The 72,089-nt window shown below is 38.2% G+C and overlaps 2 protein-coding genes and 2 pseudogenes across 3 annotated transcripts; 2 read left to right on the top strand and 2 right to left on the bottom strand.

The window, feature by feature from the left end:
* Positions 1 to 1,381, bottom strand: part of LOC116877093 — a 14,653-nt pseudogene extending 13,272 nt beyond the window's left edge.
* Positions 1,382 to 22,217: 20,836 nt separating this feature from the next.
* Positions 22,218 to 22,583, top strand: LOC116877116 (trafficking protein particle complex subunit 2-like). Its single transcript, XM_032873608.1, has one exon. The coding sequence runs from the start codon at positions 22,218 to 22,220 to the stop codon at positions 22,581 to 22,583; it is 366 nt and encodes a 121-aa protein (XP_032729499.1).
* A 6,095-nt stretch (positions 22,584 to 28,678) lies between these two features.
* On the bottom strand, positions 28,679 to 30,191 carry LOC116877092 (annotated as a pseudogene).
* A 3,348-nt stretch (positions 30,192 to 33,539) lies between these two features.
* ACTR2 (actin related protein 2) lies at positions 33,540 to 71,216 on the top strand. Of its 2 annotated transcripts, XM_032873769.1 has the most exons (10): positions 33,540 to 33,673; positions 41,765 to 41,875; positions 43,899 to 43,913; positions 47,346 to 47,561; positions 51,346 to 51,418; positions 55,717 to 55,853; positions 57,478 to 57,627; positions 61,935 to 62,080; positions 65,870 to 66,002; positions 69,881 to 71,216. In XM_032873769.1, exons 1-10 carry the CDS (start codon positions 33,626 to 33,628, stop codon positions 70,049 to 70,051), a joined length of 1,200 nt encoding a protein of 399 aa, XP_032729660.1. In that variant the 5' UTR covers positions 33,540 to 33,625; the 3' UTR covers positions 70,052 to 71,216. The 2 variants fall into 2 exon arrangements, with proteins under 2 accessions (XP_032729660.1, XP_032729661.1); XM_032873770.1 differs by lacking the exon at positions 43,899 to 43,913.
* The last annotated feature ends 873 nt before the right edge of the window (positions 71,217 to 72,089 follow it).

Genomic DNA, 72,089 nt, shown 5'->3' with positions numbered 1-72,089 from the left:
CATGTTGATTGATTTATGAATATTGAACCACCCTTGCATTCTGGGAATAAATCCCATGTGGTGGTGAATTATTTTTTTTAATGATCATTGAATTCATTCTGCCAATATTTTGTGGAGGATTTTTATCTCTTTTTTCATCAGGGCTATTGTGTAGTTCTTCTTCTTCTTCTTTTTTTTTTTTTGGTAGTGTCCTTGCCTAGTATCAGTATTGGGGCAATGCTGGCCCTATAGAATGAATTTGGAAGCTTTCCTTCCTCTTCTGTTTTTTGAAATAGTTTGAGAGGAATAGGTATTACTTCTTCTTTAAATGTCTGGTAGAATTCACCTGTGAAGACTTCTGGTCCTGTACTTTTATTTCTTGGGAGTTTTTTGATTACTGATTCAATTTCATTGCTAGTAATCAGTCTGTTCAAATTTTTTGTTTCTTCCTGATTCAGTTTTGGGAGGTTATGTGTTTCTAGAAATTTATCCATTTCTTCTAGGTTGTCCAATTTGTTGGCATGTAATTTTTCATAATCTCATTATCCTTTGTATTTCTGTGGTAAGGTATTATTTCTCCTCTTTCATTTCTAATTTTGTTTATTTGAGTCCTCTGTCTTTTTGGTTATTGTTGTTATGAGTCTGGCTAAATGTTTATCAATTTTGTTGATCTTTTCAAAGAACAAGCTCTTGTTTTCATTGAGCTATTCTATTGTATTTTTAGTTTCTATTGTATTTGTTTCTACTCTATTCTTTATCATTTTCTTCCCTCTACTGGTTTTGGGTTTTGTTTTTTCTTCTTTTTCTTGCTCGTTTAGGTATGATGGTATGTTGTTTATTTGAGATTTTTCTTGCTTCTTGATGTCAGCCTCTTAGAGCAACTTTTGCTGAATCTCAAAGATTTGGGACCATTGTGTTTTCGTTTTCATTTGCTTTCATGTATTTTTTTAATGTCCTCTTTGATTTCTTGGTTGACCCATTCATTGTTTAGTAGCATATTATTTAACCTCCATGTATTTGTGTTCTTTCCAGATTTTTTCTTATGGTTGATTTCTAGTTTTATAGCATTCTGGTTGGAAAAGATTCATGGTATGACTTTGGTCTTTTTGAATTTGTTGAGATTTATTTTATGGCTTAATATGGAATATATTCTGGAGAATGTTTCATGTGTACTTGAGAAGAATGTGTATTCTGCTGTTTTAGAATCGAATGCTCTGAATATATTTGTTAAATCTGTCTGGTCCAATGTGTCATTTAAGCCACTATTTCTTTGTTGATTTTGTTTGGATTACCTGGTCATTGATCTAAGTGGGATGTTAAAGACTCCTACTATTATTGTATTTGTATCCATTACTTCCTCTATGTTTGATAGTAGCTGCTTTACGTACTTGGGTGCTCCCATCTTGGCTGCATAAGTATTTACAATTGTTATATCTTCTTGTTGAATTATTCCCTTTATGATTATATAGTATCCTTCTTTGTCTCTTGTTGCAGTCTTTTTTTTTTTAAGATTTTATTTATTTATTTGACAGATCACAAGTAGGCAGAGAAGCAGGCAGAGAGAGGGGAGGAAGCAGGCTCCCTGCTGAGCAGACAGCCTAATGCGGGGCTCCATCCCAGGACTCTGGGACTCTTACCTGAGCCGAAGGTAGAGGCTTTAACCCACTGAGCCACCCAGGTGCCCTGCAGCCTGTGTTTTAAAGTCTATTTTGTTTTAAAGTCTATTTTGCTACCCCAGCTTTCTTTTCACTTCCATTTGCATGATAAATGCTTTTCCATCCCCTTGCTTTCAATATACCTGTGTCTTTAGTTCTCAAATGAATCTCTTTAGGCAGTGTATAAATGTGTCTTGCTTTTTTATTCATTCCATCACCCCATGTGTAGATTGAAGCATTTGGTCCCTTTACAGTCAAGCAATTATTGATAGGTATGCACTTATTGCCATTTTATTACTTGTTTTATGGTTGTTTTTGTAGTTTTTCTTTGTTCCTTTCTTTTGCTCTCTTGTCTCACAGTTGGCTGGCTTTCTATAGTGATATACTTGGATTCTTTCCTCTTTATTTTTGGCATATCTATTATCAGTTTTTGGACTGTGGTTACAATTAGATTTGTATCTAATATCTTATGTGTATAGCACTCTATATGAAGCTAATGGTCCCTTAAGTTTGAAGCCATTCTTTACTCCTCCTCCACCCCACATTCTAAGTATAGTATCATACTTTACATCCTTTTACTTTGTGAACACCTTGACTGATTCTTATACTTAATTTTACTGCTTTTGTGCTTCTTAATTTTCTTACTCCTGCTTATGGTCTTTCCTTTCCACTCAAATAGTCCACTTTAATATTTTTTGTAGGGTTGGTTTAGTGGTCATGAATTCCTTTAACTTTTGTTTGAGAAACTCTTTATCTCTCTTTCTATTCTAAATGATAGCCTTGCTAGATAGAATATTCTTCCCTCTGGGTTTTTTTTTTCTTTCTTCTTCTTCTTTCAGCACTTTAAATATATTATCCACTTCCCTCTGACCAGCAAAGTTTCTACTAAAAATTAACTGATAGCTTTATGGGGCTTCCCTTTTATGTAACTATTTTCTTTTGCTGCTTTTAAAATTCTCTATCACAAATTTTTGCCATTTTAATTACTACATGTCTTGGTGTGGCTCTCCTTGGGTTGATTTTGCTGGAGGCTATCTGTGCCTCCTGGATCTGGACATCTGTTTCCTTCCCCAGATTTGGGGAGTTTTAAGCATTACTTCTTCGAATAAATTTTCTGCTCCCCTTCCTCTTTTTCTCCTTCTGGGATCTCTGTAATGCAAATGTTATTATGTTTGATGGTATCAGTTATTTGCTTAAACCTAGTTGTTTTATAATTTTTTTTCTCTCTATCATTCAGCTTGATTGCTTTCCATTACTCTGTCCTCTATGTTGCTGATCTGTTCTTCTGCTTCCTCTAATCTATTATTTATTCCCTCTAGTGTATTTTTAATTTCAGTTATTGAGTTCTTCATCTCTGATTGGTTCTTTTTTATGTTTTCTATCTCTTTGTCAAGGGTCTCACTGAGGTTCTCAACTCTTTTCTCAAGTCCAGTGAGTATCTTGTACAAAAATATGCCAGGGCAGGATGCTCGGTTTTAGCAAGGTTTGCTCAGGTCTGCTGTGGGATGGGACCTAGAGCCAAGGCTTCGCTGGACGGTACATGTCTACGGGAGAACATGGGGCAGGGTGTGTGTTTTAGCAAGTTAGGTAGCAAGTATTAGCACTGTGCTAATTCCTGCAGCTGTCCATGTATCCATGCTTGGGCGGTGGGGGAGGGGATGACAATGGCACCTGCCCACTCCTTTCTTCTTGGAGAAGTTTCCCAGCATATGCTCTGAGATTAGTGAACAAATTTCCCTCCCATATACCCCAGGAAATTTCCAAACTGTTATTTCTATGCTGTATTTCTGCATATCTCTTTAATAGTGGGGACCCAGTTTCTTATCACCCTCCTGATAGGAGGGAGCCAGAGCCAAGCCTGCTGATTTTTTAAGTTTCAAGTGGTAAGCCCTGCTGATTATAAGAACTTACTAAATTCGGTCCCCCTGGTTTTCCAAGCCAAATGTTATAGGGATTCATCTTCCCATTCAGGTTCCCTGTGTCTGGGGCACCTGGTATGAGGGTCTGTTTCTCTCACCACTCCATTCCCACAGCATCTTTATCCCCCTGCAAAAAGTCCTGTGGGTCCTTTGGCACCCAACTGCATCTCTGCCCTTCCTACCCTCTTTAAAGTGGTCTTTTGTCTCCACTTATCTATGGAGAATCTATTCTACTACTCTTTGGCCTGTTTTCTGGCTTATTTATACTGATGTGGGTGTAACCTAGTTGTAACCATGAGACAAGGTGAGTTTAGGGGCCTCCTACTCCTCCATCTTCTCTGGATGTCAAAATACTACCGTTTTTCATGGTACTTGTGACTGAACTGGGAGAGTCAAAGTTACACAAAACAATGATTACAAAGTAAGAGCTATCCCAGGATAAATATGTCTGACATCTTTTGTGTAGGAGACAGCCATTTTTGTTGTTTTTGTTTGTTTTGCTTGGTTTGGTTTGGTTCCCTAGCATCCATTTTCTATTCTTCCTGTAAAACAGCATACCAGAACACCCAAAGAGCCGCCTCTACTCTATTCTCAATCCATGTGGTTGCAGGGTCAATGGTGCTTCCTATAGGCAATTCCCATCCCATTAGCTGCATTGATTGGTCCAAGTCTGGCCAAGAAGAATGAGGACCAGGATTTTTGTTTGGCTATTTGCAAAAAGAAGCTGTTTCTTTCTTTCTGGATTTGAAGCAAAAAGGATGCAGAGAAGAGCAGTTGTAGTCATTTAGGCATCGTGGAGTGTGGGTGGAAAGGGAATAGTGGAGTCTGGAACTGCCAGGAACCACCAGGGGGAGCCTGAGCATGACGCTTAGATAATATAATATGTGTCATATCCAGCTATGCCAGAAAATTAATTTTCCTGGACTTTTCACTTATAAGAGCTGTGTTGACATACTTTCTTATTTTCTTTATTTTTGACAGTCTGGGATTTGGGGCTTTGATCCTGGAGAGACGTCCCCTCCTGGGACTAGTTAATTCACCCCTAAGGCCAGGTACCAGACAACTAGAGATCATCCCAATAGCCCAGAGCCTACTGAAATTAACCAAACTATCCAATCTTAAACTAACTCATTGTACCTCAAAGCAAATTATATGCTGCCTTGCCCTATTTCACATAGCCTACCTTGCTCCAGGTCACGGCAGACATCACCATGATCTTGTTATGGAAAATATTAATTTTTTACATTAGTTAAAATTTTGAAGCATTCATATGAAAGATTCATGGAAAACTAGTTGCTGCCACTTTGGTGTTGCTACCCAGTATAATTTTTGTAGATTACTATGTGAATGCTTCATCAGTTTGTCTAAGGATCAGGTGATGAGCAATAAGAACAAGGGAAAGTTTATTAACAAAAGCCATTTTAATTTTTGATTGGGATAATAGACTGAAAGACCAGGGATATGCAGTAAAATGTCATTCAAATAATGAATCCAACATGGACTTTCATGACATTTTGATTGACAAAATAAAGTAACATGGGCCATTATACACAGCTAATTGAATAACCCCAAAAAGTATCAATTTTTCATTTAATTTATATAAGCTTTTGTTAAGTATTTACTCTGTATCAAGCACTGTGTTTGGTTTAGTATATAGGAAGAGACTATGCCTTCTCCCACACAAAAAATGTGATTCAGAATAAATATTTTAATAGAAATCTTAATAGAATGATATGTAAGCACAGAGGAGAGGTATCAAATGCAGCCTGAGTATAACTATTCAATGAACTATTATGCCATCACTAAATATGATGCTTAAGAGAATTCATGCCAATATTAAAAATGCTTGTGAAGGAGAAAAATGGGTCACAAAATTATATTGAGTTTCTTTTTTTAAGTAGGATCCATGCCCAGTGTGGAGCCCAATGCAGGGCTTGAACTCATAACCCTGAGATCAAGACCTGAGCTGGGATCAAGAGTTGGATGCTTAACCAACTGAGCCACCCAGGCGTCCCTTCCACAGAGTATTTCTTTTTTTTTTAATTAATTAATTTATTTATTGAACAGACAGAGATAACAAGTAGGCAGAGAGGCAGGCAGAGAGAGAGAGGGGAAGCAGGCTCCCTGCTAAGCAGAGAACCCCATGTGGGGCTCGATCCCAGGACCCTGAGATCATGACCTGAGCCGAAGAAGGCAGAGGCTACCACTGAGCCACCCAGGCGCCCCCCACAGGGTATTTCAAAGCAAATTCCAAACATTTCATTTGAAGATACTTTGGTAACAATCTCTTCTTGAAAGCGGACATCTTCTTACATAACCACAGTGCTTTTAAGGCATGTATCAAGGGGCACCTGGGTGGTTCAGTTGGTTAAGGGCTAGTATCCAAAGTCTATAAAGAACTGATCAAACTTAACACCCAAAGAACAAAGAATCTGATCAAGATGAGCAGAGGACATGAACAGACATTTCTGCAAAGAAGACATCCAGATGGCCAACAGACCCATGAAAAAGTGCTCAACATCACTCGGCATCAGGGAAATACAAATCAAAACCACAATGGGATACTACCTCACACCAGTCAAATAGCTAAAATTACCAAGTCAGGAAATGACAGATGTTGGCGAGGATGCAGAGAAAGGGGAACTCCCCTACACTGTTGGTGAGAATGCAAGCTGGTGCACCCACTCTGGAAAATAGCATGGAGGTTCCTCAAAAAGTTGAAAATAGAGCTACCCTATGACCCAGCAATTGCACTACTGGGTATTTACCCTAAAGATACAAATGTAGTGATCCGAAGGGGCACGTGCACCCAAATGTTTATAGCAGCAATGTCTGCAATAGCCAAACTATGGAAAGAACCTAGATCTCCATCAACAGATGAATGGATAAAGAAGATGTGGTACATATATACAATTGAATACTATGCAACCTTCAAAACAAATGAAATTTTGCCATTTGCAATGATGTGGATAGAACTAGAGGGTATTATGCTGAGCAAAATAAGTCAATCAGAGAAAGATAATTATCATATGATCTCTCTGATATGAGGAATTCAAGAGGCAGGGCAGGGCATTGTGGGGGGTAGGGAAGGAAAAAATGAAACAAGATGGGAGCGGGAGGGAGACAAACCATAGGAGACTCTTAATCTCACAAAACAAACTGAGGGTTGCTGGGGGCTTGGGGTTAGGGATAGGGTGGGTGGGTTATGGACATTGGGGAGGGTATGTGCTATGGTGAGTGCCGTGAAATGTGTAAGCCTGATGATTCACAGACCTGTACCCCTGGTGCAGATAATACATTATATGTTAATAAAAATAAAAAATAAAAAATAATTCAATTGCTTTTCTATATACAAGCAATAAACACTGAAAGTTGTTTTTTTTTAAAGAATTTATAAGAAAGAAAGAAAGAAAGAAAGAAAGAAAGAAAGAAAGAAAGAAAGAAAGAAAGAAAGAATCTGACTTTTTTACAAAAAGACAGAGACCAGGACAAGTGAAAAACATTCAAAGATGGGAAATTACATAAGTAACCAGGAGTCAAGTTTGGAGGTTATGTAGTAGAGACCACATTCTTTAAGTTCACAACTTGAATTTCTCCCTAAGAGGAAAAGAAAATTAGCAGGATTTGAAGTCCAATGTTTGTTTGTTTTGTGTATTTATCTAAACAGGCATCTAAGAACTTCCTGGTAAGATCCTTTAAGAAGCCAAGGCTATAGGAGAGACTGGATGGAAAGAGATGGTATTATGGAGATCCTGGCCAAAGATTCGTGCAATGTCATCATATGGGCGCCTTGGTGTCTCAGTCAGTTAAGTGTCTGCCTTTGGCTCAGGTCATGATCCAAGGGTCCTGGGATCAAGCCCTGCATTGGGCTCCCCGTTCAGTGGGAAACCTGCTTCTCCCTCTCCCACCCCCCCTGCTTGTATTCCCTCTCTCCCTGCCTCTTTCTCAGTAAAATAAATAAATAAAATCTTTAAAAATTTTTTAAAAATAAATGGAAGATAACACTAGAAACCTGATTGGATTCAAGTTCAACATATTTGGCAGGAACACTTTATAGGAAATGCTCTAAAAACACTTGTGTTTGAAGTACATATTTATCTCACCATGCTGAAATATTATGGTCTCAAATCAAGATGATTTAATTAACCAGAATAAATAAAAAGACACCATTTTAGGTTGAAAGATTAAACTGTAAAGTACAGATTGAGGACACCTGGATCAACATTCATTCAAAGAAGACATCCAGAAGATTTTTACTGAACACTGCTGCAGGCAGCAGCACACCACGGTGGTTAAGAATATGGGCTTGAGGGGCGCCTGGGTGGCTCAGTGGGTTAAAGCCTCTGCCTTCGGCTCGGGTCCTGGTCCCGGGGTTCTGGGATCGAGCCCCGCATTGGGCTCTCTGCTCGGCGGGGGGCCTGCTTCCTCCTCTCTCTCTGCCTACTTGTGATTTCTGTCTGTCAAATAGATGAATAAAATCTTAAAAAAAAAAAAAGAATATGGGCTTGGGAATTGGACAGGATGGGTTTGAATCCTGGCACTGCCACTTATTGAGTGTGTGACTTTCGGTAAGTGAATTAACTTCCCCATTCCCTCATCAATCATAACAATATTATAGCCAGTCCTCAGTAAATATTGACAGCTAGTATTGTTATTGCCTCTAAGTACAGGAAATACCATACTAGAAAAACCCTTGTCCATGTGCACAAAAGGTCACATACAAGAATATTCATTACACCAAGCTTTGTAACAGGGAAAAACTGAAAAAAACTAAATGTTCATAAGTCGGGGAGGGATAAATAAGCATGACATATCCATATATTAAATCCTATCCAGTAGTTACAAGACCTAGGTCTCTATTAGTTTTGGATGGCCCTCAAAACAGAATGTTGAGGGGCGCCCCAGTGGATCAGTCGATTAAGCATCTGATTCTTGGTTTTGGCTCAGGTCATGATCTCAGGGTGGTGACATCGAGCCCTGTATCTCACTCTAGCATGGAGTTGCTTGACATTCGTTCTCCCTCTCCCTCTGCCCTTCCCTCCCCACTCTCTCTCATGCATGTACTCCAGATAGATAGATAGATAGATAGATAAAATCTTAAAAAAAAAAAAACCAGAATGTTGAGAAATCAAGTTTGCAGAATGACACTTCAGGATGATAGTATGGAAAAATCACATATATGCAAAAGTCAGTACTAGAAATTGTATATAGAGACATATGTATATGCAATGAATATATTTTGAATTTGACTTTTTACATTTTAAATAATTACAGATCAACAGGGTGTTGTAAAAAAATAATATAGAAAGATCCCATGTACCCGAGCTCCAGTTTCTGCCAATGATAATACATTGCATCAAAACAGGAAAGTGACAGGTACAATCCACAACTTTATTCAGATATCACCACATACACATTTGTGTGTGTGTGTGTGTACACTTCTGTGCAATTTTATCACATATGTAGATTCATGCGATCACCACCACAATCCAGATAGAGACCTGCTCCATCACCCAAAGATCTCTCATGAAAGCTGTACCCAATATGCTTCCCACACCCCATCCCAAACACCTGGCAACCACTCACCTGTTTTCTATCTCTATAATTTTGTCATTTCTAGAATGTTAAATAAATGGCATTAAATAGTATATAGCTATTTTTTCCCCATGCAACATAATTCCCTTGAGATCTATTCAATTCAAGTTCTTATTTTGTGTATCGACAGTCTCTTTTTTAAAAATTCAGTTAGGGACACCCTGGGTGGCTCAGTTGGTTGGACAACTGCCTTCAGCTCAGGTCATGATCCCGGAGTTCTGGGATCGAGTCCTGTATCGGGCTCCCAAATCCACGGGGAGTCTGCTTCTCCCTCTGACCTTCTCCTCACTCATGCTCTCTCTCAAATAAATAAATAAATAAATAATCTTTTAAAAAATTCAGTTAATTAGTATATAACATATTATTAGTTTCAGAGGCAAGGGTCAGTGATTCATCAGTCTTATAGAATACCCAGTGCTCATTACATCATTTATCCTCCTAATGTCCATCAGCCAGTTACCCCATCCCCCTATCAGCAACCCTTAGTTTTTTTTCTATCTGTTTTGTTTCTTAAATTTCACATATGCATGAGATCATGATAATAATCTTTCTCTGATTGACTTAGTTCACTTAGCATAATACCCTCTCGTTCCATCCACATTGCTGCCAATGGTAAGATTTCATTTTTGATGGCTGAGTAATAGTCTATTGTATATATATACACCATTCATCTGTTGATGGACATCTGGGCTCTTACCATAGTTTGGCTATTGTTGACATTGCTGCTATAAATATTTGGGTGCGTGTACCCCTTTGGATCACTACATTTGTATCTTTGGGGTAAATCCCTAAATTGCTGGGTCATAAGGTAGCTCTATTTTCAACTTTTTGAGGAACCTCCATCTTGTTTTCCAGAGTGGCTGCACCTGCTTGCATTCCCATCAACAGTGTAAGAGGGTTCCCCTTTCTCCACATCCTCACCAACATCTGTCATTTCCTGAGTGGTGAATTTTTGACATTCTGACTGGTGTGAGGTGGTGTCTCATTGTGGATTTGATTTGTATTTCCCTGATGCCTAGCAATGTTGAGCTTTTTTCATGTGTCTGTTGGCCATCTGGATGTCTTCTTTGGAGAAATGTCTGTTCATGTCTTCTGCCAATTTCTTGATTGGATTATTTGTTCTTTGGGTGTTGTGTTTGATCAGTTCTTTACAGATTTTGGAACCTAGACCTTTATCTGATAAGAAATTGGCAGCTATCTTCTCCTATTCTGTCAGTTGTCTTTTGGTTTTGTTGAATGTTTCCTTTGCTGTACAGAAGCTTTTTATCTTAATCAAGTCCCATAGTTCATTTTTGCCTTTGTTTCCCTTGCCTTTGGAGACATGTCTAGCAAGAAGCTGCTATGGCTGAGGTCACAGAGGTTGCTGCCTGTGTACTCCTCAAGGATTTTGATGGATTCCTATCTCACATTTAGGTCTTTCATCTTTTTTGAGTTTCTTTTTGTGTATGGTGTAAGGAAATGGTTCGGTTTCATTCTTCTGCATGTGGCTGTCCAATTTTCCCAACACCATTTGTTTAAGAGACTGTTTTTCATCCATTGGATATTCTTCCCTGCTTTGTCAAAGATTAGTTGAACATAGAGTTGAGAGTCCATTTTTGGGCTCTCTATTCTGTTCCATTGATCTATGCATCTGTTTTTGTGCTGGTACACACTATCTTGATGATTATGGCTTTGTAATAGAGGTTGTAATGCCACCAGCTTTGGTTTTCTTTTTCAACATTCCTCTGGTTATTTGGGGTCTTTTCCTGTTCCATACAAATTTTAAGATTGTTCCAGCTCCAGGAATAATGTCAATGGTATTTGGATAGGAATTGCATTAAATGTGTAGATTGCTCTAGGCAGCATAGATATTTTAACAGTATTTATTCTTCCAATCCATGAGCATGGAACATTTTTCTATTTCTTTGTGTCTTTCTCAATTTCTTTCATGAGTGTTCTGTAGTTTTCTGAGTACAGATTCTTTGCCTCTTTGGTTAGGTTTATTCCTAGGTATTTGATGGTTTTTTTGCAATTGTAAATGGGATCGATTCTTTAATTTCTCTTTCTTCTGTCTCATTGTTACTGTATGGAAATGCAACTGATTTCTGTGCACTGATTTTATATCCTGCCACTTTGCTGAATTCCTGTATGAGTTCTAGCAATTCTGGGGTGGAGTCTTTTGGGTTTTCCACATAGAGTATCATGTCATCTGCAAAGAGTGAGAGTTTGACTTCTTCTTTGCCAATTTGTATACCTTTTATTTCCTTTTGTTGTCTGATTGCTGAGGCTAGGACTTCTAGTACTATGTTTAGTAACAGTGGTGAAAGAGGACATCCCTGCTGTGTTCCTTACCTTAGGGGAAAACTCTCAGTTTTTTTCCCCATTAAGAATAATATTCACTGTGGGCTTTTTGTACATTGCTTTTATGATGTTGAGGTATGTTCCCTCTATTCCTACAAGGTAGAGAGTTTTTATCAGGAAAGGATGCTGTACTCTGTCAAATGTTTTTTCTGCATCTATTGAGAGGATCATATGGTTCTTGTCCCTCCTTTTATTAATGTAGTGTATCACATTGATTGATTTGCAGATTTTGAACTACCCTTGCAGTGTGGGAATAACTCCCACTTGCTCATGGTGAATAATTCTTTTAATACTGTTGTCTAGTATTTGGGTAAGAATTATTGCATCCATGTTCATCAGGGATATTGGTCTGTAATTCTCCTTTTTGGTGGAGTCTTTGTCTGGTTTTGAGATCAAGGTGATGCTGGTCTCACAGAACTAGCTTGGAAGTTTTCCTTCCATTTCTATTTTTTGAAATGGCTTCAGAAGAATAGGTAATAATTCTTCTTTAAATGTTTGGTAGATTTCCCTTAGGAAGCCATCTAGCCCTGGACTCTTGTTTTTGGGAGATTTTTTATTACTGCTTCAATTTCCTTGTTGGTTATGGGTGTGTTCAGGTTTTCTATTTCTTTCTGTTTCAGTTTTGGTAGTTTATGTTTCTAGGAATGCATCCATTTCTTCCAGATTGCTTAATCTGTTGGCATATAGTTGCTCATAATATGTTCTGATAATTGTTTGTATTTCTTCCGTGTTGGTTGTGATGTCAATTCTTTCTTCATGATTTTATTTGGGTCCTTTCTCTGTTCTTTTTGATAAGTCTGGCCAGGTGTTTATCAATCTTACTAATTCTTTCAAAGAACCAGCTCCCAGTTTCATTGCTCTTTCAAAGAACTGCTCCCAGTTTCTATTTCATTGATTTCTGCTCTAATCATTATTAATTCTCTTCTGCTAGGTTTAAGCTTTATTTGCTGTTCTTTCTCCAGCTCCTTGAGGTATAAGGTTAGGTTGTGTATTTGAGACCTTTCTTGTTTCTTGAGAAAGGCTTATATTGTTATGTACTTCCCTTTCAAGACTGCCTTTGGGAGGGTTTTCAACAGTTTTTTGTTTTTTGTTTTGTTTTATTTTTGTTTTCTTTTGGTTTTTGAGACAGAGAGAGATAGTGCATGCACACAAGTGGGAAGGAGGGTCAGAGAGAGATGGAGAAGCAGACTCTCTGCTGAGCAGGAAGTCCAATGTAGCACTCCATCCAAGGACCCTGAGATCACTGCCTGAGTGGAAGGCAGACACTTAACTGACCAAGCCACCCAGGTGCCCCTGAACAGTCGTTTTCATTTTCACTAGTTTCCATGAATTTTTTTTTTATTCTTCTTTCATTTCCAGGTTGACCCATTTATTCTTTAGTAGGATATTCTTTAGCCTCCATGTATTTAAGTTCTTTCCAAATTTCCTCTTGTGATTGAGTTCAAGTTTCAAAGCCTTGTGGTCTGAAAATATGCAGGGAATGATCCCAGTCCTTTGGTTTGGGATCCAGTATGTGATCTGTTTGTGATCCAGTATGTGATCTATCCTGGAGAATGTTGCATGGGCACTTGAGAAGAATGTGTATTCTGTTGTTTTAGGATGGAATTCTCTGAATATATCTCTGAGGTCCATCTAGTCTACTGTGTCATTCAGAGCCTTTGTTTCTTTGCTAATCTTCTGCTTGGATGATCTGTCCATTATAGAGAGTGGGGTGTTAAAGTTCCCTACTGTTATTGTATTATTATCAATGTGTTTCTTTAATTTTGTTATTAATTGGTTTATATAACTGGCTGCTCCCATAGGGCATAAATATTTAGAATTGTTAGATCTTCTTATTGGATAGACTCTTTAATTATTATATATTGCCCTTCCTCATCTTTTATTACAATCTCTAGTTTAAAATCTAATTTTTCTAGTATAAACATTGCTATGCCAGCTTTCTGTTGATGTCCACTAGCACGATAAATGGTTTTCCACAACCTCACTTTCTTTTTTTTAAATTTAATTTTATTTTTTCAGTGTTCCAAGATTTATTGTTTATGCAGTACACCCAGTGCTCCATGCAATACGTACCCTCCTTAATACCCACCACCAGGCTCACCCATCCTCCCACCCATCTCCCCTCCAAAACCCTCAGATTTTTTTCCTCAGAGTCCACAGTCTCTCATGGTTTATCTCCTCCTCTGATTTACCCCAATTCAGTTTTCCTTTCCTTCTCCTAATGTTCTCCATGTTATTTCTTATGCTCTACAGTGAAACTATATGATAATTGACTTTCTCTGCTTGACTTACTTCACTCAGCATAATCTCCTCCAGTCCCATGCATGTTGATACAAAAGTTGGGTATTCATCCTTTCTGATGACTGTGTAATATTCCATTGTATATATGGACCATATCTTTTTTTATCCATTCATCTGTTGAAGGGTATCTTCACACCCTCACTTTCAATATGGAGGTGTCTTTGGGTCTAAATGAGTCTCTTGCAAGAGCATATCAATGGGTCTTGCTTTTTTACCCAGTCTGATACCCTGTGTCTTTTGATTGCAGCATTTAGCCCATTTACATTCAGAGTAACTATTGAAAGATATGAATTTAGTGCCATTTTATTACCTGTAAAGTCACTATTTCTGTGTATTGTCTTTATTCCTTTCTGGTCTATGTTACTTTTGGGTTTTCTCTTCACTTAAAGGAGCCCCTTTAATATTTTTATAGGGCTGGTTTAGTGATCACACATTCTTTTAGTTTCTATTTGTCCTGGAAGCTCTTTATCACTCCTCCTATTTTGAATGATGTCCTCGCTAGATAAAGTATTCTTGGCTGGATATTTTTCTCATTTAGCACCTTGAATATATCATGCCAGTATTTTTTGGCCTGCCAGGTCTCTGTAGATAGGTCTTCTGCTGGTCTAATGTTTCTACCCTTGTAGGTTACAGACCTCTTGTCCTGAGCTATTTTCAGGATTTTCTCTTTGTCTCTGAGATTTACAAGTTTTACTATTATATGTCAACATGTTGACCAATTTTACTGATTTTGAGGAGAGTTCTCAGTGCCTCCTGGACTTGAATGTGTGTTTCCTTCCCAGATTAGGGAAGTTCTCTGCTATAATTTGCTCCAATATACCTTCTTCCCCCCTCTCTCTTTCCTATTCTTCTGGGAGACCATTAATTCAAATATTGTTTCACTTTATGTTATCACTTATCTCTCAAATTCTACCCTCATGATCCAGTAGTTATCTCTCTTTTTCTCAGCTTCTTTATTCTCCATCATTTGTCTTCTATATCACTAATTCGCTCTTCAGCTTCATTTACCCTAGCAGTTAGAGTTTCCATTTTTTTTTAAGAGCTTCCATTTTTTATTGCATCTCATTAATGGTCTTTTTTATTTGACTTGATTAGATTTTAGTTCTTTTATTTCTCCAGAAAGGGATTCTCTAGTGTCTTTTATGTTTTTTTCAAGCCCCCATAGTATCCTCATAATCATTATTCTGAAATTCTAGTTCTGACATCTTAGTTATATCCATACTGATTAGGTCCCTGACAGTCAGTACTGCCTCTTGTTCTCTTTTCTGAGGTGAGTTTTTCTGTCTTGTCATTCAGAGATGAACAGATGAACAAGAGAACAAAATGCTAAAGTGGCAATAACAACTCCCAAGAAATATATATTAAATAAATCAGAAGAGTCCCAAAACTGGAAAAAAAATTAAAAAAAGAACATAATCAGACAGGTGAACAAAACAGAGATCTTGTGTGTATTTTGGTCTATTTGTTGGAAAACTAGATCCCAAAATTGTAAAGAAAGAAAAACTTATAGATATACACAAAAATAAAATTAAATGCATTGTAAGGGTAGAATGTAACTGTGAAGATGAAAATTAAAAAGGAGTGTAACAAGAAGGAGTTGAAGGAGGAGGAGGAGGAGGAGAAAAGAGAGAGAATATAACCAGATAGGTGAAGAGAACACAGCAACATACTAGATTTGGGGTGTATTTTGGTCTGTTTGTTAGAAGATACTGCATCTTTAAACACACACACACACACACACACACACATATATATATAATTAAATACAATGAAAGAATAGAATGTAAATGTAAAAAATGACAATTAAAATAGATTTCTAAAAAGAGTTGATTTAAAAAGAAATTGGCTGAAAAAAGAAAGAAAAAAGTTAAAATTGAAAAACTAAAAAATCATGGGCAAAAAAAAAAAAAAAACATGTATTCTATACATTATTTTCCCCTGGCACTAGAGTTTTAAAGTTCTGTGTAATTGGTAAACTTGATCCTAACTGGATGTTCTTGCAGATCTTCTGGGGGCGGAGTCTGTTGCACTGATTCTCAGGTGTCTTTGCCCCAGGTGGAACTGCACTGTTCTCACTAGGGGGCCAGAGTTAGTAAGTCTTTGGATTTCTCTATTTGGCTTTTTGTTCCCTGAAGGCTTTCTGAGCTGCTTTAGAGGATGAGAATAAAAATGGCAGCCTCCCAACCTCCAGCCCCAGAGCTGGAAACTCGCACCCCACCCCACCCCCACTTCTCAGTGCTGTGCCCTCAGGGAAGAAGCTGTCCATCACTCCTATCTTCCTGGTCTCCAGTCACACTCTGTGCTCACCCAGCCTGTGACCTAGTATTTCTATCTCAGGCATGCGACCCCATTTGGAGTCTCCAAACCCTACAAACTCTTCCTCTTGGGGGAGGGAAAGTGGTGTGGAGGCAGTTCTGCTGCTTGCTGGATCCCTGCTCAGAGAGCACTTGCCCAACTCTGTTCATGGTTTACGGCAACACCAATCTGGGAGCCCTCTCCTGGGCTTGCTGATTGCAACTGGCTTCCCTGCTCTGATGCCTGGGGACTCTGCCGCACTCAGGCAACCCCATTCTTTCTGTGATCCAGGGGATCCTGAGACCACATTGTCCCACCTAGGATTCTGCCCCCCTTAGCCACCTGAGGCAGGGAAATCCTTTATCTGGAACAGACTTCTAAAATTTCCAGTTTGGGGGTGCCTGGCTGGTTTAGTCACATAAGCATCCACCTTTGCCTCAGGTCCTGATCCCAGAGTCCTGGGATTAAGTCCTGTGTCAGGTTCCCTGCTCTGCAGGGAGTCTGCTTCTCCCACTGCTTCTGCCTCCCTCTCTCTCTGTCTCTCATGAATAAATAGAATCTTAAAAAAAAAAAAAAAGAGAGAAGCTCCAATTTTGCACTCCACTGCTACATCACTTTCCAGTAGCCGGCTTATGGAAAGTCCTCCCCCAGAGATTTATCTTCCCATATATCCCCTTGGATTCACTTCTCCACACATCCTACCTTGCAGAAAGTGGTCATTTTTCTATTTATGGAGTTGCAGCAATTCTTTTTTAGATCTCCAGTTGAGTTTGCAGGTGTTCAGAATGATTTGAGAGTTATCTCGTTGAATTCCTGGGACCAGAAGAAACTAAGGTCTCCTACTCTTTCAACATCTTGGATTTGCTGATAGTTTGTTTCTTTTTATTGCTATGTAGAATTCCACACTACATTGCTTTGCCATTTGCTCGTTAAAGGACGTATGGGTTGTTCCTAGTTTTTGGCTATTGCAAGTAAGACTGCTATGAACATTGCCCTATAGGTTCCTTTGTGAAAGGATAAAAGGGTAATAGTTTAAGCATACAGTTGCTGGGTTGTGGGGCACCTGGGTGGCTCAGTGGGTTAAGCCTCTGCCTCTGGCTTGGGTCATGGCCTCAGGGTCCTGGGATCGAGCCCCACATTGGGCTCTTTGCTCGGCAGGGAGCTTGCTTTGCCCTCTCTGCTTGCCTCTCCATCTACTTGTGATCTAACTCTCTCTCTGTCAAATAAATAAATAAAATCTTTAAGCAACAAAAACAAAAACAAAAAACAATTGCTGGGTTGTGGGTAAGTGATGCTTAGTTTCATAAGGAATTGACAGACATATTTTCTAGACTGAGTATTTCACTTTATATTCTGATCTGCAATGTCTGAAAGATCCAGTTTCTGTATTTTTACCAGCATTTGATGTTATCACTATTTTTTTTTTTAGTCACTAAATAGTCTAATAGGTGTGTAGCAGTACTTAATTGTGATTTTAATTTGTGTTCCCATTATGACTAATGATGTTGAATATCTTTTCCTGTGTATCTAATGGATATTCTAAGAATGATCTCTTAGGATCTTCCAAAACTTAAAGCAGTGTTACTTCTGAGGAAGCTGAGAGGGAACTGGGATTAATGATGAGTTTAATGAGGGACTTCAAGGGCATCTATATTGCACCATATGTTAAAAGAAGAATGAGTTCATGTAGTATTTATATGATTAACTATTAGCTAAAACAAAACAAAAGCACAGAATGAAAAACAGCAGCAGTATTTTATCATGGAAAGAACTCAGACTTCAAATCAGACAAACTTGGCTTTGAATTCTGGTGTCCTTACCAGGTGTGAGGCTTTAGTAGCTATTAACCTCTCAGTCTCACTTCTCTTACCTGTAAAATAGTGGTACTAGTACTTACCTCGTAAGAATGATGTGAGAATTCAGTTAAGTTAGATAATATATTAAGAGGGCTTAGATAGCGTGTGACAGAAACAAGTTGCCCAGTAAAGAGCCAGACACTGTTCCTACAAAGATGGAGACTTTATTATTTTCTTTAGAGCTTACTTTATTTAGATTCCTCTTAACCTTCCACAAATGGACTAGTGTTCATTTTCAGAAATAGTGTTATGCTATAACATGCTTAGTGATCTCATGTCATGCTTCCTAAATGAGTAATAGATTGTACCTGTAAGTTGTACAAAATTGATACTAGCAAATCCCTAGTAGACTCTTTTTCTTGAGGTCCTCAAAATTTACAAAACCATCTATAATGTTTAACAGAAGCTTTTTCTACATTTTTTGGATTGTCAGACTAAATCAACAACGGAAAGTCTAAAATCTTAACCAGAGTATAGCGTAATTGTTCGTCCTTAAGAACGCCCAAACAGGTTTGAACAGGTCAGTCTCTTGAGCAACTTCACATTCCAAGATAAAAATCTAATCTAGATATTCGAAAGGAAACTCAAGTTCTCTGTACTAGGTGGTAAGTGAAGGTGCCATGTTACCAAAATTATATGATAGGTCTACAATGTGAGTTAGTCTACTTCAGCCTAGTTAGGCTTCTTTGCCACTGCGGCTGACCCAGTCTGTCATTGACAACATTTTTTCAGGCACCAGCACACTGCATTTATAATTTACAGAGAATTCAATTCAAGTGTAATGTGTCAATTATTACATTTACCTGAACAAATACGAAGACGTGATCACACGTCTAGAAATGTTAATACAGGTCATGGGGTGAATATGGAGAATCTTATTCTGCTAATTGAGGAGAAAAAGGCAGCAAGGGAAGGAGAATGAGGAAGGGACAAGTGTATGAGGAACAAGTATACGAGGAACATATAGTGCTCACCCTACTTAGAATATCACCAGTGAGGGGCGCCTGCGTGGCTCAGTTGGTTAAGTGTCTGCCTTTGGCTCAGGTCATGATCCCAGTGTCCTGGGATCGAGTCTCGTTCACATCAGGCTCCCTGCAGCAGGGAGCCTGCTTCTCCCTCTTCTGCTTGTGTTCCCTCTCTCGCTGTCTCTCTCATCAAATAAATAACATCTTTAAAAAAAATCATAATGTCACCAATGGAAAAATATAAGGGAACATAAATTTCAATGTTATAACTGTGTGTTATAAAATGATACTACTCTTTATAAATTGAAAGAGTAATGCATTTATTTGGGGTAAGAAACAAACAGAAATGTATAAAGTAAGAGAAGTTTAGAAAGTCTGACCAGGATCACGAAGCTAGGTGTTTTTAAAGTGGAGACGAGAATGCAGGCCTTCTAATTCATGGGTCACCTGTGCACCCCAGGCCACTCATCTTTACCCTAAGAGGGGGTGGTAACAAATCGGAAGGTAGTCACAGGTATCTGAAAACTATTTTTTATATCCTGCAAGAGAACAGTGACACTGTTATTTCAAAACAATGATACTGATGATTTCAGGGTGTGCCACAACAGTTACTGGGACACGCAGCCGACCTGTGCATGCTGATCACAGAGAATATGTACTGTGCCTGACAACGGTTCAGAGCAGCAGCCAAAGGTGAGCAGCAAAGTGTGGGATCTCCTGCTGGAAAGGTTGGAAACCACCAAACTCTGTTGCTATGCTGCATTAGCTGTGGAGAAAAGAGAGTTAACTCCCTGCTCAGTCCTCTTGCGGTCTACACCTTATTTGAAAGCCAGGTCGGCTGATGAATCGGAGTTTGAGGAGGGTTGACGGCTTCATCTGGGAGTTGTAGGTGAAGATCTCAGCTAGACTCATGAAGACCATAACACACATAAGAAGTAAACCTGAGAAGCAGAGGAAACAGATCTTAAGCATCCAGGCCAATGGAAGAGGCAGCGCCCAGGCTTAGGCTTAACTAGGTTCTATTTTCATGCCTATAAACTCACATATTTTTATTTTAGACTTGTTTGTTAAGCTTCGAGGCCTGAAACAGCTTGTGACAAAAGCTCCATGCTGTTCCTCACACTGCTGTTGGGGGATTTGGCCGTGGAACATATCCCTTTTTAATCCTTCATTAGAGATTTAAATTGATCACTGCCCCCGCACACTTCATGTTCCTTTTCGGTAGCAAGTTATTCCGTCAGATTTTAATCACAATGTCAAAGTAACTGAATATCTTATTTAGGTTAAACATACATAAATTCTGAATTTAATCAAATTTTATGCATTTCATCTAGATAATTCAAATGACTCTTAAATGAAAACTTCTGCTGTTCTGATCATTTCCTTTTCTTTTGGTGATGACAGATCCCTTGGAGGTCAGGAGCTTACACATTGATGGTTGGTGGTGTTGTCAGGCATGATTTTCCCCCTAACTCATTTGAAAAGTGAAACTCAAGCCTACTTAGTTGTTTTCAAAAAACTGTTTAGGGGCACTAAACCCTTATTAAAAAGTAATCTGCTTATCATCAAATTCTGAGTGCAATGACAGCCTCAGGAAACAACAAGAATGAATGAATCTTACAACACTATGTTGAGCAAATGAGACCAAAAAAAAAAAAAAATATATATATATATATAGTAATGATTCCATTTATACAAAATAAAAAATGGGCAACATTAGTCTTTGTTGTTAGAAGCTGGATAATGTTTTCCTTTCGGATGGAGAGGTGGGACAGTGATTAGAGAAGGTGTGACCATCTTCTGGGGTACTTGTAATGTCGTACTTCTTGACCTCAGTGTGATTATGTAGCTGTGTTCACTTAGTAAAAACGTCTTGAATATAAAAGTGCCATTTGTGTACTTTTTTAAAAAATATTTTATTTATTTATTTGACAAACAGAGATCACAAGTAGGCAGACAGGCAGGCAGAGAGCGAGGGGGAAGCAGGCTCCCCGCTGAGCAGAGAGCCTGATGCTGGGCTCGATCCCAGGACCCTGAGATCATGACCTGAGCTGAAGGCAGAGGCTTAACCCACTGAGCCACCCAGTCACTCCATGTGTACTTTTTTGCATGTATATTTTACCTTAATAAAATTTATTTTAAATTACATCTATCTTGTAAACATTAAGTTTTAATTACATGGGAAGTATGTGAAAACATCCTCCCTGTTTTAAAGAAAAACTAGAATATTTTAGTTAAGGTAAGTCCTTTTTGATCCCTTTCAAATTCTGTACTCTCCCAAGAGGATATCAGTTTATCCTCTTAACATATATTTACATACCTAAGTAAGGGCATAGAAAATATATACCATTATGTGTGTATTTTAAAATCTTTTTTTTTTTAATTTATTTGACAGAAAGAGATCACAAGTAGGCAGAGAGGCAGGCAGAGAGAGAGGGAAGCAGGCTCCCTGCTGAGCAGAGAGCCCGATGTGGGGCTCGATCCCAAGACCCTGAGCCGAAGGCAGAGACCCAACCCACTGAGCCATCCAGGTGCCCCTAAAATCCGTGTTCTTTTTAAAACTAACTGGGTTAATAGACTTTGCATTGTTTCTTTCAGTAATGGAGGGTATCCACATTATTTTTTACTAAAAAACCTCTAATAATCTTCACTAAAATTAAATATCATTTTGTAATATACCCCACAGACACAGTTTTATCATACACATTATAGTGGATATATGTTTAGTTTTATATATGTTACTTATGCAATATACCTCTTATTATAGTATAGATCTTTTATGCAACTTATAATAAAATTTATGCAATAAAAGAGTGCTTGTGTACCAGTCAGCCAGCAAGCCTCAAGGATAGAAAATTAAACTTGGAAAAAGAAGACTGTAAGAATCAACAGTAAGTAGTGGAGTTGAGGTAGCAACATATATAATCAAGTTGTAAAAGTTTGCAAAAGTGCTACTAATGAAATTATGCTAGGGTATTGTCCCTATTATACATAGAAGCCTAAGGAAGCTCCCAACCCAAGGGCTAAAATTTAATTTAAGCAAGATACACTGTGATCTTACAATTTATGTTGCCTAGGGTAGGGATGCCTTGATAAAAAAGAAAGCCAAAAAGCAAAAAATCAGCCATTTTATTTAGTACTGTGTATTCCACCAACACTCTACACACAGACATAGACACACACACACACACACACACACACACAGGTTACAAAAGTCAAATGGTTTTCAGGGAGTTCCAGCAGAGGCTGCCCAGCCCGGGTCTGCGGTGGACACTGACTGACTGTTCCGCCGCCGGAGCTCGGTTGAAGACAATGTCTGAAAGCTTCTGCTTTATAATTGCTGGCCACCTTGATAATCCAGTTTTTAAAATGGAGTTTTTGCCACCTGGAAAAGCAGAATCCAGCGATGATCATTGTCATCTGAACTGGCTCATCACTCACACTGCCCTCAGCCCCATAGCTGAGAACATGCGGCTGCCCAACCATACAGACGGGCATGCTTTGGACCAATTCAAGGACTGGTTTGTTTCATTATTTGTTTGTGCAGGTCACGTGCGATTTCTTCGGCTTCCTGAGAGAAGGAAAGAAGATGGAATAAAGAACTTCTTTATTGATGACTGTGATTTATACATAAAGTTTGCAATGAATCCATGTTACGAACCCAATTCTCCTGTTTGAGCAAGCGCATTTGATGGAAAAGTTCAGTTTCTTGGGAAGGAACACCTTTTAAGTTGAGTGCAGAAAATTTTGGAAAATAACAATGTTGCTACAATGGGGTGTGCTCAAGAATGTGTATATTGTAAGCAACTTGATTAAATAACCTGGGAAAGTTTGGGGGGAAAGTCTAGGGGTTCCTGAGGGGCTCAGTTGGTTAAGTGACCAACTTTTGGTTTTGGCCCAGGTCATGATCTCAGGGTCGATAGATCAAGCCCCTTGATGGGCTCTGTGCTCAGAGGAGAGTCTGCTTGAGATTCTTTCCCTCTTTCTCTGCCCCTCCCCTGGCTCACACGCATGCTCTCTCGAAAATAAATAAATAAATAAATAAATCTAAAAAAAAAAAAAAAAAGGTCAAATGGTTTTACAAAGCTTATAATATTGAACAGCCAGTGCTGGCCTTACCCTTCTACTCTGAACTTCTGCTTCCCCAAAACAACTACCTTCAATTCTTAGTTGTTTCTTCTGATACTTTAGTCCTTATATTTGAACACGCTTCTTCAGCTATTTCTTGATCTTTTTCAGTTTATTATTTTTTTAAGATTTTATTTATTTATCTGGGAGAGAGAGAGAGCACAAGAGCAAGAGAGATTGAGTGAGAGGAGGGGCAGAGGGAGGAGCACACTTCCTGAGGAGCAGGAGCCCAATGTGGGACTTAATCCTAGGACCCTGGAATCATGACCTCAGCTGAAGGCAGACTCTTAACTGACTGAGCCACCCAGGTGCCTGATCTTTTTCAGTTTAAACACCATCCCTTAACCATCTACTATGAAAGGTCATTTAATTCCATTACAACTCCTCCCCAGCACACATACACTTCCCTTCCCCTCATCCTCCTAGCATCCAATTATTATAATATTTGATTAGACCATTATTTGGTATTTACACTCATACTGAGCCATGTAGTATATATGATAATATTTCTTTTGTGTTACAATTTAAAAATTTCCCCTGGATTTAATCAATGTCTTATTTTTCCTCTGTTTAAGAAGGAATCACTAGTTTATCATAAAACTCTCCACTAGAAGTACATATGTACAGCTCCCAAATCTTTAATTTTGATTTTTATTTACTTATTTGAGAGAGAGAGAGAGAGCACAAGCCAGGGGAGGGGAAAAGGTGCAGGGGGACAGAGAAGCGGACTCTCCACTGAGCAGAGAGCCTGATGCTAGACTCAATTCTAGGTCCCCAGGATCATGACCTGAGCCAAAGACAGACACTTAATGACTAAGCCACATAGACACCCCTCAAGGCCTTAAAATAAATCAGATAATCTAATGTTTATGTATATGTGGGGAGAGAGGGAGAGCTTGATTTCCCTCCTAAAGTACACTGTCCTGATTCAGACTCTAGAGTGATGCACAGCAGATTTCTTGGGATTTTGTTCTACCATCAGTCATGGAATTCTTTTTTTTTTTTTAATAAAGATTTTTATTTATTTATTTGACAGAGAGAGATCACAAGTAGGCAGAGAGAGAGGGAGAAGCAGGCTCCCTGCTGAGCAGAGAGCCCGGGGCTCAATCCCAGGACCCTGAGATCATGACCCAAGCTGAAGGCAGAGGTTCAACCCACTGAGCCACCCAAGTGTCCTCTTTCTTTCTTTCTTTTGTTCGTTTGTTCATTCCTTGTTTTAGCCCCAGGGAGTCTTTGTACTTGCAATTCTCTTCACCTGTAAAATGAACTGCTTTAGCCTTTATCCTGAAAGGTTTAAAAAAAAAAAAAGGTTTTATTGAGATCTAATACACATACCATAAAATTCACTTATTTAAAATATATAAACACTATATGTTAATTTCATCCCAATAAAACAAAACAAAACAAAAAAGTAAATACTGTAACCAACACCACAAGCAAATTTAGAATATTAGCCCAAAAAGAAACCATATACTCATTAGCAGTCATTCCTCAGTTCTCTGTTCCTTCCCCACAATTCACCAACCTAGTCATAGTCAGCCATAATCTACCATCTGTTCCTACAAATTTGCCCATTCCAGATATCTCATATAAATGGAATTATAAATTATAGATGGAATTGTAATTGGCTTCCTTCACTTAGCATAATGTTTTCAAGTTTCATCCATGTAATAACATGTAACAGTACTAATACTAAACTCCTCTTTGCAGCTGAATAATATTCCATTTTGTGTATATAAACACACTACCTTTTGTTCATCCATTCATTGGTTGATGGACATTTGGGTTGTATCCACTTTTGGCTATTATGAACAATGTTGCTATGAACATTTATGTACAACTTTTTGTATGCACATATGTTTTCATTTCTCTGTTATATATCTAGGAGTAGAATGGCTAGGTCATATGTTAAATGTGTTTATCCTTTTGAGTAACTTTCATCCTGCTTTGTAAAGCAGCAGTACCATTTTACATTCTCACCAGCACCATTTTACATTCCTACCAGCAATAGATAAGGATTCTAATTTCCCCACATCCTTGTCAAGACTTGTTATTATCTGTCATTTTGATTACAACCATACTAGTGAGTGTGAAGTGAAACCTCACTGTGGTTTTGATTTGCATTTACCTAATGTTTCTGTGATATTAATAATTCTGTTTCTTTTCATGACTTTATTGGCCATTTTGTATATCTTTGGGTAAATGTCTATTCAAATCCTTTTCCTATTTTCAAATTGGTTTAGTTCTTCTTTATTATTGAATTTTAAAATTTCTTTATATATGCTAGATACAAGTCCCTTATCAGGTTTACAATTTGCCAGTATTTTCTCCCATCCTGTGAGTTGCCTTTTCACTCATTTGATGGTATCTTTTGTAGCACAAATGTTTTTAATTTTGATTAAGTCCAATTTATCTAATTCTTCTTTTATTGCTTGTGCTTTTGTATCATATGTAAGAAACTATTGCCTAAATCAAGGTTATAAAGATTTACCCCCTGTGGTTTTAAAAATTTTTTTATTTTTTATTTTTTTAAAAGATTTTATTTATTTATTTGAGAGAGAGAGAGAGAGCGAGCATGAGAGCGGGGAAGGTCAGAGGGAGAAGCAGACTCCCTGCGGAGCTGGGAGCCCGATGCGGGACTCAATCCCAGGACTCCGGAATCATGACCTGAGCCAAAGGCAGTGGCTTAACCAACTGAGCCACCCAGGTGCCCCCTGTGTTTTTTTTTTTTTTTTAAGAGTTATTTATTTATTAGAGAGAGAGAGAGAGAACAGGAGTAGGAGGGGCAGCGGGGGAGATCTCAAGATCTCAGTGCTCACACTGAGCATGAGCCAATGTGGGGCTTGATCTCACGACTATGGGATTACAACCTAAACCAAAACCAAGAGTTGGACAGTTAACCAACCACCCAGGCATCCTTACCCCTTAAGTGATTAAAAGAGTTTCATAGTTTTACCTCTTAAATTTAATCTTTAATCTGTTTCAAGTTAATTTTTGTATATGGTGAAATGAGGGGAGAAATATGAACCTTTTGAATGAGAACTATCACAACTAAAATGCCAACTAAAGCTATAGCTTATACACACTAAGTGCCTGTGAGATTTGTTTTTTGATTTCTAAAAATTCATTTAATTAACCTAGTTTTAAAGCTATAATTTTATTGGAAAGCAACTGCAGTGGCTAATTAGGTCAAAACCTATTAGCTTTGGAAATGAGAAATTATGGGTCAGGCAAACTACTTGATTGCTTCCTGATCCAATCAGGCAACAATCGTTGATGACTGCTTTAACTATTAAGTGGCAAACTCATGGGGAACTCTCTAATATATCATTCAATAAAACCAAAATCCACTGAATAATCTTAAAATTAACATCACTAACTGTGGGACATCCACGCATTGTGTTTCTTCATATGTGATGCAATAAAAGTACATCTCTGTACTTCACTACAATAAAAGTACATCACTGCCTATGAAACACTTTTACCAAAATAGTTGAACCTACATCTAATCAAACTTCTAGATCTAACCACCAATTTCTCGAAAATATGGAGGCTAGAGGAACAAGACAAACAACATTGCATGGATACAATCAGCCAAATCCAGAATCAGGAAATTCCAGAGGACAAAAGATCCTGTTTCTTCACCCAAAATATGGTGTAAGGAAAGAGAGAGGGAAGTGTCATAGACTAAAATAGGCTTCAGAGACATATCAACTGAACGCAATGTGCAGGCCTTATTTAGATATTGATTGAAAAAAAAAAATGAAGGGCACCTGGATGGCTCAGTTGTTAAGCGTCTGCCTTCAGCTCAGGTCATGATTCCAGGGCCCTGGGATTGAGCCCCACATTGGGCTCCCTGCTCGGCAGGAGGCCTGCTTCTTCCTCTCCCACTCCCCCTGCTTGTGTTCCATCTTTCGCTGTCTCTCTCTCTCTGTCAAATAAATAAAATGTTTTTAAAAAAGAAAAAGAAATAGAAAAAAAAACAAATGAAAAAGAGAAAGAGGACAACTAGGGAAAGCTAAATATGGATTGAGTATTAAGAGATAATAAGAATTTGTTAATTTTGGGGGGTATAATAATGTTATTGTGATTATATTTTTAAAGTCATTATGTGTTAGAAACACATACTGAAGCATTTAAAAGAGGTAAGGTATGATCCCTGATATTTGCTTTAAAATACTCCCACCAAACAAGAACAACAAAACTGTGTGTGAAGAAAAATTGATGAAACAAGAACAGCAGAAAGACCATCACTGCAGAAGTTAGCTGATGGACTCATAGGGTTCATTTTATTATACTTTTATATTTGTTTGAAATTTTCCACAATAAAAGCCAAAAATAGTAATCAGGTCAATTATTAAAAGATAACTTAGGGGTGCCTGGGTGGCTCAGTCAGTTGAGCATCCAACTCTTAATTTCAGCTCAGGTTGTGATCTCAGGGTTATGAGATCTAACCCCATGCTGGGCTCCACACCCAAAACAGAGTCGGCATAAGATTCTCTCTTTCCCTCTCCAGCTACCCCTCTCCCCGCCCCGCCACCGCACGCTCTCTCTAAAACAAATAAATAAAATCTTTTTTAAAAAACCCTTAAAGCTGTTGTATCATAAAATGCATAAACTCCTCAAATTATTTTCCTCTAACCCTGAGATGTATTTATGTTATACAGAGAATCCAAAAACAAGTAAGAGGCTAAATGACATTGAGAAAAAGGGCACTTGGCTGGCTCAGTCTGTAAAACATGTAACTCTTCATCTCAGGGTCATGAATTCAAGCCCCACATTGGGCAGGAGCCTAATTTAAATAAATAAATGAATGAGTGAGTGAATAAATAAATAAATAAAGTCAGGAACTTGGATAGTAAAACATTTAGTATATTAACTTTCATAGTATTTATTCCCTTCCCCAACAGATATGGAATCACAAATCACAGATTCCTGCTTTTCTGTGTGTGCATATGTGTGTATAAAAATTGTACTCTTTCTAGGCTAGATCTAAATCCAGACAATAGCATTATTGATAGTATTGCAAGATTTTTGCCTGGTTCTGATATCAATACAATGTTAATTTTATATTGCCAAAAGCAAAGAATATCCATGTAACACATCCTATCTATAGTATCATCAAATGCCATAACAACATTATGCATAAACATCACTTAAAAATTTAACCAACCACAAAAAAGCATTCATACAAATCCAGATCATGGAACATTTCTATAGCCAAATGATCTGAACTCTTCAAAAAGTTAATGCCGTGAAAAAAAAAGTAGGATGACTATTCTAGATTAAGAGATTAAAGGGATTAACAAAGGGTTCCAGTATGGCTCAGTCAGTTGAGCATCAACTCTTAGTTTCTGCTTAGGTCATGATCTCATGGGAGCCTGCCTAGGGCTCCATCCATGCTCAGGGTAGAGTCTGCTTGAGATCCTCTCTCTCTTTCCCTTTGCCCCTCCCACTCGTGCTCTCTTTCTCTCTCAACTAAATAAATCAATCTTTTTATTTTAAAAAGAGAGAGACATAACAACAAACATAATATCTGAGCCCTGATTGGATCTTGGTTTAGGAAGAAAAACAGCTATAAACATGGTAGGGACAACTAGGGAAATACAAATATGGACTGAATGTTAGATGATATGGAGTTACTGCTAATTTTTCCTAGATACAATGATACTATGGTTTTGTAAAATATTGTATTCTTTCTTCAACTTCTTAAGAGTGTAGTCTACTACCCAAAACATTAAAGCATTAACAAAGAAAAGGGCAATCAGCATGATGATGGCCAATTTCAGATCCGGGTTTTCAGTGGGACTCAATGGGCCACCTTTTTCCACTGAAGTATGAGGACGATGAAGGTGACTTCCCAAAAATCATGATCAAGATGTAAAAGCACACTGCTGGACCTGGGCTCCACACTGCAGCGGGTCTCCACATTTGTCCAAATGCAGGGGCTCCCACTGCTGCTACTCAACTAAGATGCTCATGGCTTGCGTGTCCACAGAGATGAGCAACTTGCTAACAGTTGTGTCTCAAGAGAAAGCTGAAGTGAACAAGGGTCCTATTTGATGAGATCTGCTAGGTACACATTTGCAAAGTGGATGAGTAATATTCCTATGACTTGTTTGGAAGTGTCTAAAAACCATATACTCTAGGGACTTCTTTCATGCTTTGGTTCTTAGGTTTGAGCACCAACATGCCAAAGGCCACTGCACAGAGCAGCCCCTGCAAGAAAATGCCAAAACTGTGCAGGAGTGCAAGGCTCTTGCCTGGCAGCTCTCACTGGCCTTGAGGGCAGCCTGCCCAGTGGTCCCAGCTGGAGTGCCTGGTGGGGCATTACCAGTCTGGTGGAGGAGCATAAGACCCAGTCCACCTGTGGCCTTACTGCCTGCAGGCCACCACTTTCATTATGGTTTTAATTTATATTTCCCTAATGATTAATGACGTTGAGTATCTTTCCATGTGCTTATTAGTCATTCATAAAACTTCTTGGGTGAAATGCCTATTCAAATCTTTCACCCACTTTTAATATTAGATAATTTATCTTATTATTATTATGTGTTCTTAATTTATTCTGGATACAAGTTCTTTGTTGAATATATAATTTGCAAAAATCTTTTGGTCTGTGGCTTGTCCTTTGGTTTTCTTAATACATGAGTTAAACTTTTAAATTTCTGTTAAGTCCAATTTATCATTTTTTTATTTTATGAATCATGATTTTGGTGTTATGTCTAAGCAATCTTTGCTTAACAACAAAAGATTTTTCTCATCTTTTTTTCCCAGAACTTATAGTTTTAGCTCTCCTAAATTTATTTATTTTTATCTTTAATTTTTTTTAAAAGATTTTATTTATTTGACAGACAGAGATCACAAGTAGGCAGAGAGGCAGGCAGAGGGGGAGGGGGAAGCAGGCTCCCCACAGAACAGAGAGCCCGATGCGGGGCTTGATCCCAGGACCCTGGGATCATGACCTGAGCCCAAGGCAGAGACTTTAACCCACTGAGCCACCCAGGCGCCCCACCTTAACTTTTAAAAGATTTTTAAAAATAATCCCTGCACTCCATGTGGGGCTCAAACTCACAACCTCAAGACAAAGAGTTGTATGCTCCTCCAACTGAGCCAGCCAGGCTCACCTGCTCTTCTAAATTTAAATCTATGATCCATTTGAATTAATTTTTGTGTATAGTGTAAAGCAAGGATCAAAGTTCTTTTTTTTCTCCACATATAAGAATATCTAGTTGCCCAAGTACTATTTGTTTAAAAAAAAATTGCCCTTTCCCCACTGAATTGTTTCAGCAGATTTGTTGAAAACCAATTGGCCATAAATGTAAGTTTATTTCTGGGCTGTCTATTCTGTACCATTGATTTATATGTCCATCCTTGTGAAAATATCATACTGTCTTCATTACTGTACCTTATAATAAGTTTTGAAATCAGTGGAAGTCTGCCACTTTTGCTTTTCCTTTTCAAAATTGTTTTGGCTATTCTGGCTATTCTGCATTTCCATGTAACTTTCAGGATCAAACTTGTTGGTTTCTTAAAAAAAAAAAAGGCTGCTGGGGTTTTGATAGAGATTACATTTCAATTTACAGAGCAATTTGAAGAGAACTGTCATCTTAATTATGAGTGTTCAGGGCACCTGCAGGCCTCAGTCAGTTAAGCAGCTGCCTTCAGCTCAGGTCATGATCCTGGGGTCCTGGGATCAAGCCCTGCTTTGGGCTCCCTGCTCAGTGGAGACCCTGCTTCTTCCTCTCCCTCTGCCTGCCACTCTGCCTACTTGTCCTCTCTATCTCTCTGTTAAATAAATAAATAAAATCTTTAAAAACCAAACCAAACCAATGAGTGTTCAATCCATGAACATGGTATGTTTACTTATCTAGATCTTCTTTAATTTTTCTAAACAATGTTTCGTAGTTTTCAGTGTATCGGTCTTGTATTAAATTCATTTGGATTTTTCTAATATTCTTTCAACTTCAGAATATTCACTGATGACAAGAAACAACATACTGGTATCTGTTATATATACTTCATATCCTATGACCTTACAGGACTTAATATTTTAAAGCCCTCATTTCTTTTTATTTTTTTAAGATTTGTTTATTTGACAGAGAGAGAGAGATCACAAGTAGGCAGACAGAGAGAGAGGGGGAAGCCGGCTTCCCGCTGAGCAGAGAGCCCGATGCGGGGCTCGATCCCAGGACCCTGAGATCATGACCTGACCTGAAGGCAGAGGCTTAACCCACTGAGCCACCCAGGCACCCCAAGCCCTCATTTTTCATGTGTAAAATGGGAATATCTGTTTAGTAAGATTTTTGTGTGGAATAATATACAAAAAACCATGAAAGAGGATAGATATGAAGACTCCCTCTCCTCCTCCCCCAAAATAATCACCTAAAATATGTAATCACATTATTTTGAGGAAAGTGAAATGATCAGGTTTCACCTGGTATAGAAGGTAGGAACCAGTCACCAGTAGTGCTGCATCTGAATTTGCATGGTCAAGGGTTTGCTGCATTTCCATTAGTATAACAAATGGATATTTGTTGATATTTTCTGTCATCTGCATGTACTATTTTTATAATCAGAAAAAAAACCCAAAATATAATCTCTTAAACAGTAAAAAAAAAAAAAAAAAAAGCACAGAGAGGAAAAATAAAAGGACACAGCAATACTTGAGTTCAATTTGCTGAGACCAAATAAATATACTTCCGGGAAAATTTTACAGCGCCAGGCACTGGGGCCACAAAAGGCAGATGTGTAATTTGTGAACTAATGCACTATTCAGCAGGCTAAGGTACCTCAACAACTACTGAAACAGGTGCAGAGAAGACATATTTCCCTGAAGCCTTCTATCCATTCTAATTTCTCAAACTTTTCACTCCTATGGCAGCTTTAATTTATTTTATATGTTGAGGTTCCATGTAAGATTAATTTGAGGGGGCACACCTGGACAGCTCAGTCAGTTAAGTGGTGGACTCTTGATTTCGACTGAGGTCATGATCTTAGGGTCCTAGGATTGAGCCCTGCCAGCATCAGGCTCCACACTCAGCGGGGAGTCTGCTTGAGGAGTCTCTCTCTTCCTCTGCACCTCCCATGATCCTGCACACACTCTCTAAAATAAATAAATAAGTAAATCTTTTTTTTTTTTTTTTAGAAAGATTAAATTCAAATAAAGCTGCCTAAGCCCTTATAAAGGTTTGAAAACGACAGGTCTAATAAAAGAACAAAGTGAGAACTGAGAGGCAGCCTAGTATTAGAATACTAGGACTGAGGGGTTTATGATCCAAGCTTTAATCTAGTCAGTGCACATGTACAGCCATGTGGAAGGCACAATTCTAGTTCTCACCTCTCAAAAATGCTGGCATTTTTTCAAGATAAATTTTAACATCACTCATCCAAAATTTGTTGAATGTCAAAAGCACAAGAATATTATTCATATGTCCATGGTAAACTAATTAGTGAAGAAAGAGTAAGGAGCCTCTTGATGGTTATCAGCAAAGTCTTCATAGATGTGACAACTGGATCTTAGAGCATGAGAAGTCTCCTGATTGATTAAAAAAAAAAAAAAGGAGAGGCATTATACGTAGAAAGAACTATACATTTAGAAGTATGTAAATAATAATCAATAACTACCACTGAATAGATAGATACTCCATGCATAGACTTTTACCTTCACAACCACCCGTGGAAGTAGAGGTTAGTATTCGTATGCATAGGCAAAGATAAATCCAAATCACAGAATCCTTGAGTGGCAGAGCCATATTTGAAACTGAGGCTGTCTGATTTCAAAGTCGAGACTCTGGGTTCAAATAGGTACATACAGTGAAGAGGTGCGAAGAAACATGGTGCTGCTGGACAAGAACTGGTGAACGAGGGGCCTGAAAAGATAGGTGTCCACTCCTGCTCTCTTGACTAAGGGCAAATTGGGCAAAAAAGGGTTGGACTGGAATTGGAGGTATCAGTATAAACGCATGACTTCATATGCGTGTATCCATCCCAGCTCTGTTCCCTGAAGAGCCCTAGAAGCCATGACACACCAAACCATGCTCAACGGTGGGTTCAACAGAGATGTCCAGGTTTGTTTCCCCTGCCTTCCACCCTCCAGGCTGTCTCCTCTCTACATTCCACTGCCATCTCGCACAGATCCAGTGTCCTTCACCTGCCTGCCTCTTTTTGGCAGACGGATAAGGGAGGCCCTCACCTCCTGCAGCGCCTTGGGCCTCAACGTCCACTAAATCAGCCGCCATTAAAGCCCCGCGAAGCTCCAGGAACTAGAAGCCATAAGGAAGAAGCTGGGTGGGCGGTGACCACGACCGCTGAGAGGGAGCCGAAGCTGAAACAGGAGTTGTGGGCGGGGCTTCAAACTTAAACGTTTCTTATTGGGTCTCACTACTGCCAGTCTCGGCCTCCTCCCTCCCACACCCACCCCTTCCGTGCAGGCTGTGTCTTAAATGGCGGGTGGGGCCGGGCGTTGACTTCCGGTTGGGGGAAGAAAGTTGGCCCGAAGGAGGGGCCGCGAAGAAGGAGGAGGAACAGGAAAGGGTCGGGCAGTGGGGGATTAGGTCGTTCGGCGGCGGCGGCTCTCTTCCGGACCGACGATGGACAGCCAGGGCAGGAAGGTGGTGGTGTGCGACAACGGCACCGGGGTAAGCGCCGGCGGGGAAGTCGTGGCCTCAAGCCGGGGCGGGGATGTGCTAGTGGCGCGTGGGCCCTCGGTGGTAGGGGTTGCACCCCTGGGCCCTCGGGCAGCCGGGACCAGGGGGCGCGGAGCAGCGCTTCCGGCCTTGGCGGGCGTGGGGAGTAAGCGGACCGATCCCATTCTGGTCTCCCCGATCCTGCCACCTCCGCGACTCGGGGTGAGGCGGTGGGAAAGGCCGACACTGGAGGGGGATCCAGCTTGCTGCCCGGCGGCGGCCGGCGCCGCGCCCGAATGGGGACACTTTGGCTAAAGGGCTGGAGGGGTAAAAGACTGGGTAGGTTTGTTCGATAAGGGTTCCATTCCCCAGGGTCACCGGTTCTGTAGAAAGGAGAAAGACCCAGAGGCCTTCCTCTTCCTGTATCATTGACGATACCGAACGGGAGGCAGGAAATGGGTTTAAAGAAAAAGGGAAGTGCTGTCATGCAACGAGCCGCAGCCCTTTCGCAGTTTGGGGGCGGGGGGTGCAGTTGAGCAAAGCATCATTTACTTTTTGTTCTGCATGCTGGGAATTTGGCCTCGGTGCAGCCCCGCAGAGACAGTATGTTCTATTGATCTTGGGGGATCGAAGACCACTTTAAGGCCCAGGTGTTAAATTGTGGACCTTGGGGGAAGTTAACCAATTTTGTTACCCCCCTCCCCCCATTTTTTTCCTTAGATGCAGAACACAGATCATGTTAGTCTTTAAGATTCAAAAAGGCAAATGATTGTAAAAATCTGGCTAAAACAGTGATTTAGAAATCAATGGAAAGTTGTTGCTTTCAACTCCCCGCCCCCATTTAAAAAAAACTTAGAGTAGAACATTGGAAGACAGAAATGTTACCTAATTGGGATGAGTTCTATAGTGAGCATTTCCCCCTGCATTACAATGATTTCTAACCATTTTGGAGTTGCAATATTTTGTGACTTTTCTCCTCTTTTTCCATAAATGTAACATATGAATTAAAATAGACTTCCAGTTATGGAGTGAGTAAATCACGGGGATGACAGGTACAGCTTAGGGAATATAGTCAGAGGTACTGAATAGCATTATATGGTAGCTACACCCACGGTGAGCATAGCATAACATATAGTTGTCCTATATGTCCTATATATGTCACTATGTTGTACATCTGAAAAAAAAAAAAAAACAAAAACAAAAAAGATTTTACTTGAACTTTTTTTTCTTTAAAGATTTTATTTATTCATTTGACAGAGATCACAAGTAGGCAGAGTACCTGGCAGGGAGAGGGGGGTGGGAAGCAGGCTCCCCGGCCACCGATATGGGGTGGATCCCAAGACCCTGGGATCATGACCCGAGTGAGCCAAGGCAGAGGCTTAACCCACTGAGCCACCCAGGCATCCAGATTTTACTTGAACATTAAAACATTTTGGAAAGTGGATTGTTGAGGGGGAAAAAAGGAGCTGATATTTACTGACATAATACTGCGCTTATTGTGCTACAGACTTTTACAAGCAATGATCACACTAGTTTTATATGAACTAAGTTAAAAACATGAGAGTAATAAGGGTTATCATATAATGGGGCATCCATACAGAATGGTATACTTAAAAAAAAGGCAGATTCACCACTGTGGAAATATCTAAGGTTTATTGTTAAGTTAAAAAAGAAGTTTTAGAATGATCCCATTTATGTGAATGTTCTTTATTTTATTAAATATGTCTATGTGTCCACGAACTTGTACATGGAACTTTTAGAGGGAGTGATATGTTTGTAGTGGTTACCTGTGAGCCTGGGGATAAGAATGAGGGAAGATAGGAAAGACTTCATGACTCTTCTGAATTATTTTTCTCCTTAAAGCACAGGAATTATTGGGAAGTGCTCTGTTTTGTTTTTTTTAACAAAACATGTGAGACACGGGGCGCCTGGGTGGCTCAGTGGGTTAAGCCTCTGCCTTCAGCTCAGGTCATGATCTCAGGGTCCTGGGATCGAGTCCCGCATCGGGCTCTCTGCTCTGCAGGGAGCCTGCTTCCTCCTCTCTCTCTCTCTCTCTCTCTCTCTCTGCCTACTTGTGATCTGTCAAAAAAATAAATAAAATCTTAAAAAAAAAAACAAAACATGTGAGACTATCTTTAAACCAAATTAACTATAAACATTTATTGCTTTTACAGCTAAAACCCAGTTAAAGATGCTTTAAAAAAAAAAAAAAAAGGTAGCCTGATTCCCCCTGTAGTCTGAAATCGACCTCTAAAAAATTTAAAGCTTTAAAAATTGAATTTAAAATATTTTTTTAAGTATGTCTGATAATCTTTAGAAATCAGAGCCAGTTATATTTCAGTGATTCCTCCTCTTCGAAGGGCAACGAGCTCTGTATTTGTAGTGTATGAGTTTGTTGATATTCAGTTAGAATAGGAATGTTAGCCATGAGTTGATTTTTGTTACTATTTCATTAGTTTACCTGAGTTAGAAAGCTGATTGTTATTGATTAGGCTTATGGCTAATCCTTAGTTTAAGAATCTTGTACCTTAAGAGATCAGTAAAGGAAAAATGTAGTTAATTTGAACAAAATTTATGTATTTGGTGTTAGATTTCTAGTTACTTTAAAATTTTATCCGGATTTTCTGTAGACATGATTGGCTTCAAATGAAGAGACAGTTCTGATGTAATATGTAGCTAGGAATGCTGTGATATCTGAAAATTTAGAGGATTCTAAACACAGAAATTCTCTATTTCTTACTGCTTATATTTCATAGTCCTCTTGATTTTGTTTCGGTACCTGAACCTATACTGAGTTATCTACAACTAAATATTACAGAAGATGTTCAATTTTAATTTCTAAAAACTTGCATAAATAGTTGTTACCCTAAAGCAACTGGTCTCTTAACACATTTTAGGTTTTAGGCTTATAGGCTATTTGAGAAATTGATGATTTTTTTTTATCCCCGCTGGCAGGCCCTAATTGGAATGCTCTAAGAGTGGGTGAGTCTTATGATCACATATCAAATGTTGGTCCTGCTTCTCTTCCTCACTAGCTCCCAACTAGATGGGGTCTCTCTCATTAGGGTGGCCTAGAGGAGGAAAACTTAACCTGATTCCAATAATTTATGCATTTCATCTTCATAACCATTCAAACCTAAAAGAGAGCTTCCATCTAAATAGAACCACTGAAAATGGCCACGCAGGTGAAAATCTGGAGATCTGCTTAGGTTTAGGTGTCTTTCAAGAGTTGGGCCCAGGTCCCTGGAGTGTATTGTTACCAAACTTGGGTGATTTCATCAGCATTAAGCTAGTTCACTGACAGGAAAGACTCGTGTGCTTACTGTATGACTGGTAGAATTTTTAGGGTCTAATGATACAAAGTAGCTTCTTGTGCTAGGATAATTATGCTTTCATTTATAATTTTCACATTTGTTGTTGCTTATGCTGTGCTTTATCAGATTTATGCTAGTTTATATTTTGAATTTAGGAGTTCTTGAAGTAGGAACAAACCAAAAACAAATTTGTCTTCACTCTGCAAAATGCTTTGAAATAGAAAAAAATATTTTTGTGGCTTAAGATGAGAATAATCACAAGGCAATTAAATTAATGAATATATCCATACCATCAGATTAAATTAATGAAAAATACAAATTAAATAAGCTCAAATGGGGCTGTATAAATCCCAGTTTATTTTTTGAGGGGAGAAAGATACTTTTAGAGCAAATGTAGTTGGATTTTTTTTCTTCATTTTTGCTTGAAAGAACATTATACTGTTCATGTTCTTACCATTTGATGACTCAGTGGCAAGTAAGGGAGTCAGTTCAAACCACAGTGCTATGAAGAGGAAACTATATATGGTAAAATCTATTTCTTAAACTCAACCTTCTTGCACACAATGAGAGAACTAAGTCCAAGACTTAAAATGATTAGACTGGGGGAGGTATTGCAAGGATTAAAATGATACCAAATGAGTAGCTTGGAAAAGACTGTATTCTTTGCATTTTATCACATGAATTAGATTTTTTTTTAAGGTACTGACTTTTTGCAAGAAAGGAAATGTCAAATTGTATTCATTTTGTTATTAAAAATAGGTTATTGTAATCAAACTCTTGTTATTATAGCTATTAATGCTCTCACATTGGCAATAATATGAAATAGTGCAGCTATTGTCATTTTGACCGAGTATCTAATACCATGTAGGAGTACTGGCACTGGATTATTATTTTTTTAAAAGATTTTATTTATTTATTTGACAGAGAGAGCACAAGTAGGCAGAGCAGCAGGCCGGCGGGGGGGGGGGGGAGCAGGCTCCCTGCTGAGCAGAGAGCCTGATGCGGAGCTCAGTCCCAGGACTCTGAGATCATGACCTGAGCTGAAGGCAGAGGCTTAGCCCACTGAGCCACCCAGGTCCCCCTGGCACTGGATTATTAAAGCAGCATCTGCTTCCAGTAAGCTACTGCTTAAACTGCATAAGTAATTTCATTAATAAGTGATTGGTATGTTTAATTTGAATAAAATGCCAACTTTCCTTATTTTGTAAAGCACAGGAATAAATGGGTTTACAATTGTTTTTATAGTTTCAGGGAGTCTCCTATTTCAGGGATGTCTTTTTACCTTAGTCACACTGCAAATATTTCATCCCTTAAAATATGCTCAAACAAACAAATATATGCTAAAATGAGAATTTTAAGCTATAAACCACCCATCTGAGCATTTATAATCAGTAAACATTGACAAATGTGATTATGTATTTGCCATGTTGTGTGTTTCTGAGTCTGTGTAGCTCAGAATGAGAGGGAAAGCATGTCAACCTTCACAGCCTCCTCTGTGCACCAGGATTTGATTTGTTTCCCATGCCAGGCTCGTCCTCCCACCTTCAATTTTAGATAGTATTTCTCTCTCAAATCATTTGTTTATATTTAATATGCTGAAGATGGCCCTTGGAAACTTGTCGGGTTTTTTTTCATCATTCTATAATTTTCTTTAAAAACATTTATAACTATATAAGGGAGCATTTTCAGCCTGTATTGGACACTTTTGATCCACCCAGTGTCCTTATCTGTTCATTACTTTGAGGTAAACATAACAATTTAATATCTGCACATAGTATTTGTTTCTATATTTGGAATATAAGATAAATTATGACTAATGCTGATATTAGGCTGATGATCATGACAAATGTTATTCATATAGAAATTTGGGTATGGTTGGGGGCACCTGGGAGGCTCAGGTCATTATCCCAGGGATTCTGGGATCCATCCCCACATCCGGCTCCCTGCTTCTCCCTCTCCCTCTGCCTGCAGCTCCCCCTGCTTGTATTCTCTCTCTCTGCCAAATAAATAAATAAAACCTAAAAAAAAAAAAAAAAAAAGATTATTCCTTATGCCATCATATCCTACTATTGCCTTGGAAGATAATCCAGTAAGAATTGTATCAAAGTTTTAGAAACAGGTAGCTGTAACTGAAAAATACCCTAGCCTTGATGACTTAGAGGTTAACTGACCAGGACTAGGTTTTGTGGGTTTGGAAGAACATGTATATGGACAGTATGTTTTATGGAGATTCTAGAATGTAAATGTGAACTGGGAGGATAGGAAGTCAGGTGGTATTTCAGACAGATTTTTCATGGCTTTAATCAGCATAAGTCATGACTTTAATATATTTTTTAAAATTCTATTTATAAAAGACTTGAAATTCACTTCAAATTCTGGGTGGCAGAATGTTCTGGGCTATTTATAGTTAAATGTGGTTCATCAGCATTTCCAACAAGGTTGCGAGATCTTTGAAATATGAAAATTCGATATTTTGGTGGGGTTAGTCAGAAGTCAGTAAGTTTAAGATCATTCCTAAATTTTACCACCATCAAATAAAACAGTTTTTTGTACACAGTAGCTTTCTGTCAAGGGGTAGGTTAATAGTTTCTGTCAACATTCTTATTATTGTCATGTGTCACACTCAGATACTGTTTTTCTCCTTCTTTTCAGAGAATGTATGGGGCCTGGAGCCATGAAACAATGTACTTTTTCTTAAGATGAAACAAATTCTCTGTATTAAAATAATCATGGTGGGCGCCTGGGTAGCTCAGTGGGTAAAGCCTCTGCCTTTGGCTCAGGTCATGATCTCAGGGTCCTGGGATGCTCAGAGAGCATCGGGCTCTCTGCTTGGCAGGGAGCCTGCTTCCTCCTCTCTCTCTCTCTCTCTCTCTCTCTCTCTCTGCCTGCCTCTCTGCCTACTGGCGATCTCTCTCTGTTAAATAAATAAATAAAATCTTAAAAGAATAAAAAATAAAAAAACTAAAAAATAAAATAATCATGGTATCATACTTCCAAATCAACAGCAAAATTTTTAATTTTTATTGGTCAGTTATATAGTATGCACTTCCTATGTGCCAGACACTGTTCTAGGCACTTGGGATTTATCAGTAGACACAAAAATCCTTGTACAATATAACTTACATGAATAAAGACTTGTTAAGGAAGAAGGTAGAGACTATGATAACATTTCCTGGTCTGTAGCTTCCTCCTCCTGCCCTTAAGTTTTTAATTGCATTTTCCTTGCAATGTCTGCTCTTAAAAATAAGACTGAACAGGCTGTATTATTGGTATAAGAATTAAAAACCTTTGGTTCTATTTTCAGTTTTACTGTAGTTATTAAGTCTCTTAGTGTATCAGTTTTTTTTTTATAATTTTTTAATTTTTTTATAAACATATAATGTATTATTAGCCCCAGGGGTACAGGTCTGTGAATCGCCAGGTTTACACACTTCACAGCACTCACCGTAGCACATACCCTCCCCAATGTCCATAACCCCACCACCCTCTCCCTACCCACCTCCCCCCGGCAACCCTCAGTTTGTTTTATGAGATTAAGAGTCTCTTACGGTTTGTCTCCCTCCCAATCCCATCTTGTTTCATTTATTCTTTTCCTACCCCCCAAACCCCCCTCGTTGCACCTGCACTTCCTCATATCAGGGATATCATATGATAGTTGTCTTTCTCCGATTGACTTATTTCGCTAAGCATAATACTCTAGTTCCATCCACGTCATCACAAATGGCAAGGTTTCATTTCTTTTGAAGGCTGCATAATATTCCATTGTATATATATACCACATCTTCTTTATCCATTCATCTCTTGGTGGACATCTAGGTTCTTTCCATAGTTTGGCTATTGTGGACATTGCTGCTATAAACATTGGGGTGCACGTGCCCCTTCAGATCACTACGTTTGTATCTTTAGGATAAATACCCAGTAGTGCAATTGCTGGGTTGTAGGGTAGCTCTATTTTCAACTTTTTGAGGAACCTCCAAGCTGTTTTCCAGAGTGGTTGCACCAGCTTGCATTCCCACCATCAGTGTAGGAGGGTTCCCCTTTCTCCATATCCTCACCAGCATCCATCATGTCCTGACTTGTTAATTTTAGCCATTCTGACTGATGTGAGGTGCTATCTTATTGTGGTTTTGATTTGTATTTCCCTGAAGTGTATGAGTTTCTTACAAGTATTATCAGGTTCTGTGTTATGCCCTCACTGGAGAACTACACTATCTGAATATAAAATTCTGGTTACCTGGCATCACTAAATACATTTATCTAAATATAAAAATGTAAATAGTCAAAAAATGCCCCAAATATTTTTTTTTAATATGATGCTAGTCCAGATGCTATTTTCTCCCCCATTTTGGTAAATGTTGCTTAAGTGAATTGCCAAAGATAATTGAAGCATTAGTTCTGTTCAGTTTCTAACATTCCTCTTTTTAAAAATTCTTAGCATTTGTTGAGTGAATCTGTCTCTCACTTGTGTGACCACTGTGTGCTGAGATCTCTTTGAGGCGTTGGGCTCCACCATGAACTGCCCAGCTTAAGATTTTCTGAGACTTTCCCTGTAGTAGGGAGACTTGCGCACTAAATAAGCAGTTAACTGGTAAATAAACATAAACTCTGAAGTAGTCAATGTCATAAAGGAAATAAAAGGAAGATAGATTGGGTGACTACTTCGGATAATTTGAAAACATCAGAAGTTTAAAATAATTGTATAAATGTGAAGTGGTATTTTCCAGATGCTCTCTTTAAACGGACATGGTAAATACCTTGACACTAACGCATTTTTACTGTTCTCTTTCAGTTTGTGAAGTGCGGATATGCAGGCTCTAACTTTCCAGAACACATCTTCCCAGCTTTGGTTGGAAGACCTATTATCAGATCAACCACCAAAGTGGGAAACATTGAAATCAAGGTAATATTTTATTTATTGATAAATGAGGATTAAAACTTGTGGGGTGTTCTTTGAATTAAGTAGTTTTATGATACGATACCATGATAAGCAAAGAGGCAGAATTTCTTGTATCTTTAATTTATATCAACACTTGAAGAAAGACACAAAAACTGATAGGCCATTACTCCCTGAATGGAGTAAAACTTAATAAGATTTTTATGTTGATGTGAACATTGTATTAGGGACTTAAAGCCCTTATTACATATAATGTTTAAAAGAAATCAGCCTGATATTTTTATGTCTTTCAGTTCCATATATTTTTCATTATATGTTAGTGTCTCGTTGGGACCTAAGACTTTTCCTTCCTTCTCATGGTCTGATTATCCTACTTTTTAATATAGCTAGTCAGGAAAACACAGGGTATACATTTTATTGGTTCTTTTTTTCGCTAATAGAGTAACTGATTTCCATAAGGCACAGGAAGAAGGTGCTCACATCTTGAGTTGGCCTTGCATTATTGCATTATTTCTCTTACTGTAAGGAGAGCGGAGGAAGGTTGTCGTGTATTTAACGTGAGAGATTGGACATTAAGGATGAGAGCTTTTTCTCCGTATTAAAGGGACTGGAAATGAAGTGGGAATTACAGTATTTTAAAAGAAGAGAAAACAGAACAATCAAAAGGACAGTGGTCACCAATTGACTTAAATTCTTTACGTGGCCTAGGGATGAGATTATAAAAAATGCAGTCAAATTTAAGGGCCATTTTACTGAATTATTTGTGATCAAGCTAGCATCGTTGATCCTATCTGGACAGTCTTTCATAGAACTTCAGTTAGATTATGAGTCATTTGAAATACAAGTTAAGTGTACCTTTTTGGGACATTTGTTTGAGATATCTAGGAAGGTAGTAATAGCTAGAGAGAGACTTGCTACTTGGTAGCTCTCTGCTCTTGGTACTAGAAAATTGAGTTACATAATGAGTATCGATGCCAACCGAAACTGAGGTTCCGGGTTAAATTTTTAAAGATTTAGAGTAGTGAATGATTCTGGCCTCTGTTTACAATCAAATGGGATGTTCAAAATGATAATTTTTTTTTCAGGGTCTTTTCTTTTGGGAAATTTGGGGGGGATACCTTCTGTTTTTGTGAATGCCTTTCATTCTGATTGAATTTAATCTTAAATGAATGACCTAAAATTTAGCCAATACCAGTGATACGGACGAGCTTTTTAAATGAAGTTGGAAATCACAGTTTTTATTCAGTATTAGGCTTTTAAAGAATGTCTTTTTTATCTACTTTATGGAGAATAACATTTTTGAGGTGTACAGATACATCACATATTAACCATTTTAGTCTCTAACATGGCACAAATGATTACATATCTTTTCACTCCCACTTTCTTGCTTTTTAAGGCCAAGTGATAGAAATGAAACTAGCCTATATTCTAAGACATTTTTGCTAAGGAATTCCCCAGTAGCATTTGCTTGTATGGTTTGTCATTCTGTGTTCTGTTGGCTCAGTTCTGTTCAATCTGCTCAGTCTTTTAAGTCTCTCAAGTTAATTTGTTCTTCCAGTAGAAAATAGTAAAAGAAATCTGTGTAAAATTTAACTTGACTACTAGAGCTTAGAAAAAAAACACTCTAAACTCACCCTCCACCTACTCAACTAGACCTTTTCTGTTATTTATTTTCCTTAATTAAGGTTCTTAAATTCAGTAATGAAGTAAAGAAATTTGACTTTTGGGGATTCTTGTGCCTAGTGGATTGACTTATACTTTTGTGTTTTGTTAGCTGAAATGTGGTGATAGACTAAAAACTGGAAATTTAAATTGTTTAATGAGTTAATTTTCTTTCAGGAGTAATAACTGTCCATGTTAATTTGGCCCTGATTATTAACTCCGTAAAATATAGTACTGCATCTGATCTCTACCTAATTTGTCTCTATTGCTTGTATGTTTAAAAATTTCAGTGAGGATTTTATTTAGGCCTTTTCTGACTCTTACTTCTACCTTCTCTCTCTTCACCTTTCTTGACCTGTTGAAGTAGAATAACAAAAAGATGGTAAGTGAGGTTACACACATGCTCTCTGTTTGTTTTCCACTTTTGCTTGATGGGACAGTAGTTGTTGTTTTGTGTCCCTGTAGTATTGGGGAGGGGGGTAATTCCATATTTTAATTTTAAGTACTTTGATTTTTAACCTTTTTCATTGCTTCAATTTGGTAGCAACTAATTAAGTCCTATACTTTCCTGATTGCATACAATGGACCAAACCAGAACTAATTACTAACATAGTTTTGAATTATTTTCCTTGTGTTTCTTGTAGACGAATGTTATAATTAAAATGGAATGTGGTGTGCATAATATTAGAAACCAAGTAGCTTTATTTAGAATACGTGTGATTCAGAGAATTGTGGTGAAGTTGTTACATTTGGATAAATCTATTTTATTGATCAATGTTAAATTAAACATTGCCTATCATAGTCTGTATGTATTTGCATCCAATTGGGTAGTAAATGTGTAATAAGCTGAGTAAAACTTTGATATGCCAATAACTATAGATAGTAAAAAGGGAGGAAAAGAGATTGACTTGTTTCTTATACCATTTTTATTGATGAGCAGATTTTTACAACATTATCTGAGGATAAATAAGAAAAATGTGAAAGTCTTACAAGACTTTTCCATAAACAACACACCTTCCCCCTAAATAAATACCATTGTGTGAACCAGAATTTGAACTAGAAGCTGGGCACATCCCAGACAATTCACTCTCTTTATATTTTTCTGTGACAGCCCTTAAGTGCTTCAGTAGTAAGTGTTTTCAGGCTTGTGTGTTTTTTATATTATTTGTAAGCAGTTTTGACAAAGATCAAGTATTTTTTAGTGATTTGTATTTTAACAAGTAACTATTTTGCGGAGTGTTCTTTTGGATAAATGAAAACATTTAAATGTGGAAATTCCTATATTTATACTAAATAAAAATCATGTATTAGTCTTAAAATCTCAAGGGAATTAAGTGTATACTTGTAGAGAACAGTGTAGGCTTTATTAACAAACTTTTTTTATGGAATTTCCTTCTTAGGGATTTAATTTTGGTTTTAAAATGTGTTCACTCAGTTTTCCAATTTGAGGTGACATTGTTCAGAATAATTCTTGGCAAATAAAGCTACACTGCCTGCTTTTCATAAAAGATAAATGCCTTTGAAAGAGCATCTCATATAGTTACTGTGATTTCTCATTCTTTCAAGTAACAGGTGGTAGTTGAGGCTTTAAATCCAGGGGTGGGGTGGGTGGTAAAAAAATCTAAGGTTCTGAGGTATAAGGCAAGTCACACAAAGCTCTTGGCATTTGTAGTTTTTGAAAGTTGAAACATTCTAGGGAATAATATATATTCTATGGTTCTTTTAATTAATATTTTAGATACAGATTAATTTTTGGATTAGGTGCTGAGCTACTTAAGAATATTTGTACTAATTTCATAGGTTAATACCTGTTTTCCATTTTAACTGTTCTTCCTTTTTGTTCAGAGGGATTATAAAATATTCAATGCTAGATGTTTCTTTCAGTTAATCCTTTATATATGTATGCTCTAGAAGTAGATGGATGAGACTTTTATTTTGAATTGGTACTGGATCAGACATATGTAAAACCCTATTCTTGCATGGAAATAGAAGTAAATATTCTGATGAAATCTGATCAGACTTATTCTAAATTTGATGAACTATAGTTATGAATGTATATTGATTATATAAGCCATCTAATTATTTAATTTATTAACTTTGTACAACACAGAATGATACATTCTAGAGGAAAGTAACAAAATTGTGTATTATATTTGTTAATTGTTAAAAAGTTAAAAAGTAATGTATGTGACCATTTGTTAATGGTTAAAAGTAATATATGTTCTTGTAGGTGTAGATTCCCCCCAACATTTGATTAAATGTTTAGAATGTATAGCAAAGTTGAATGAATCCTACAGTGAAACCCATATACCCATCACCTAGATTCTAACACTATTATTTACTCTCCTGACATACCACCTATTTATTTATTCATCCCTCCATTAGTCTATCTCATTTTTTGATGTATTTCAAAGTATCAATGTACTTCTCCTAAAGTAATTCAAAATATGCATGTCATTGATTAGAATTCACAGATGCAGATTTTTAATTTTCCATTTTCCTATCAGATTCTTTTAAACAGTTAATATTTAAGAAATTCAAGTATTTATGTTATGGTAAATTAACTTTATAAGAAATTAGTTACGACAGAGAAGCTTTTGTAACATTTCTAGCATCTGCTTTAACTTTGTTTTTCCTTTTTGTTGTTGCTTTCAGTGGATTTTTCCAGAATTCTTTTTTTGAGCCCTCACCCTGGTTTACCTCTGATCTTTTTTTAAATTGTTAGCTTTAAAAGTTTTAAACTCACATATATTTAAACCTTATTTTGAGACATTTTATGTTAATTTTAACATTTCATTTCCCCATGTTTTAAACTTACGGTGTTGTAGCAAACAGTATCTATTTCTGATAGCTTTTTTAAGTTGAATTAATCAGTATATGTAGAAATCAGGATTATTTAGTAGCTTGAATAGCTGATTTTTAAAATACGCTTAAATTCTATGACATCATTAGCCTTATTATACATACAAAATTTGACTTTTCAAATGTGGGTCATCTTAAGTATGCTCTCCTTGGAGACAAGACTTGTGAGTACTCTGCTTCTTGTGTGCTAGCATAGTTTTCCAGTATTATACTTTAAGGTTGGAAATGTTGCTCATGAGCTAATTTTTAAACATTGTTTCCCTATGTCTTAATTTTTGGTATGTCTACAAATTTCCACTGATCTTGGTGAGACGTATATAAAAACTTAATTTCAGTTCTAACTGAGGCATGTGCAGGTGGAAGTTTGTGAAATTTGCAAGTAATGTGGTGCATATCTGCATTATTACAATATAATAAAGAGTCATTTAATTTTTAACTTTTTTCATTATGCTTTGTTGTACATTAAAACGTATCATTTACACTTACCATTTCAATATTTAGTACAAAGAACTGTGCTGCATGCATTGAGCATTTTTCTACAAGTTTTTTTTTCCCTGATGTGCTATTTCACATATCACAGGCCTTATTTTTTGAACATTTGAGCAAAAGAAACAGATGAAACCTCATACAAAACCCTCCAAAATATGAAAATGTGGGGTTTATTTGTGCTAATGCTCTTCTTTTGGAAACATATGTATTGAAGGTAAGGTCCATTTATTGATTTAAACCACGTTGTACATAAAAATTTATTACTCATGATTAAACTCTCCAAGGCATTGTTCTTGAAAGAAAAGATTTTTTAAACTTGTGGAATGAAGAACTTTATCTGAAAGTGCCAGAAAAATTAAAATTAAATTATTCCCTAGTTTTCCAAAATATCATAGGAATGTAATTTTCTGAAGATATTTTATGCAAAAATTTGGCCTAAAGCCTTGATGTTATAATTTTCTAGGATCTTATGGTCGGTGATGAGGCAAGTGAATTACGCTCAATGTTAGAAGTTAACTACCCTATGGAAAATGGCATAGTACGAAATTGGGATGATATGAAACACCTGTGGGATTATACATTTGGACCAGAGAAACTTAACATAGATACCAGAAATTGTAAAATCTTACTCACAGAACCTCCCATGAACCCCACCAAAAACAGAGAGAAGATTGTAGAGGTAAGTTTTCAAGTGGGGTGTGTATATATGTGTTTCTGTGATGTAATGTTACAGCACATGTTCTTTTACCATTGTTATTAAGAAAAAGGGAATGAAAATAATTGTTTTCCCCCCAGATCCTATTTATTGAGAACCTAACTAGTCATTATTTCTAAGTAGGATATATCAGTAAACAAAATCAAGTCCTGTTGCCATGGAACTTGTTCTGGCAGGTGACACCCACCCCACCCCCACTGCCCACAAAGTGAATTAACTGACTGGTTTGTTGGAAGATAATAGATGCTAAAGAGAGGGAAAGAGCAGGTTGAGGGGTGTGGGGAGGGGGTAACATTTTTCACAGGGTGTGAGAGTAAGCATTGAGAGAAGGTGATGTTTAAACAGAAAGTAAGGGAATCAGCCAGGATATGTTGGGGGATAGCATTCCAGACAAGGGAAGTAGCTAGCCAGTGTGAAGGTCTTAAAATGGGAACAAGCCTGGTATATTAGAGAGTCAACAAAGAGGCCAGTATGGGGGAGCAGTAGGAGATGAGGTTAGGGAAATAATAGGGCCAGATCTTCTAGGGCTTTACAGGCCCTTAAAGAGAATTATTCTTTTACTCTGAGTGAAATGAGGTGCTGTCACACAGAAGAAGGGACATGCTCCAGTTTAGGTGTCTGCGGTGTTGTGAGTAGACCATAAGGAGGCAAGGGTGGAAGAGAGACAAGTTTGAAGACTTTCAGTTACCTAGGCAGAAGATAATGATGGTTAGGATTTGGGGTAATAGCAGCAAAAGTAAAGAGAAGTGGCCAGACTGTGAATCTATTTTGAAAGTGCCAAAGCATTTTCTGGTGCATTAAATATGGGTAATAGAGGAGGGGAGAACCAGGGATGACTCAAAAGGTTTTGGGACGGGCACCCAGAGGATAACATTACCATCAACTGAGATGGGAAAAGACTCAGATAAGTAGAACAGGATTTGAGGGCAATGGATCAGGAGTTAAGTTCTGGACATGGTAGGCCCTCATTAGACATCCAGTCAAAAATGTCAGAGAGAGGGCTGCCTGGGTGGCTCAGTGGGTTAAGCCTCTGCCTTCAGCTCAGGTCATGATCTCAGGGTCCTGGGATCGAGTCCCACATCGGGCTCTCTGCTAGGCAGTGAGCCTGCTTCCTCCTCTCTCTCTCTCTCTCTACTTGTGATCTCTCTCTGTCAAATAAATAAAATCTTTAAAAAAAAAAAATGTCAGAGAGAGGTATCCCCCACTTTTCAAAAGTTCATGTTATGCCACTTCACTTTGACCAGAGACCTACATTAGTACCTGTTTTCACTAACTGAAAGAACTCCAAAGAGGATTTTCATTTAATGAGAAAGGGGAAAAGCAAAAATTGCATTCAGCAGTTTTTCTACAGTGAGCTGTTAGAGGCAGCGCACACCCAGAGCAGAGCGAGTGGCGGCGCCAAACTCTGACCCTGGAATGACACTCAGCATCTCGGCATCGCGGCGCCATAGCTTTGAACTGTGTCTGTGAGCACCTGTGCTTTATCTTGTTTCATTTTGTGCATCCATTAGCAAGATGTGTCCTAGGTTATCAGAAAAGCCCAAGAGAGGTTATTTTTGGGGTTTGGGAACACTCAATTTTCCATATAAGCTTGGTAATGGTAATTGCTTCTTTGATTTACATTTCAACTTTACTTAAGGTTTCATAGGAATATTCTATCTTCAGGTAGCAGGGAAACCTGTAAAAGATCAAGTTCAGAAGAAAAGTCTGAGGCTAGAGAAAGAAACTTGGGAGTCATCGGGATATGGATAATCAGTTCACCAGGGAAGTGGGAACAGACAGTGGTGGGAAGGCTAAGGACCAGGGAGGTGGGAGTTAGTGAGAGGAGATTGAAGGGTCCTGGGGGAAGCAGGTACGGAGAGCAAGAAGTCTTCATTCTTCAGAGTTTAGATAAGTAACTTTTCAAGGTTGTCTTTCATTATATTTTGTTTTATATGAGGTAGGAAGTGTATGACTTTGTCTTGTTATATTTGAGGTAAAAGCTTGTAATAATTGTTTCTGTCTTAGTTTTGCAGATACTACTCTACATCTATTTAGCTGTTGGTGGAAATTTTGGAAGGATTATACAAGAGATTATTGCTAGACAGTATTTTTAAATTCTGGATTAAAGCTTAAGTTTTATATTGAATGTTTTAAAAATTTAAGATCCTGGTTTTAGTTACAAAATCCATGTCATTCCTTATGGCTTATATCTTACTACTTCTTTTTCCCCTCCTGACCACCCCTAGAACTGTGAAAGATGGCCGTTATTATATTAGTTCATATTTTAGTTGCAACTTATTATTTCTAAGTGATTTATAACTACTAATACTTTTTGTGATGGATAAGTAGTCATTTGTAATTGGTATTTATTTTTAGTAGCACATTGTAAAATCAGGTTGGAGGTACTTTTGCATTAAACCAAAAGGTTCCTCCTACACATGTTAACCACCTTAGGAAAGTAACACAACATCAGAATGAAAATCAAGTTTCCTTTTGGATGAAAAGTTAGAAAGATGACATTATACCTGGATGCGTCTTCTACTAGCTAGCTATTTGACTAGGACATGTTTGTGTTTTTTGTTTGGTTTGGTTTGGTTTTTTATCTGCTAGACTGATAAGAATTGGTCTCACTGTGCTATAAAGTCTCATGTTCTTTTAATATTCTTTTTTACTTGTGGGTGCAAATTTGGCTGTGACTGGTAATGCCCTACTTTAATCTTATCCAGTAAGTTCATTTAGTACTACAAGTACTTTCTAATTATCTTACAAATAAAAACAAGTTCTAGTGGACTTTGAAGGTGACAAATACAAATACAGCTTAACTCTTCCATTTTCTCCTGGCTGGAGAGGGGATATGGTATAAAATACGGGTTGGAATATCTAGTTTCTTAATTGAGTACTGGCTAGATTAGAATATCTGGTTAGAATATCTAGTTGCTTAATTGATAAATATGTATTTCAGAGTAATAACATTTAAATCCTATGTAATTCTCATTGTGATCATTTATAAAATTTCTAAGTCACTAGATTTACAGAGTGGTAGTCAGCCCTGCCAGGCAAGCAGTGCTCCCTGTAGATGACAGAAAACGTCCTACAGGATGTTCCAGCCCACCTGGATTACAGAGAATGAGCATGGTTGTGACCAGAGAGGGCAGAAGGAGACTCCTCCCTTTAGTGTAGCTCAGCTGAGAGCGGCGCCACAGCCAGGGCTCAAGCCGGGAGGGTGGGTGGAACAGCTAGGCAGTTTCTGTATCTGCCAGCATTCAGGAATTACTGCATATATTTTTGGCTTCCTGCCCTGCCATTTTACTACTTTTTCTTTCCTTTTTCTTTTTTTTTTAACCAGTTGGGGGTAGAACTCTAGTCTTGGCCCAGGTTAGGACAGAGGGATGGGAAGGTCAGCAGTTGAGCAGTTTCTGTAGTTTGTCCTTGAATTAAAAGATATTTTCATTAAGGGACATCATTAAGAAAGGCTTGTTCAGATGCAAAAATCTTTCTTCCATTCTAATTAGCTATTAACCAAAACATTCAAAAATCTTGGCTTTGTAGCACTTAGGAAATACTTGAGGACTCCGTCTACATCCAAAAATCTGTTCCCTGCATTGGAGCTCTGTGACAGCTGAGGAGAATGGAGGACTCTTTTAGGTCCCTTTTGATTCTGTTTTGGCAACTAATCTACTCTGTGACCATCAAGAAAGCATAAAATATATACGTATTATATAACTTCTAAATACCAGCATTTCTTTCTCTCCTTTTGCATTTTCAGGTAATGTTTGAAACTTACCAGTTTTCTGGTGTGTATGTAGCTATCCAGGCAGTTCTGACTTTGTATGCTCAAGGTAGGTGAAACTTAACTTTTAGAATAATCAATTCAGTAGACATTAAGGGCATTTTATATCAGAGGAATTTGGTTTTTCAGTAAGTTGTAAATCCCAGAAAAGCACAATATTTATATATTTATTTAAATTTTTCAAATATTTACTCAAATATTTTCATAATTTCTAAAATTAGTCAAATAAAATACCACATATATTTTTATTTCCTTCATTAAGCAATGAAGGACTTAAGGTAAAGAGAACTCAAATTTTTAAAAATTTTTTATTTTTTTTATTAACATATAGTGTATTAATAGCCCCAGGGGTTCAGGTCTGTGAATCGCCAGGTTTACACACTTCACAGCACTCACAATAGCACATACCTTCCCCAGTGTCTGTAACCCAACCACCCTCTCCCTACCCCCCCTGTCCCCGACCCCCGCAACCTTCAGTTTGTTCTGTGAGATTAAGAGTCTCTAATGGTTTGTCTCCCTCCCAATCCCCTCTTGTCCCATTTATTTCTTTCCTAACCCACTACATTGCCTCTCAACTTCCTCATATCAGGGAGATCATATGATAATTGTCTGAGAACTCAATTTTTTAAAAGTAGGAGGTTCCCTCTTTTAGACCTTTTTTTTTTAATTCTTTTTTTAAAAGATGTCATTTATTTATCTGTCAGAGAGAGAGAGAGAGGGAGAATGAGCAGGGGGAGCAGCAGGCAGAGGGAGAAGCAGACTCCCCACTGAGCAAGGAGCCCTATGTGGGACTCAATCCCAGGACCCTGAGATCATGACCTGAGCCACCCAGGCATCCCTAAACTTTTTAAAGTAAAAAAAAAAAAAAATTTTTTTTTAAGAGATCGGAGGAAGCAGGTTCCCTGCTGAGCAGAGAGCCCGATGCGGGGCTTGATCTCAGGACCCTGGGATTATGACCTGAGCTGAAGGCAGAGGCTTTAACCCACTGAGCCACCCAGGTGCCCCAAAGTAAAAATTTTTTATGCAGTGAAGAATGAGCTGGAATTCGTCCTTAGCATTGTCAGAGTTGGGGTGCCTGGGTGGCTCTGTCAGTTAAACATCTGTCTTTGGCTAAGGTTGTGATCCCAGGGTCATGGGATTGAGTCCCGCATTGGGCTACCTGCTCAGTAGGAAGCCTGGTTCTCCCTCTCCCTCTGCCGCTCCCCCTACTTGTGCTGTCTCTCCTGCTCACTCTCTCTCTCTCAAATAAATAAAACCTTAAAAAAAAAAAAAAAGAATTGTCAGAGTTTAAAAAAAATACGTAGAGATCTAAAAAAGGTTAGTATAAAATCACACTTGTTACATACATAGTAGAGGAGAAGGTAGACATTTGGAAATGCCTTCCTAACTTTTATGTTTTCTTGGTGCTGCCATTAGTAACTGCATGCCTTTCTGTTGAGAATAAAAATTGGCCATGTGGGGAGAGCTCTTTATATTCTGATAGTCTTATTAAGAGAATTTATGGGGCTGTCAAATAGGTGCCACACAGCCTGTTAGGCACTTGAAATGTGAAGATACCCCCAAAGAATTTAGAGTCCAATAGGAAAAAAACCTACAGAAACAGATAATTTTGACTCAGCACGACAAAGGTTTCTAAAGGAGGTGACACCTGAGCTAAATCTTCAGCCTTAGTCATTAGCTGTGTGTATGACATAGTACTTAGAAGACTCACTGTGGTGACCCATCTAATTCTAAACATGGATTAGTAAAAATCACCTTGTAGAAATACTCGTTGGCTCATTAAACTGTCTTCAGTACTACATATAGATACTTAGAAAATACTTGGGGGAATTAAATTTTCAAAAAAGTTTTGTTCATTCATCAAGTGGAATGTACCTTGTGCTGTGTGTAGTGCAAAGGACATGGCAGTGAGTAAGGTCTTCTTGACCTTAACGTGATTATATTCCAGCTATGAATAATTTTCCTTTGAAGAAGGAATTTAAAATCATTGGTTACTTTATAAGGAGTGTTTACCTGCACTGAGGTAATTTTATTTCATTTTTAGAAAAATGAATTCTAGAAATTATTTTAGAAAATACTTTGGAAAAAAATAGATACTAAAAATTTGGGGAATCTAAGCTTTGAAACTGGTGATAATAGTTTCATTTAGGTGGTGAGGATGGACAGTGTTAATAAAGTGAATTTTTGTTTAAATTGTATTTGAATAAAACTGACCATAACAGGTTTTTCTAGCAATATTCATGCATTTATTTCCATCCAATGAGAAGATACTGTCTTTTAATTCCTGGTATTTAGTCATTTTTTGTATAACTATTGAATCCTTAATTGTGAGAAATGATAGTCCAGTAATGATCAAAAGAACTCTGACCCACAGGTAAAATTCTCCTTCTAAACAAGGTGGCTAGTGCTACCAGTTATATCAAGGTAGGAAGAAGCATTTGGAGCCGTGGAAGGCTTGTGAGTAAGAGAAGTGACATGGTGGTTTAGGAAGCTATGTTTGACTGCATGCTAAAGACAGGATTGAAGGGAATAACTGGAATTAGGGAATCTGGAGGTAAGAGTTGTCAGGAAAGGTGTAAATGAAGAGGTATGAACTCAGTTGAACCTCAAAGAATCCATAGGAATCGAAGTGGAAGAGTGTATACTCAAGTGACAAAATAGTGTGGCACTGAAAATGGGTCAGATGTGTACTGCGAAAGGCTAGTCTGTAACCTAGTGGGAGTGGGAGAAAATAAGCTGCAGTTGGATGGGAAGGTCTGTTTGGAAAATAAAATGTAAATCCTGCTTTAGTTGATATTACTGGGAGTGTTTTTGAATTAATGATGTGGATTCCTCTTTTTTTGCAATGAGATGTTTTTCTTGTTGAAAGGAATGCAGCATTAAAAGGCAGTAGATGATTTTTATGAAGCTTTTTATGAAGATTTATATACACCATCAATCAAGGAAAGACAGTATATGAGCTTCAGAAGGAGGTAGATTGAGTAAATGTATCAAAGATAAATCATTATGATTAAATATTATGGTGCATTCAAGTTTGTATTAAGAGAGGGAGAGAACCTATTCAGGGATGTGAAAATGATAATGCTTAAGAAAGTTACAGACATTGGGGCGCCTGGGTGGCTCAGTGGGTTAAAGGCTCTGCCTTCGGCTCAGGTCATGATCCCAGGGTGCTGGGATCGAGCCCCGCATCGGGCTCTCTGCTCAGCAGGGAGCCTGCTTCCTTTCCTCTCTCTCTGCCTGCCTCTCTGCCTACTTGTGATCTCTGTCTGTCAAATGAATAAATTTAAAAAAAAATCTTAAAAAAAAATTTAAAAAAAAAGAAAGTTACAAACATTGCATATTCTATAAGGTAAAAACTTTTTTTGGTTAAAACGTTAGACTAGTAACTATTAGAAAATTTGAGTTAGGAAAAGTTTTGTCTTTTTTTTCCCCCTAAATTAACCCTAGTGCAGAAGGTAACTTTTGCATTCATTTGTAGTTTAAATAGTATGTATGGGAAACAAGGCAGCTTCTTTGCTATTCTTTTATTAAAAGGTTTAACTGACATTGATTGTCTTTCTGGTTTCTGGTGAATAATTAAAGTGGTCCTTTGGCTGGCCAAGGTTAGTTGTTCTAAATTTCCAGCTATCTAGTATCAATAGGAATTTTTCCAAGACACAGTTTTGAATATATTATATGACAAAAATAATAAGTACATTATTCAACAGGTTCACTATCAACTTGTATAGTATTTATCTCTCAAAATGGTTTTCCTAAAAGTTACGATGATGCTTTAGAAAATTCCACTTCAGGGAAATTCAGGGATCAAGATTAAATTGGAAAGAAAAAGAATTGTACTGAGCTTTAAGAACATGTTGTGTTTTGGGGTGCCTGGGTGGCTCACTGGGTTGGGCCTCTGCCTTCGGCTCAGGTCATGATCCCAGAGTCCTGGGATCGAGCCCCACATTGGGCTCTCTGCTCTGCAGGGAGCCTGCTTCCTCCTCTCTCTCTGCCTGCTGCTCTGCCTGCTTGTGATCGCTGTCTGTCAAATAAATAAAATCTTTAAAAAAAAAAAAAAAAAAGAACATGTTGTGTTTTTCAGTCCTGGGTCTCAGAGTCTGTTTCTTCCCGTCTCTTGGGATAGCACACAGATTAAAGGTCTCACAAGAGGCATGTGTGAGAACACTCACTTTAGTGTCTAGATGTTAGAAGTAAACTGCAAAATAACAAATAATAAAGAAATGCTGTCTTCTAGACCATTCTGGTTGGTGAAGTTTCTAGTTTGGCTTCTGTACTAATTTTTGAAATTTGCTGGTTCTGATTTTTCTGATTTGGCTTTTTATTTAAAACCTCACGGTTCTCACACAGGTTTATTGACTGGAGTAGTGGTGGACTCTGGAGATGGTGTAACTCACATTTGTCCAGTGTATGAAGGCTTTTCTCTCCCTCACCTTACCAGGAGACTGGATATTGCTGGAAGGGATATTACCAGATATCTTATCAAGGTAAGCAAAAGAAGATACCATAGAAATTAGCTTTTGTAGTTTATATTTACTAATTTAACATATTTGAAATAATCCTCTCAGGATCATAGCAGATCTTCTGCAGCACTGGGGGAATGACCCATTTACCCCATTATTCATGTCAAAATCCATGTAAAATTTACACACATGTTGTCTGGTGTGGTAATGAGAATAGAATACATCATTACATAATTATGTTTGCTATTCCTGAAGACTTGGTAGTGAAGTAGAAGAGACCGTAAGACTTCTTGAACAATAGAGACAGCCTTTTCTGCCATGAAACCTTTCTTTGAGGGGAGCCTGGGTGGCTCAGTCAATTACGTGTCTGCCTTGGGCTCAGGTCATGATCTGAGGGTCCTGGGATCAAGTCCCCTCAGCAGGAAATCTGCTTCTCTCTCTCCCTCCCCTCCAACCCCCTACTCGTGCTCTCTCTCTCTTTCAAATAAATAAAAAAACTTAATAGTCCCAGTTGTACCAGACTTCAATCTTTAGTAGTTTTCATGGAATATATCCAGTGTTTAGTGTTTACTATATATTAATGTTTACTTTAACTATAATTAGTTACAATTTTCGTTAAAACATTGCTGGAGAAAGTATATAAGGCTGTTATTTAGAGGTATGTGTATATTTTTAATATTGAAAAAAAAAGTTTAGACTAGTTAGTTTATTCTCTCCAGGTCAGTGGCTCTCAACCAGGGGTAATGCTGCCCCCACCCCACCCCCAGGACATTTTGCAACATCTGGAGACATTTTTCGTTGTTCCAGCTGTGCAGGAATGCTACTAAACATCCTACAGATGTTTAGTGGGGGCAGTCCCCACAACAAAGAATTTTAAGGTCCACAATATCATTGGTGCTACTGTTGAGAAACTATTCTAGGGTGATGTCTGTACAGTAAAATAGGTTGTATAAGTCTTTATCTTCACATGGTGTTCCTTTTGTCTCATTTAGAGTAATAATGAGATTAAGCTAATGAGAACTATAATACTCTTGTTCCAGGCCAAAATTCTGTCTGAGGAATATCTGAGGGTTTTAAAGTTTTTGTATGAAAAGTCCAATTTGGTTTTTTTTTTCTGTTAACTTGAATTTTTATTTGAAATTTTTTTCCATTAATTTGAATTCTAATCATTTATTTCATTGACAAATACTCTTGCCCATCTACTATATGTCGGACATAATGCTAGAAGTCAGGGATAAAACTTTTTAAGACCTAGGGATATTTCATGAATATGGCATGATTGAGCAAATGGCAGATTATAAGAGTCCAATACTAAAATAATATTCATTGAAATATTTATTTTGATTATTTATCAAAACTATCTAAACGTTAGCACTCAAAACAGTCATTTTTTAAAACTAGCTTGGTTTTTTAAGCTTACTTTACCCATTTATTATTCATAAACTGTTAATTCTTTCACTCTCTGTGAAAGTGAAATATAAGTCCTTTTATGGAAAATACTCTTCCCATTTCTGAAATTCAGTAAGACCTAAGGATCCACTGTCCATTGCATGTGTTACTGACTTGAACTGTTTAGTGAGCAGTGAAAGCTTGCCAGGGTTTAACTCATTCAGATTAATTGTGAATTTGCTGCTGTTTTTTGTACCAGCTGCTGCTTTTGCGAGGATATGCCTTCAACCATTCTGCTGACTTTGAAACAGTTCGCATGATTAAAGAAAAATTGTGTTATGTGGGGTATAATATTGAGCAAGAGCAGAAGCTGGCCTTAGAAACCACAGTATTAGTTGAATCTTACACAGTAAGTATTTTCGGTATTTAATACATATGTGGTTTTAAAATGGAGCACCATGATTGTTGATAATGTGCTTAAGTAGGTTTTCTTAGAATCAGTATTTTTGTTTTGAGTTGTTAGAGTATATATGTGTGTGACTTTTAATGTCTTTCTACAATAAGATTCTTTGATTTGATTATTTTAGAGTACCATATAATGTGAAATAAGGCAAATCATAAATTGCTTTCCTACCTTAGGATATAATTAGATAAGAGATGTTATTTTGAGATTCTGAGATCTAAAATAGCACTTTTCAACATGTGTTTTGCAGAATGTTGTTTCTCTGAGATATTATTAAGTAATTTCACAAAAATTAAAGTGGAGTTTACATTGTCCAATAAGTTTGGGATTCAGTTTCACTTTACTGAAGAGCTTCTCAGAACCTTTGTTGCGCTTAGTATGTGTATGTCTGTGAGAATGTGCCTGTTTCTCAACCTTATTAGACTACAGGATTCTAGTGTTTCCTAAGACTCCTGTTCTAGGAAGCGTACTTTGGGTAGTGCTCATCCTATAGTTTTGCTCTAATAATTCAGTAGGTGGCAGTCTTTTCCTGACTTTGTATTTTCTTAATGAGCTGTTGAAAACAAACGTTAACTTGAAAGTATAACAAGTAAGACTGAGAACCCAGTTATAGGTTACACCAGGAGAGTTGATTCTACTTGAATTTTTAATGTATTGTTATCTTAAGTCTATTATATTCATCTGGGTGGAAAATACTTCCATATCTCATTTTTGATCTAGTTATTACTAAAATGAAATCAAGTAATGGGCAATAAAAGCAAATATTCTTAAACCGTTTGATTCATGTAAGCTCTGCATATCACAAATATGTATGAAATAGTGATTTTGAAAATTATTGTTAATTTTTATGGGGCGCCTGGGTGGCTCAGTGGGTTAAAGGCTCTGCCTTCGGCTCAGGACATGATCCCAGGGTCCTGGGATCGAGCCCCACATTGGGCTCTCTGCTCAGCAGGGAGCCTGCTTCCTCCTCTCTCTCTCTGCCTGCCTCTCTGCCGACTTGAGATCTCTGTCTGTCAAATAAATAAATAAAAATCTTTTTAAAAAATTAAAAAATAAAAAAAAATTATTGTTAATTTTTATAAATTATCCTGTTTTATTTTTTAAGCAATACTGATCCAAATAATTTATAAGCAACTTATTAATCTCCAGATCTGCCCTGGAGATTCTTTTCTGAAGCTTTTCTGATAGTTCCTTTAAATTTATAATTTTTCATATACCTGACTGACTTGTAAGAAAATGGCATGAGACAAAAAGTTGAGGGAACTAGAAATGTAAAACATGTTTTATTTAATTTCTCCCCGCCTTTCTCAAAGAATTTGAGGTGGGTTACAAAAATATACATAGGTGACTTTTGGGGCGCTGACTCCCTATGCAGTGTATAACTTTTGACTCCCTCAAAACTGAACTACTAATAGCCTGCTGACATTGCCTTGCCAATAACATAAACAGTCTACTAACACATATTTTATATGTTAAATGTATTATATACCATGTTCTTACAATAAAGTAAGATAGGAAGAAAAGAAAATGGTACTAAGAAAATCGTAAGGACGAGAAGATACATTTACAGTACTTTACTGTATTTGTCGGAAAAAGTCATGTCCTTGGACCTGTGCAGTTTAAACCCATATTGTTACAGGGCCAGCTGCACAATAAATAAAAAACAGTAGACTAATGAAACTGATGAACAAGTGAAGAGGGATAAGGAGAGACAAGTAAAGGATAGGATAAGATTTGGTGCAAAAAAATGAGAATCCTACAGTCATAATAGGTAGGGTAGGGTCTAGAGGTTGGTAGCTCCTAGGCCAGGTGGCCCCATGCTGACCAGCAGCCAGAGTATGGAAAGAAACCACACCCTCGGAGAGGCTGAAGTATGAGCTACAGAGGTTTTGCCAATAACTGTGTACTGTGTATAAAATTTTTCCAGATATTTTGGGTGATTTCATGTGGTTTCTAAACTCACCTGATGGGTTTTGTTTTTTTAAGGGTATTTGTTTGAATCAGTATCCTTGGGGGTTATTTGTTTTTTGAGTGGTTTTTTTTTTTTTTAATTTGATATAATTTATTAAAAGACAGTTTGTGGAGGTTTTGAAAAATGTGATTACTTTTGCATTTATCTGTAAACATGGAGTAAATGTTTTAAGAAAAAACCTTGGCTTTGTGGTACTTGGTCATACTGGAAAGTCATTTTTAGAATCCAAATACAATTACAGTAGTCATATTATTATAAATATACTGTGAGACATGTCAGTGTAAGACTAATTCTGGTGTCTCCTATGGAAATGGGTCAAATGCCAGCATACACCAGCATGCTTATAATTCAGGTCAATCCAATAAATTGTGAGGTGGTTTTAAGAGAGGGAGGGGCGGGGTGCCTGGGTGGCTCGGTGGGTTAAAGCCTCTGCCTTCGGCTCAGGTCATGATCCCAGGGTCCTGGTATCGAGCCCTGCATTGGGCTCTCTGCTCAGCAGGGACCCTGCTTCCCCCTCCCTCTCTCTGCCTGCCTCTCTGCCGACTTGTGATCTCTGTCAAATAAATAAATAAAATCTTTAAAAAAAAAAAAAAAAGGGGAGGGGCACCTGGGTGGCTCAGTCTGCTAAACATCTGCCTTCAGCCCAGGTCGTGATCTCAGGGTCCTAGATCAATCCCTAGCCCATCTCCCAGCTCAGAGGGTAGTCTGTTTCTCCCTCTACCCCTGCCCCCCCCAGCTCATGTGCACACACACTCTCTCTCTCTCTTTAAAAAAAGGGGGGGGGGGTTTTGGTGTTTGCCTACTTGGCTTAGTCAGTCGAGCATCCAACTCTTAATCTCGGGGTCATGAGTTCAGACCCCACATTGGGCTACAGCCTACTTCAAAAATTAAACATTAAAAAATAAATTAATAAAAATAATAAAATATATTAATAAATAAATGGGAGTTTTTACTTATCATTTCTCATTTAATTAAATATGAACATGATGTGTGACTTTCTACATACATAGGGTCATGTTGTAATGATATCTGACCTGTTGTTTAAATCTTAATTTGCTCTGTGGGCACCTGAGTGGCTCAGTAGTTAAGCATCCGAATCTTGATTTCAGCTCAGGTCATGTTCTCATGGCCGTGAGATTGAGCAGCAGACCAAGCAAGCCCTGTGTTGGGCTGCACGCTGGGCATAGAGCCTGGTCAAGATTCTCTCCCTTTCCCTATTCCACTCCCCCTGACCCTGTGTGCATGGGCTCTCTCTCTTAAAAAAAATCCTGGGGCACCTGGGTGGCTCAGTCATTAAGCATCTGCCTTTGGCTCAGGTCGTGATCCCAGGGTCCTCAGATCAAGCCCCACATTGGGCTCTCTGCTCCGCAGGAAGCCTGCTTCTCCCTCTCCCATTCCCCCTGCTTGTGTTCCCTCTCTCGCTGTGTCTCTCTCTGTGGAATAAATAAATAAAATTGTTTAAGTAAGAAATCTTATTTGCTTAAGTTGAAATTATATTATCCATTATTTAAAATTTAATAGGATCTAGAGGGGAGTGTAGCTGGCTCAGTTGGTAGAGCATGTGACTTGGTCTTGTGAGGGGTTGTGAGTTCAAGCCCCACTTTGGGTGTAGAGATTACTTAAAATCTTTAAAAAAAAATTTTAATAGGGTCTAGTAAGTAGGATACAGTAGAACTGCTTAATAAAAAGTAATCTTGAGGCACCTGGGTAGCTCATTCATTAAGTATCTCACTTTGGTTCCGGTCATCATCTCCTGGGATCAAGCCCCTCATTGGGCTCCCTGCTTGTGTTCCTGCTCTTGGTGTCTCTCTCTGTGTCAAATAAATAAAAAAAAGTATATATTACAGTAATCTATCAGTGTTTCTTAAACTTTTCTGATCATAAAACATTTTTTGGATTACATGATTTGACAGAAGTTTTACACATGATATAAACTGTTTTGATGGCAAAACAGTAAAGTTTCACAGTGCAATTATTTGGTAAAAGAAATTATTTAAAAATTTTAACTGAATGTGTCTATGCTACACAGTAAAAATATCCATAAAATAAACCACAAATGTGTTAAAACAGAGAAACAGCATTGACACCAGCCAGTAATCCAAATGCAGTGGTTTATTGATGCTTCCTTTTTTTTTTTTTTTTAAGATTTTGTATATTTATTTGACAGAATGATTTTGGTTATTGAACAGATATGTTTAAAGTACTAGTGTTCTAAAGAACACTGGGAAATTTTTTTTAAATATGTTTTGCTGACTAATACCTGGTTATTCTTCGTTTCTAGCTCCCAGATGGCCGCATTATCAAAGTTGGGGGAGAGAGATTTGAAGCACCAGAAGCTTTATTTCAGCCTCACCTGATCAATGTTGAGGGAGTAGGTGTTGCCGAATTGCTTTTTAACACAATCCAGGCAGCTGACATTGATACCAGGTACATCATAAGTGCTGGTTTCAAAGTTATTTATCAATAGATAGAGTATGTATAGTTAAAGTGACTAAGTTGTCTATTACTTCACTCATGGTTTTGAACAGATAAGGCAAAAGAATTTTTTGAAGGTGACATTTGATGTTGGCTATATATCACTGGGTCTCAGAAACCACCTTAAACTTTTTTTTTAAATAATTCAAAACTTAAGGAAAATTTCCAATAATAATACAGAGAAGTCATGTATACTCTTTACTCAGTTTCTCATTCTCCTAATTTTAACATTCGGCAAGTTTATTCTATCATTCTCCCTCTCTTTTTTCTTGAGCCTTTTGAGAGTATGTTGAACACGTAAGTCCTCTTTACTCCTTGATATTTGCTTTGTATTTCCTGAGAACAGAGGTATTCTCTTAACTAGCTGCAGTGCCATTTCTGAGCTCAGGAGAGTGATTACTGATCTGCTGTTATCTGCCACCCATTTTTCAGTTTCGCCTACTGTCCCCGTGATGTCCTTTATACAGTTTTTCCTTTCCCCAGGAGATTATCAGGTCTAAGCTCACACAGTGTGTGTAGTTGTCGTGTTTTAGCTTTTATCTGTTACAATTCTTCAGGCTTTCATAACAGCAACATCTTTTTAGAGTACAAGCCAATTATTTTAGAGAATTTTTCTCAACTTGAGTTTGAGGTTGTTTCATGATTAGATCCAGCTTATGCATTTGGGGCTGGAATACTACTGAAGTGATGTGTCCTTCTCAGGGTGTCCCATCCAGAGATGAGATCTCTTTGTTCCTTGTTGGTGATGTTAGGATTAAGCTCTTGAAGTTTTCTGTTTAGTTTTTGTATTTTTCCTTTCTTAGTTTGTAAGTAATTTGTGGGAAAGTACCTTGGGACTGTATTGATCTCCTGTTCCTCATTAAACTCTGCCCCCCCGACCCCTTTTAGTATTGTTTATGATTCTTGCCTAAATCCATTTTTATTGTGCTCTCAAAAAGGTAATTTTCTAATTCTGTCATTCTTTCTATATTTATTAATTGGCATTCCAGCATAAGGAAGCGCATTGCCTTGTTTTGCTTGTTATCAATGTGAACTCATGATTTTGTCCAGTGATTATAATCTGTTACTGTCTTTGTTTATTTTGATGCTCAAATTGTTCCTGATTTGGCCAGGGAGAGCCCCTTCAAACACACCTGTGTATCCTTTGACATGCTCTCATCTCTTTGAGCACATTCTGTTTTGTGGCACAGGATAGTCATGCCTTAGCTTTAATTTTGTAGGTAAAACCTTACCATCTAGTCAGAACTATATGAAAAGCATATTTTGAAGTATTACTCTCCCAGCCCCTTGTTCTCTACCCTAGTCTTCCTCCCTGTTATAGGTAAATGATCTCATTAGCTTGGGTTTGTCCTTTCTGTGTATCTTACTTGTTCTTATACAAAAGGTAGCTTAGTATAAATGCTTTTTTGCACTTTACTTCCTTCACTTAATATATCCTAAACAATCCTGTACCATTCCTAGAGATTGTCCTTTTTTTCCCCAGTGTATACATAACATTCGGTGAATCTGGGTTACGTAGGTAGATGCCAGTATTTTTGCAGACAAATAATGCTGCAGTTAATAACCTTGTGCACAGTATATTTTTGTACTGTTGGGCATGTATAATTTGAAAACATTTCTAAAGGGAATTGTTGGGTCTGAGGGTAAGTAAATGCATGTAGTTTTGTTACTGCTAGGACCCTTCTCCTTCCCACCAGAAATAGATGAGGGCACCTGTGTGTCCCCACAGCTTGGTCATAGTTTGGCAACTTTTTAACTTTTTTGCCAGTCTGATGAGTGAAATGATATTTCAGTGTAGTTTCAATTTGTATTTTACGTAAGAGAGAAGTTAAACATATTTTTCTATGTTTAGGGCTGTTTCTGTCTTTTTCTGGTGAATTATCTGTTCATGGCTTTTGCTTCTGTAGAATTTTTGTAATTTTCCCCCTCAGTTTTTTAAAAGCTCTTTTTATATTATAGCTCTGTGATATTTATTGCAGGTACTTTTTCTGATTTTCCATTTGTCTCAAGTTTTTTGGCCATACAAAAATTTTTATTTACTTATTAAATAAGTTGATAACCTTTTATTGCATCCAGAGTTTGAGTCATAGTTGAACAGCCCTCCTGTACACCCAGGTTATGGAGGAATTCACTCAGAAGCATTTTGTAAAAAGCAAGTGTTTGCTTACTTGTCTGTTTAACCCTGGGTTAAATAACCATCAAACTAATTTTTGTGGGATGGTGGAGGAGCAGGGTAATAATGAAAAGTAATAAAAATAGCAAGCAGTTGGCTTATAACAAGCTATAAACTTAGTGTGAGATGATCAAAAATCTAAATCTCTCTTAGTAGGGATTAGGTAGATGCTTTTGTCCCTCAACTTAATGATCGTTAATAGTAAAATTGGACTCAAAAGTATATACCTAGGGGCGCCTGGGTGGCTAAGACAGTTAAACCTCTGCCTTCGGCTCAGGTCATGATTTCAGGGTCCTAGGATCGAGCCCCACATCCGGCTCTCTGCTAAGTGGGGAGCCTGCTTTCCCCTCTCTCTCTGCCTGCCTCTCTGCCTACTTGGGATCTCTCTCTGTCAAATAAATAAATAAAATCTTAAAAAAAAAAAAAAAAGTATATACCTATTGGTGGTGATTGAAGTGTTGGCATTCCCAAAGCACTGGAGTCCGGTTCAGGACCTTACAACAGAGCTAGCATTGGGAAGTAGCACAGCTCAGCTCCGTGTGTTCTGCATGTTGAAGGTGTACCTGTAAATGCTCGTGGGAACGGACCATGTGGAGCCATAGCTCAACTGCATGTGCTACACTCGTGTGCGGAGCTCTGCAAGTGGGCGTAAAAGCCGCACGCTTCTGTAAGCTGGGGTCATGGTAGGCGGAGCCGTTGGAAGCCAGGATGGATAAGGCCAAAATAGCTGTGGCTCAGCTCCTGAACTTCACTAGAAGAGTTCCTCAGACCCTCACTTAGTTCTATTACTCTTACCACGGATGCAGTTATTTTAGATTTGACTATCTGGTATCATAACTGGTAGCATATTTAAAGAAGAAAGAGAAGACTTCTGTAACGAGGAAACACGTCAGTCTCACCTGACATAACAGCAGCTAGTTCCAAGGCAAAGGAACAAAAGGGAAAAAGTACAAAAGGCAAATGGAAAAATTGGAAGAGCAACTGAAATCATAGTAGAAAATGGTTAGTTATGGTAAATTCCAGGAAGCAGTGTGATGACATACATAGTCCAAATAGTGGAAGTTTGTGATGTTAACTCTGGTCATTGTTAAATGCCCAATTACAGGGGTGCCTGAGTGATTCAGTCAGTTGGGCATCTGACTCTTCTGATTTCAGCTCAGGTTATGATTTCAGGGTCATGAGATCGAGCCCCACGTCAGGCCCTGAGGTCAGTGCAGAGTCTGCTTGTCCCTCTCCTTCTTCCCCCACGCCCAGCTTGCTCTCTCTCTCTCTCTCTCTCAATAGAAAAATAAAAATATATTTTTTAAAAAGTCTCAATTATATTTGCAGGACAATGTGTCATGTGCTTTAGAAGCATTCTCATTAAAATTATAATAAGTATTTTACATGTAGAGAGGATTTGTTATCTAATAACAGCATTAATAACAAACGTTCAGCCCTGCAATTTCCATGTTGAATTTTATTTAATTCTCCCAGCAGTCCCTTGAAACTGATAGATATAAAAGGAATGCTGAAAGATTGTTTTTCTCATCTGAAACCCCAAATGAATACCTTTTGTGTCTTTCTAGATCTGAATTCTATAAGCACATCGTGCTTTCTGGAGGGTCTACCATGTACCCTGGGCTGCCATCACGGTTGGAACGAGAACTTAAACAGCTTTACTTAGAACGAGTTTTAAAGGGAGATGTGGAAAAACTTTCTGTAAGTATCAGTCAATAATCCAGCTGTTAACGTACTTTTTAAAACCTGTAAAGTAGCTTGTGAATCTTGACAACCACCAGAGGGAGCAAGAAGTCTTCCTAAACAAATTTTTAATGAAGTCGCATGCAGCCTTGAAGAGATAGAAGTAAATCGTTCGAGGTAAGCTCTGTTTCAGAATGGTTGTCCTGCCTGGTCACCTCTGTATTCAGTGGCTAGAGGCAGTGAGGTCCCAGGCCACATGTTCTGGTTCCTCTGTAACAGACAACCTGGAGTCGAGGTGCTTCTAAGGGCACAGGAAGAACCTGCCATATAGTATTCCTTCCCCCACCCCTTTTCTGTGGGGATATGTTCAAAGGCTCCCAGTGGATGCCTAAACCGCAGATAATACTGATTCCCCCCATACAAGAACACTTATGATGAAGTTTAATTCATAGATTAGGCCCGGAATAAATGAACAACAACAACAATAAAATAGGACAGTTACAACAGTACACTGGAAAAAGTTACATGAATGTGGTCTCTGTTAAAATATCCGATTGTACTATACTCACTCTTGTGGTGATGTGAGGATAAAATGCCTTCGTGACGAGATAAGGTGACAGGAGTCACGCAGGCCTTGTGATGTAGTGCTGTGTTGGCCGGGCCATCATCTGCTGCCAGAGCATGGGTAACTGAAACCACAGATAAGGGGTGACTGCTGTGTTATGGAGAGAGAAATGCCTTTGGGGTTTTGGGGTTCTTTTTAGCTAACTTTTTGGATATGTAACCAGCCTTCATTGCTACTCTTGGACTGTCTCAAATTTCTGATTCTGGGTTATTTTTCTGGGCTATTTCTTGTATACATCTTACTTCCCTAAAAAGATTGTAAAACATAATATAGCAAATATTTTGCATCCCCATCAGCTGTCCTTGCTCTTGAAACAGACTTTAATTGGTAGTTGTCAATGTATAGAATAGAAAGTAATTTACAAACTAGAAGGTAATAGCTGATGGGAATTTGACACTTTTTTTTTTTTTTTATCAACACTGGAGTGTGCGAAGTACACTATATATACTATGCACTCAGCCAGGGTCATTTAATTCTAAGTTAATCTCTGAGCTCTGTCCCAACAACTTTGATCAGCTGTTGTAGATAATGAGATTACATATTACAGAGGACTATATATATCAGAGATACTAATGTCACATTTTCATCTATCACTAAATTGTGAAAATGGAGTGTGGACTCACATATATTAAATAAATTAAAAGACTCAAAAGGAACCATGTTGTCTAAGTACTTTGCTTATTTGTCTGATTTTTTTTTGTCATACATATAATTTAAAATTAATCTCAGGTGATTATTTCCTTACTTGGCAAATATTTCTTGACCTGCTTCTGGGTGCCACTTGTTTAGCTGCTGGAACAAACAAAACAGTGGTAAATAAAAACCAGGTCCCCACTTTTACTCTGTGACTATGTCAGTAGGAATAAGCACTATGAAGAAAAGGAAAGTAAGGTGAGGGGCTAGAAAGTGGTAGTGACTGGGGAGGTGGCATGCTCCTTCATGTGGTGTGGTCACGGGAAGACCCTGAGGAGATCAGTTCTGAGCAGAGACCTGAATAGAGTGAGCCGGTGAGCCGTGTAACCCTCTGTGGGAAGAATCTTCCAGGAAGGAATGGCAGGTGCAAAAGCCCTGGGTTGGGGCATCTGGGTGGCTCTGTCGTTAAACATCTGCTTTCGGTTCAGGTCATGATCCCGGGGTCCTGGGATTGAGGCCTATTTTAGGCTCCTTCCTCAGTGGGGAGTCTGCTTTTCCCTCTCCTTCTGCCTGCTTCTCCCTCTGCTTATGTGCTTGTTTGCTTTCTCTCTACCTGTCAAAAAAATAAATAGAATTTTACCCCGCCCCCCCAAAATGAAAGCCTTGGGTTGTCAGGAATGTGCAGGTATGGCTGGGGCAGAGTGAGTAAGGGGGAGGCCTGGTTGGTGAGGTCAGAAAGGTGGTCGGATGCAGGTCTCTGTCAGCCATGGTGAAGGGTTTAGCTTTACTCCTAGTGAAACAGCCTTGGGAGGGTTTTGAGCGGAGAAGTGATAGGATCTGACTTGTTTTTAAGGGATCACTGAGTCTGGCGTGGGGGAGGGAGGAAGAAAGAAGGCTGTAGAAGGACAAGGTGGTGGGCTGGGAGGGAGGGAGGTGGTGGTGGAAGTTCATGAGATAGAGGAGGTATGAAATTGTGTTCTTGAAGAATAGAAGAGAGAAGACACATGCCGTGGGCTTGCCAGGCTGCACTAAGGGGCTCAAGTGAAGGAAGTGATGCAGTTCAGCCGAGACGTGCAGTTTCCAACCTGTCGTGTTCAGTTGCTTGGGGGCAGCTGCAGAGAAGAGAGGTGGTCCCCTGAGTCCAAGGTGTGCCTCATGAAGTGAGAGGGAGAGAAGGATGAAGTCACAAAGGAGACCAGGAAGTAGTGGGGAGAGCACACACACGCACAGGAAGAGCGCGCATGAGAGGAAATGCACCGGGGCTCCCGTAGGTGACTTGGCAAAGAGGAGTGGTGGCTGGAATGGTCTGACAGAATGAGTTTCAAGGGACTTGGCTCACTCAGTTGGCTAAGCGACTGCCTTTGACTCAGGTCATGATCCCAGGGTCATGGGATCGAGTCCGGCATCCAGCTCCCTGCTCCAAGGGAAGCCTGCCTCTCCTCCTGGCTGCTGCTCCCCTGCTTGTGTGCTGGCTCGCGCACTCGCGCGCGCGCTCTCTCTCTCTCTCTGACAAATAAATAAATAAAAATCTTAAAAAAAAAAAAAAAAAAGAATGAGTTTCAACTTGGGAGTTGCAGGGAGGAGGGAGAGAGAAGCAGCAGTGGAGAACAAGAATTGGTGTGACCAGACCAGGTGGTGTGAGAGAAACAGCAGCCCGCTCAGAGCTGCAGGGACCGCAGTGCCTTCAGGGGCTAACCAGCTTTCCCTTAGAGCCAGGGCGGCTGACCTTCAGGCCTGTATCATACTGCCTGTTTGTATAAATAAAGTTTTATTGCGACAAAGCCAGGCCTATTTTTTTTTAAGTAAGTAAACTGGTGTTTATACCTGATCCTACAATTGGGTTATGTGATGTGGAGACAATCTAAAATGACATAGTGACTTAGAGTCCTTTTGCAGGATTTGTGACACAGTAAATTGAACTATGACATTTTAAGGTTTTTCTTTCAGGCATGGAATGATCACACTTTGAGGTGTATCTTCTATTAGACAATCAATAGTGGCTGCAGAGTGTAAAACTTACTCCACTTGTCTAATTTTGGTTACTGTGTTCATTTTTTCCCCCAGCATCTCCACGGTTTATTTGACCATATTTGGCTTTGTTTATTTTGAGAACATTTCATTTGAATTTGAGACAATAGAAAGTGAGCTTTGCTTATAAGAAAAGAATTCCAATCTTACTTTTACATGGGACAGCAATCATAGAGGCATTAGACCTTGAGGAAACCGTAGAAGTCCTCTTATCCAAGTGATTTTGACATCTAAGTGATTTTCTCATGTGGTCATCCCCAGGAGGTGAAGAAACCTGCCACAATCAGGACTCTGGTACTTGGGCTCTCAATAGGCTGATTGTGCAGTTTATTGTTCACATCAAGACAATTTTGAGAGTGACAAGGGGTGTTGTTAATAGCGATGGGGGAACAGGTGTAAATCAGCACACTGGGATGGTTTGAGTGATCTCCTTGGTCTGAGCTTTGGGCAAATTACCAAAAATGTCTACTTCAGATAAAAAGTCAAGCCATCCTACTTACATCACAGGACTTGTGGGAATTCAGCAGCAGAATATATGAGACAATCATCTTCATGAAGCAGAAAGCATGATGCACTTGTGACATTTTACGATCTTGTCTTTCTCCTTTAGAAATTTAAGATCCGCATCGAAGACCCACCGCGCAGAAAGCATATGGTGTTCCTGGGTGGTGCTGTTCTAGCAGATATCATGAAGGACAAAGACAACTTCTGGATGACCCGACAAGAATACCAAGAAAAGGGTGTTCGTGTGCTGGAGAAACTTGGTGTGACTGTTCGATAAACTAACTCCAGAGCTTGTTCACATCACACCCCTAATGCTTTCTTTTTGCCTTTATTGCCAGTCTTTGAACTCATTCAACTTCAGGACATGGAAGAGTCCTCTCTGTGCCCTTTGACTGGAAAGGTCAGGTTTTATTCTGGTGTCTTGGGGAAGCTTTGTTAATTTTTTGTTAATGTGGGTAAATCTGTTTAATTCAACCACTTCCCTACAAACATGATGAGAGGGCAAAGGGTCCTGTCTGCTGCTTTGTTTCTTCTAAGTAGGCATTTAGATCATTCCTGTCAGCTTCCTATTTTCACTTTACTGCTCTAATGCGGCTAGTTTTAGTCTTTAGCACGCTAGGTGGTATGCCTTTATTAGCATAAGAAAAAACTTTACAGGGGCTTTTACATTTTATTGGGGTGGGGGTGGTGAGGGGCGGGTGAGCGGCTGCTGACCCCTTTTACAGCATTTCCTCCCTGGTGTGGTGCTTTCAACAGTCACTGCACAGTTGAAGTACCTTAAAGCTTCTGGAATTAACATTTTAGGGGGAACGTTAGACTCAGAATTCAGGTGTTTTTGGTGGGTTTTTGCGTGGGGGCAGGGAGTGGTTTTTTTATTTTACAATTTTGATTTTTTGAGCTTTTCTGCTCTGAGGTGTGTAAGATGAAATTTATTTACAGTACTTTGATTTGGCAGGTTTTCTTCTACTTTTGGTCTGCCTAGAACTGTTTCCATGATATAAAAAGCAAGTGTAATACTCCATTACCATGTGGCTTAGGGATTTATTTGTTTTGTTTTGTTTTTAAATCAACCATGTTAGCTGGGAGTAGACTCCCTAGAATCTATCAGTGCAAAATTAACAGTTTAAAAATGCTTTTGGAAATTCAGATTGCAGATGAAAAAAGTGCTTAAGAGTGCTTCTTTTTATACCAGAAGCATTAAGGTAATCCAGTGCCAAGTACCATTCTTGCAGTTACACTTTGATATATCTGACCAGTGCTTCTTTAGTAAGAATCAGTAAATACATAGGAATAATTACTGGCAGTAGGTTATGATTGTTGGGTTAAAAATAACATTGAAATATGGGACTTGTTGCCAGTTGGGTAATTTTCATTGCTTTTTTATTATTATTTTAATTTGAAACTTGGAAGTAGAATAAAATTTGACTACTTAAAATGTTGGCCAAAAAAATCAAGATTTAAATTCATATTTGTACTGAAAAAGTAATCATAACAATAAGTCTCAGTCATCTTATGCTTGAAAGAAGAGTTGTTGATATTTTGTAAATGTTAGCAAACTTTCCCATCTGTCAGAAAATCATATTTATGAATCCCGTCGGTATTGCTTTGTGTCTGAAAAATATCAACTAGTACTCAGACTTGAATTCTTTCTAGATTTGAAAAATAAAGTAATAAGTTGTATCACGCTAAGTACAAAATGCAGATTCTGGGGGAAAATGTTTTCCTTCATTTCAAAATATTCTTTAGTAATAATGGCTTTGAACGAAGAAGCTTATTATTTTTAGGTGACTGAAATTGGAGAAATTATTGGCTTTATAAAGAGTCTCTTTTCTGTGAGAAAACTTAAAAATCAATTTTTATGAAATAAGCAACAAAAGAAGGTTCGTTTTAATTATGCAGCTTCTGTTAATATTAAGTATTTTTTGTCTGTTTTACCTCAGTTTGAAACAAGTAAAAGACGTTTGCCTGCATGCTGGACACGCTTCAGTACACTTGAATAGCCTATGAATAACGTGTACTAGATTTGAGGGACATGGATGTCAGTCATTTTGGAATTCTCAAGGTTCCCAAATCATGTTCATATAAATCCCCCTAGCCTTTGAGTCCTGGACTAGTTAAAGAACACAAATGTAGGGCCAGTGCCTACCAGCTGTTCATTTCCGGTAAATGGATTAACTCTCGGCCTTTGGTCATGATTTTAATCTATGGGGATAGAAAACAACAACGAATAGGATAGACTCTTAGAACAATGAAAGAGCAGTTTTATCTTTTGCCCCTTGAATATAGAATTTGGTTTTAATTTCATGATTCTGCTA

This window comes from Lontra canadensis, unplaced genomic scaffold (genome assembly GCF_010015895.1).
Source record: "Lontra canadensis isolate GAN:19392208 unplaced genomic scaffold, GSC_riverotter_1.0 scaffold50, whole genome shotgun sequence".
Lineage (NCBI taxonomy): Eukaryota > Metazoa > Chordata > Mammalia > Carnivora > Mustelidae > Lontra > Lontra canadensis.
This window is presented reverse-complemented; position numbering and strand designations above follow the sequence as displayed.

Excerpts from the sequence above, each read along its gene's own strand:
- LOC116877116 (XM_032873608.1), top strand. The coding sequence starts at position 22,218 with ATGTCTGAAAGCTTCTGCTTTATAATTGCTGGCCACCTTGATAATCCA.
- ACTR2 (XM_032873769.1), top strand. The coding sequence starts at position 33,626 with ATGGACAGCCAGGGCAGGAAGGTGGTGGTGTGCGACAACGGCACCGGG. Across the intron at positions 57,628-61,934 it reads TATTAGTTGAATCTTACACA|CTCCCAGATGGCCGCATTAT; the intron begins GTAAGTATTTTC and ends CTTCGTTTCTAG. Across the intron at positions 66,003-69,880 it reads GAGATGTGGAAAAACTTTCT|AAATTTAAGATCCGCATCGA; the intron begins GTAAGTATCAGT and ends TTTCTCCTTTAG.